Here is a 68743-nt window from a genome sequence, read left to right on the forward strand (position 1 = left end):
GAACTCACAGAGATCCGCCTGGCTCTGTCTCCCGAGTGCTGGGATTAAAGGCATGAGCCACCACTGCCCGGTGGCAACCAGTGCTCTTAACCTCTGATCCATCACTTTAGCTCTCAGGACCATTGATTAGAATTTAAAAAGAAAGCCCTGGGGTGGACTAGCTCTAAGTCTCACAGCTGCCTGGAAGGGAGGAGAATGGAGAAGAACAAATGTCATGGCACTTGAGACCAGGTGGCATGCAGTCAGCCACTTGGCAGCAGGGAGCCACAGGGTCAGGAGGGCAGCTTTAGAACAGGAGCCGGGGGCTGGGCAGTGGTGGCAGTGCATGCCTTTAATCCTAGCTCTTGGAGACAGAGCTCCAGGACAGCTCCAAAACTACACAGAGAAACCCTGTCTCGGGAAAACTAAGAAAGAGAAAAAAAAGGAACCAGGAAGAGCCTGGAGTACTAGCTAAGGAGTTGAAAAGCATACCCCCCAAAATTATTACTAATTTCCACTCTCTTTGCATAAATATTCTTTTTTAGTTTCTTCAAAAATATTTATTTTTATTTACGTGTTTGTGTGTGCGTGTGTGTCTATGTGTGTTTGCCCATATGCATGCGGGTACCTGCAAGAGGCCAGAGGATCTCGGATCCCCGAAGCTGAAATTTTGGGGAGTTGTGAGCCATCCAGTGTGAGTGCTGGGGACTGAATTCTGGTCCTCTCAACAGCAACAAACATTCTTAACGGCTGAGTCATTCTTTCAGCCCAGGAGAGATGTTTCTTTTGATGTAGAAAACGTTATGTTCCTGCTGACAATTTTGCTGGGACCTTAAGATAACAGGTAACACTGGTACCATTTGCCCAGATGGGAGGTAGGATGTGGGGAGAGGGGGGTCCTTTAATGACAAGGTGCAGTCCAAGGGCTTGTGCTTCAGCAGGTGAGTCCCGAGTGCTGGGCTTTCAAGGGATCTAACCTGCCAATCATTTTAAAGATGGAGAAACTGAGGCTGAAAGGAAGGAAGACACAAACCCAGTGTGGTGGTTTGAATATTGATACCCCTAAATTCATTTGCTGGGAATAAGAGTTGGGGCCTTTGGGGAAGGGATTAAATCTGGGGAGTCTACCTTTCATGAAAGGGATCTGTATGTCCCTTCCACTATGTGTGGGTGCAGCAAAGAGTTGCCCACCTTAAAGCAAAGAGCTGAGGGGCAGTGGTGGTGTACACCTTTAATCCCAGCACTTGGGAGGCAGAGCTAGGTGGATCTCTGTGAGTTCGAGGTCAGCCTGGTCTACAGAGTGAGCTCCAGGACAGGCGCCAAAACTACACGGAGAAACCCTGTCTCGAAAAACAAAAACAAACAAACAAACAAACAAAAAACAACAACAAAAAAAGCAGATAGCTAACCTTCACTAGACACGGAGTCTGCAGGAGCCTTGACTAAGGTTACTTTGCTATAGCAGTCCAAAGGGGGCTAAGATGCCGGAGGAATGGAGAACCTAGCGCTCTCAGAAGCAGGAAGGCTAACTTTGTCAAATGCCGGGGCTGCCATTGGAATGTCACCGGGGACTGCAGCATGCTGAGCATAGCCGGAACCTTTACTGCTTGCTGGCATCCATATCTTTGGTTTGCAGGCCTAGGAGAAACCTGCTGGGGGTAGACTTTTTGTGTCTATCAAGTAATACCTTAGGTTTCCCGTTTGGGAAACGGGGATGATTGGAAATTCGAACACACTAGACAGGGCGAGGAGGCCTTTGAAGACATTTTGCCATCAAATAAACCAGTCACAGAAGGACTAGGAGCCGGCCCCTTTGCACCCCACTGCCCACTCAGGGGAGGCCAGCAGTCCTTTCTGTCTCACCCTGTGCTAGACTCTGCCTGTCTCTTGGAACCCGAGCTCAGGTCGGCTCTCCTTTTAGACCGCAGGGCCAGGCTCCAGGCTCCGCCCATTGGAGGCGTGGCAACACTAGGTCTTGACCTGACCTCTGACGTCGAGCCTGAGTTTTTTGTTTTTGTTTTTTTTTCAGAATCTGGCCCCTTACGGAATTGGTTCCTGCCGCCGGTGCCATGGTCTTGGAGCTTTACCTGGACCTGCTGTCCCAGCCCTGTCGCGCCATTTATATCTTCGCCAAGAAAAACGGCATCCCGTTCCAGATGCATACGGTGGAGCTGCGCAAGGGTGGGCAGGGCCTCGGCTTTGGGGAGCTGAGAGATGGGGAGAGGCAAGCCCAGCTTAGGGGATTCCTTTCTGTACTGTCCTGGGCTTTTTTCTGGTTTAGTGACCAAGCGAGAAAAGAGCCACCAGGGAGATCCACGGTTCAGGACTCCCGCAAACTCTGCTGTCCCGTGGAATAGACGGCCAGGACCTGCTGAAACCGAACAGCAGGCAGGCACCTGCCAATAGAAATGGGTGTAGTTTGGGCCTATCGACAGGGACCTCCCGAGGAGCGGGGCTGGAGAGAGGGCTAGGAGAGTGAATGTGGAGATCTGGAGAGTTACCCTCTCGTTTTCTCCAGTGCTGAGCTAGGCAGTGTCACGAAGAACCTCTATTGCAGGGACCTGCCTTTCCACCAGCCTCTCTCCACCACCCTGGTCTGTCTGCTGGAGTCCCTTTTGCCCTTCCTCTTCCTGTCTTCTTTTGCCTCCCATCGCTCTCTGCTTCTCTTGCTTGCGCAGGGGGGAGAGGCTGCTGTGTGGGGAGGAGCCTCGCCTCCAGGGTCCCTGCTGGCTGCTGAGGGAGGCCCTCACCCTGGCAAGACAGGGTTGTAGCAGAAGGTGTTGCTTAAGGCGTCTTTGGTCACCTCCGTACTGTCCCACCGCTTGTCTCTCCGTCTGGAACTTCGCCTCTTCACCATCGCCTCTGCGGACAGTGCACTTAACCCCCACAGGCGCTGCTCCCGCAGAGTCTGATGTAGGGTGTTGTGGGGTGGGGGACCGACAAAGGGACGGTCGAGTTGGCTGTCAAAACTAAGGGTGCAGAGGGAGACAGATTTCCACCAGGAGAAGAAGGGGAGGTGACAACCCTCCGTCTGATCTAGGGCAGCGGGAACCGCTGAAATCTGTTGGGCAAAGCAGCAAGGAGACGATGGTAGGAACGTTTGTCTGGCTGCATCAACAGGAGGAAAACCAATCTAGGTTAATTCAAGCAGAGACCAGGGTTCCAAGGGACATTGGGGGCACTTTTCAGGGCTGCCAGTGGGGCAAGTCCCAGAGGACCTGCCAATAGAGTGTGAAGTCTGTTTATCAAGGTCAAGGGGCAGTCTTCTCTCCTCTCATGGCAGCCCGCCCTGCCTGCACTTCCCATGGAGGGTAGGCAGCCTAGTTCCAAGAAGAAGCATGAATTTAGTGTTTGGCATGCTAGGACCTGGGCCCAGCTTTCTACTCACCTCCCCCTCATGCTGGACTATCTGCAGGTGAGCACCTCAGTGATGCGTTTGCCCAGGTGAACCCCATGAAGAAGGTACCAGCCATGAAGGACAATGACTTCACCTTGAGCGAGAGGTAATGGGGCCCTGGGGGCTTTTGCCAAGCTTTGCTGGGATCAGCCTGTTGTAACCCTCCATGTTATAAACTATGAAGCTGGAGCTGGAGGGATGGTTCAGTGCTTAAGAGTATTTACTGCTCTTGCAGAGAACCTGGATTTGCCCCCCACACTCACAAGAGGCAGCTCACAACCACTTATAACTCTAGTTCTAGGGATCCATTGCCCTCTAGTATTTGTGGGCACGTAAACTCATGTAGACACACACTAGGAACCTTAACTCCCTAGAGCACTGGTTCTCAACCTTCCTAATGCTGTGACCCTTTAATACTGTTCCTCATGCTGTGGTGACCCTCAACCATAAAATTATTTTCATTGCTACTTCATAACTGCAATTTAGCTACTGTTATGAATTATAATGTAAATATCTGATATTTCTGATGGTTTTAGGCAACCCTTACGAAAGGGTTGTTCTACCCCAAATGGGGTTGTGACCTGCATGTTGAGAACCTCTGCCCTAGAGGCAAAGGACTGCTGTGCTCCATATCCTACAGAGTTGGGGCTGGAACCCGGGACCCTGCCTACCCACTGCCCAGTTCACTGAGCTGATTTTGGGGGAAGATAATGCATCTACTTGACTTCTCTACCAGGCTGTGGTTGTTGATTAAAATACCCCTGGGGCAGGGAAGGTGGGAAGCTTACCCCACCAGCCCAGCAGCTGTAGAGAGGATCCTGTGGCATCTGGGCTTCCCAGTGCCTCAAGTACGAGGGTCCCTGGGGTTCCCTTGCATGAGTCTTCCCTATGAAGTAAGGATGTTTTTATATCCTAGCAGGTCCCAAGATGGTAAAACTCCCCTCTTCAGAGAAGCTAAACCTTTTTCTTAGTTCTGCCCTTTTTCGTCACACAAGTCACCTACCCCGTAGCAGAGGGACTCTAAAGGGTATGCTTTGAGCTCATTTCTGATCTGTCGTGATCGATGTAGTCCAACCAAGACACCGCCATTCTCTCTTCCTGTTGCTCCTGCTGTCCTGGACCTTTAGTTTGCAGAGAATTGCACCCTATCAGGTGCCAACCAGGTGCAGTTTGCAACCTCTGCATGTCCCCCTGCATGCCATCGTCACCCTGGGGAGGTGTGTGACCTCCTGCAGCCCTCCTCAGAGGTAATTTGAACACTTAGCTACAGCACAACGAGCTTGTCCTACTTGGGAAACTGAGGCATTAAGCTCGGCTGTGGACACAGGTCTATGTCTTAGACAAGGCCTTACTAGATAGCTTAGTCAGGTCTCAACATTGTACTTCTCCCTACTTGTTTGCCTGCCTCTTCCTCTTGTGTGCTGTGAATTTATGTCGTGTGATGTAACGTTTCCTGTGGAGACACTGTACACACATCTATTCACTCCAGACAGGGAGCCCATGACAGACAAAGTATGGATACCACCTGAAGGAGAACCACCGCCTCCCTCCCTCTGCACGCACAGCAGGGGTTTCCTCCCAGACCCTGGATGAGGCACAAACCACACCCAAACACTTGTTTTTGCAGAGAGATCCTTTACTAAACGGGGAAGAAAGTTAAAGTGTCTGCTTTCTGATTCAGGCAGAAAAACAACAGCAAATGACCTTGCGGATGTGATTTTTTTAAGAGAAGAAAAAACGGGGAGCTCTGTGTTAGAATGGGCTAGGATGTGGCAGGATATTTTGGGCATGTTAATTAGGTGAATCAAAGGGGGCTTTTGACTGCTGGACTTGGGTACTCATCCTCAGGAATGAGTTGGGCATAAGACAGTATCCAAATAAGAGAACAGCCCTTGGTGGCTAGGTTTAGGGATGTAATCTATGGTTTACAAGGGAAAGGGAAGGGGAAAGGGGAGACGGGGAAGGGGGAAGAGCAAGGCCTGCCAGTGCCATTGTGTGAGGTCCAGACCAGCCAGAGTCCCTTCATCACCAAAGTCCGACTTGGGAAATTCGTGAGTTGTATTGGGGTTTCATATAGGAGTAAGGGTGAGGGGTGACTTACAGGAGCAGAAATGGCTCAAAGACAGCTGCACCACCTAAGGCCACCCTAGCATAGCTGGGAACCTGCAGCACACTGCACAGCCTGCCGGCAGCTTGACAGGTTAGAGAGTGTCCTTTCTAAGTGACTCAGTTGGTCTAAACTTCCTCCAGGCCGCTCAGCTGGTTTCTGCTTCTTCTAGGCAGCTGGTCTCAGAGTCTTCTTTGCTGCTTGGCTTGTCTGACAGAGACTCTCAGTAGTCTTTATTGTTTACTTCGGGGAGAAAGGCCTAGTGAATCTGCTCAGTTTCAGGGACTTCCTTCAAGGGGCATCCCTACAGGACAGAGTGTCTTGAACTTGGGGGAAACTGTTACACAATGTGTGTACATCCCACTCTTCCCAGTAACTATAACCCAATACCAGAGTTTCCTGACTGAAATCTTCAAGTGTCCTTTAGAGTCCATCTCTACAGTAGTTGGCATAACCCAAGGCAGGAAAAAGAGTTCCAGGGAGCCTTGTCTGTTCTGTGGTTCCAGGATCTTACAGTGCCCCGAGTGTTTGAGTAAGATTTTAAAGAACCAAGCTGACCCTTAGCACATGGAGTGGCATAAGGAACAGAGGCCAGGTATATGGCTCATGCCCCCCACCCTAGCACTCCAGAGGCTGAAGCAAGAGGATTATGGATTTGAGGCTAGCCTAGGCTGTCTCAAAGAACAAAGGGAGAGTTGAGAAAGCCTTTTTGAACCATCAGGCCATCTGAGGCTGTCTGAATGCTGAAGGATGAGAGTGGATGTAGCCTGAAAAAAAGCTTCCTCAAAGCTCTGCTTGGATGTCCCTCCTCCAGGAAGCTCTCTGGCCCTATGCTCAGAAACGGAACCCTTGGCAGGACCCTCAGGGGTGAGATTCTGCCTGGTGGTAGAATAGTCTTGGGTGTTGGAAGACAAGATTCAATTCTGGCACTAAGAGCTCTCTTCCCCTGGGGACAAGGCTCTTTCCTATTCGGAGCCTACTTTCCGTGTTCTGAAAAAAAGGCTGAGACTGGCAAATTGTCAGAAAGACCAGAAAAGGTAGGGGCTAGAGAGAGATGGCTCAGCAGTTAAGAGCACTGGGTCCTGAGTTCAATTCCCAGCAAACCATATGGCTACTCACAACCATCTGTAATGAGATCAGACGCCCTCTCTGGCATGCAGGCGTACATGCAGTCAGAGTACTCACTGACATAAAATCCATAAAAAAATAAATCTTAAAAACAAACGGAAAAGAAAAAGTTATAAAAGGTTCTGGACGTTGAGTCAACCCTGTGGTGTTTGACTAGCCGCCTTGCTCCTCTGCTTACACAGTGTGGCCATCCTGCTCTACTTAACACGCAAGTTCAAGGTCCCTGACCACTGGTACCCCCAAGACCTGCAGGCCCGTGCTCGTGTGGACGAATACCTGGCGTGGCAGCATACAGCCCTTCGGAGAAGCTGCCTCCGGGCTCTGTGGCATAAGGTGAGACTGGACATGTGGGGGAGAGGAGAGGAAATATGAGCAAAGGGAGAGGAGGGAAGATTTGCCATGGCGAATTATTTTTTGTTTGGTATTTTCTAATGTCTTGCCTTCAGCTTAGCTAATCCTATTGTGCCCAGGTTGTTTGTTATTCAATACCATCTTTATTTGAGACATCTATTTTTTATTTGTAGAAATGCCATTTAGTCATTTTCGTAGAGTTACACTTCTCAGCCAAAATTTACCATCTGTTCACCCACTTTGGTTATCTTTCTATTTGAAAATTTTTAATAGATTTGTTACTGCTTCGTAATTTATTTGTTGTGTATGTGTGCCAGGAGCCACCTTGTGCATATGGAAGTCAGAGGGCAGCTTTGGGAAGTCAGTTCTCACCTTCCACCTTGGTGAGGCAGACTGTCCTTTGTCTCTGCTGCTGTGCTGGGTACTCCGTACTACCTGACCTCTGACCTCTGAGCTTCTGTCTCAGGCGGTTTTCCTTGTCTCTGCCTTCCCTCTCACTGTACGAAGCTGGGGTTCCAGCACACCTGGATTTTTATGTGGGTTCTGGAGAATTGAACTGAGGTGGTCAGGGTTGTCAGGCTTGCCTGCCTAGGACATCTCCCAGACTCTATTACCATTAATTACTTAAACATCCTCTTCAGTTGGCTGGTAATGTAGCTTAGTGGTAGAGCAGTTGTGTAACAAGCACAGTGTCTTAGGTTCAAATCTCAACTCCTGGGGTGTGTGTGTGTGTGTGTGTGTGTGTGTGTGTGTGTGTGTATGTGTGAGTGTGGGGATATGTGAGCTTGTGTGTGTGTGTGTGTGTGTGTGTGTGCACCTGGTGTATGTGTGAGTGGGGTGTGTGTGAGTGTGCGTGCGTGCATGTGTGTGAATGTATGTGTCATTTGTTAGTTTGTTATTTCAACACCCAGGTCTTCTGTGGGTCTGTTTCTACTGGTTGTTTTTTCTGCTCTTGACTATGTGTCCCATTTTCCTCCTGCCTCACATGTTTCGGAAGTTACTGTGCCATGCCATAGCTTGCATGCTAGCACAGCTGAAAATAATACAAAGGAATCTTTTTTTTTTTTTTTTTTTTTTAAAGAAGGTCAAAGAGCACCTATATCTTGAAGGTAGGATTGGGTCACTGACTCTCTCCAGCAGGCCTTTGGAATCTAAGCATAGAAAGTAGACTGGGGGGCTGGAGAGATGGCTCAGAGGTTAAGAGCACTGCTTGCTCTTCCAAAGGTCCTGAGTTCAATTCCCAGCAACCACATGGTGGCTGACAACCATCTATAATGAGATCTGGTGCCCTCTTCTGGCCTGCAGGGATACGTGCAGACAGAATATTGTATACATAATAAATAAATAAATAAATAAATAAATAAATAAATAAATAAATAATAAAAGAAAGTAGACTGGGGCCGGAGAGATGGCTCAGTGGCTAAGAGCACTGGCTGCTCTTCCAGGGGACCTGGGTTCAATTTCCAGCACCCACATGGCAACTCACAACTGTCTGTAACTCTAGTTCCAGGGGATCCAACATGCTCACACAGACAGATACACAGACAAAACACCAATGCACATTTTAAAAAAAAAGCAGGCTGGTGATGCAGGGGATGAGAAGAAGGGTAAGGACATCAATCACCCCAAAGGGCTCAGACGACATCAAGTTCTTCTTTTCAGTTCTGGTGTTTTCCACGGTCTTACCTTTGGCTTCACTAATTCTTTGATGTGTCTAGGTTATTGTTATTGTTACTCATTTAATGATTTTTTTTAAGATATGTTTTTTTTTTTCATTTTTAGAAATTCCATGTATTTAACCACAAAATCTTTCAGAGGGCGTCCTCAACAGGTATCCTTGTGGGAGTGCTAAAGGGAGCCAGGGGAGGAAAGTGTTTAACGGGTACAGGATGGAGATGGACAGTAGTGATGGTTACACAGCACTGTGAGCACACTTAGTGTTGCACACTGAACTGTGTGCTTTGAAATACATCCTGTGAACTGTGGAGCGGCTGCTCTCAAAGTCAAACAAACTGAAGTTGGCAGAGGCTGTGAAAAAAGGAGCCTTCATGAGCTGGGTAGAGTGGCAGAAGCCTGTAATCCCAGTGTTCGGGACTGAGGCAGGAGAACAGACGTAAGCTTGAGGTCAGCCTGTGCCCCAGATAATTTTTTATCATCGTCATCATCATCATCATCGTCATCATCATCGTCATCATCTCCATCTTATCCTCTTCCCTCTCCCTCTCCTCCCCTTCCTCCCTTCCCTTATCTCTTTTTCCTTAGCCATGTGCTCACACTGAGCTATTTATCCTCAGTGCTTAGCTTTTGGAGACAGCTTTTTATTATGAACTCTATGTCGCCCAGGCTACCCAGGAAAATGTGACCCATAATTGATGGCGGAAAAGCAAGAGTTCTTGCTTCCCAGGTGCTGGGACCGCATCTCAACCCTGCCTGGTGCCCACATCATCCTCTCCTGTAACGGCCTTAATCCTGCCGCCCTCTTTCCTCTCCCCTTACAGGAGATAAGATGCCAAATGTTACGGCTTTAACATGTCACTTTTGATTCCCTGCGGGACTGACAGGGAACCTGTATTGATCAGTCTTGTGCCAGTTACAGGGTAGCCCAAGCGTTTCCAGGCTGCAAAGCAACCTCTTAGCTTTAGTGGTCCAAGCCTGAGAGACAGTGCCATCTCCCCCTCAGCCTGACAAGCTAAAGGAAAGCTTTCTAGCCTCTACATAGGAAGTAAATACACATTTGGAGTTGTTTGTGATTTGAGGATACTACAGAAAAAGTGGTTTCCTCACTTCAGTGGAAACAAAAAACGAAACCAAAACAAACAAAAAAACTGAATGGCCCTCCTGTAACAGGTTTTACGGTGGTTAATCTTAGTTGTCAGCTATTGGTGGAAGTCTTAAGGCAGCTCCACGTAGTTACAAGGGAGGTTTATTTTGTGGAGTGACTTACAAGTGAAGGGATAGGTTACAGGGTCCAGGAGAGGTGAAGTGCAGTCCAGTGATGTTCTCTGGAGAACTCTGCTCAGTCTACCTCCAGCGTCCAGGATCCGGGAACCAAGAGAGCCGGCACATCCAGATCTCAGGTTTTAAGGGTGCCTCTCTCGGCCCCGCCTCATAGGCATGACAGTTACGAGAAGCCTCAGTGGGGGTAGTACTTCCAGGTCAAAGCTGGAACAGCTACCCACTACGGTCAACTTGATAGAATCTAGAATCATTTGAGAGAGGAACATCTGTTAACATCTGAAGGGGGATTATCTTGACTAGGTTAATTGAGGAGAGAAGACTCCCCACTGTGGGCAGCACTGTTTCCTGGGCTGGAGTTGTATTAAAAAAGAGAAAAATGAAGCTCTAAGGGATAGCTCAGTGGTTAAGAGCACGAGCTGCTCTTCCAGTTGGGTTTCCAGCACCCAGGTGGCTGTTGCAGTTCGGAGGATTTGACCGACTTCCTCTTGTACCCTCTGTATTGCACAATCATCACTCTCTGTGTGGATGCAATGAGCTCCCTTGAGTTCCTGGTCCCACGACTTCTGAATCATGACAGCCGTATCCCAGAACTGTGAGCCTGGCTCCCTTAAGTTCCTTTTGTGAGCGTGTTCTATCACAGCACCAGGGAAAAATCAGACAGATGCCATTTAGCTGCCTGTGACTTTGTCTGTTGAGTGACCTGGACCAGCGGCAGGGTTGGAAGTGGGAGGTGGCCAGTGTTGTGCCCACGTCGCAAGAACCCTGAGCAAGACCACCACCGAGCCAATATCCGATGCAAGTACACAGAGGTTTTTAATAACAGAACAAGCAAGCTTGGTTCTCAGTCCAACATCCAACACAGTGGGTGGAGGAGAACGGCCCCGAGCACTCACTTTAAGGTTTAAGGAAAGGTTTACATGCAGCTTGGGATTGGACAAGGGGGTTAGGGGTGAGGCAATTCTTTGAAGTTACTGGCTGAACTATAAGCATGAGGTTACTGATGGCTAATAGGATTCAGGGTATCTTCAGAGACATAAATGTTTTACTCCCTATGTCCTGCTTTTGTTGAACCCAGGATATATATGTTCATATTTATTGTTCCAGTCCTACTCTCCTCTAAGGTCAACTTCTGGTCAGTTAAGTCCATTACTCCCCATATCTTGTTTTGCCAAGTCCAGGATACATAGATTTATTATCCCAGCCTTATAAGTTCAATTTTTGGTCCCTTCTAAAACTTCTGGTCAGCAAATACCTTTGGAGGAGGGGAGGGGGAAGCGTCCCTCAAGATGGTTCCTGATTTTTCCCTTTCAGCCAGGAGATGAGAAAGTAAAGAAGATAGAGAGGAAAGCTGGGGTCACGAGGTCTTGCACAAGCTACATCTTATGTCAAGCAAGCTTCTTAAGGAGTACAGCTGTTTCCAGGGGCGAAACGGAACAGAGTCAAGCAGAAACTGTCATACAATGGGACAAAGTCAAGCAATGTTGCACAAAGGAAATACAGGATATTGCAAGAGCATTGCAGACGGAGCCCATAGCGGCCTTGGGACCGATAACTCGAGTCTTTTCATGGGAAAAAGCCAAGTTTCCCAGGAACTGAAACCTTAACTCCTTCGAGGTCTTATCCCCAGCCCCAAACTGGCCAAGTCTGCTCCTGGGCAAGACACAAAAGTAGGTTCCTTTTGTCCTTTCATCGGGGCCTCTGAGAAAGGCTTGGATCAGTTGGTCCAGCTCTCAACAATTGAGATTTTGGACTGTTTGAAATCAGACCCATGGAGGCTAGAGAAAACCAGTTTGCCAGTAATAACTGCTGAGTGTAGTGTCCTTTCAGACCCAATGATCAAGACTTTGTCATGACCCAGTTGGAGATACATTCCAAAGATGATTTTAGCTGAGTTCAGTGATGCCTGCAATCCCAGCACTTGAGAGGTGGAGGTAGGAAGATTGTGGATAGCCTGGGCTACATAGTAAGACCCTATCTTAAATGGAGATGCAGGGGAGGGAAATCTTAGGACAGTTACTAAAGATGCACAAAATTGGGCATCAGAAGCTGAAGATAAGTTATTTTGTCATGGTAAGAAAGGACTTTGCTTTGGAGCCCCACACCTCACGAAACTCTTGGGAGATAGAGGCAGAGGCAAACACAGAAGGTTCTGAAGTTCAAGGACCAGGCTCAGCTATACACATAGCCTGGGCTACACAAGGCTCTGTCTCAAAATAAAAACAAAAGCCAAACCTCTGGCTTGGGTCAAATAAAATATGTCCCACCAGACCCCATGAAATTCCAGCTGTTAGTTATTGTGTATGATTTGATCCATTAAGCTATGAGGGGAAAAAATGAATTTTATGGAATAATACTAGTGGGGCAATATCAATGAGGCTACTAAAATTTCTTATCTAGCTGGTTCCATCTGTTCAAAGTTCAGTCCTTGAGCTTGTGTGACCAAACTGGCCATTTTTTTTTTTAACTTATACACAAAGTAATGGATTTCATTTTGGCTTTTCATACCCACTTGTTTTTACTTACCCCCTCCTCCCCTTCTCCTCTTATCTTCTTTCTCTACTCTTGCTGGTGTGTGTACATGCACATGCACGTGGGAGGGTGGTGTGTGCCATGGTGCATGTGTGGGGGTCAGAGGAGGGCTTTGGGGAGTTGGATTTTTCCTACTATGTAGGTCTTAGGGGCCAAACTCAGGCCATCAATCTTGGCAGCAAGTGCCTTTACCTACCAAGCCATTGCACCACCCCTTAGTTCCCCCCCCCCACACCCTGTTTTTTTTTTTTTGTTTTGTTTTGTTTTGGTTTGGTTTTTGGTTTTTGGTTTGTTTGTTTGTTTTCTTTCTTATCATGTACATCTCATTACTCTTGTTTTTCCTTACTCCGATTTCTTTAAGATTTCTTCTCCTATCATGGCCCTCTTTCTAAATTTTATGAACAACATGAATGGGCATGCATGCATACACACACACACACACACACACACACACACACAATATTTGTGTTTCTGAGTTTGGTTTATTTTGCTTAAAATAATGTCTTTCAGTTACATCCATTTTCTAACTAATGTTATGACTTTGTTCTTCCTTATAGCTGATAAAATCCCCAGGAGTGCTGTAGCTGGGTCCTGCAGGAGTGCTGTAGCTGGGTCCTGCGATAACTCTATTTTCAATTTTCTAAGGTACCTCCACACTGACTTCCGTAATGGCTGTAGGAGGCTACATTCCCACTAGCAGCATATGAGAAGTCTTTCCCTACATCCTCAGCAGCATTTATGGCCATTTGCCTTCTGTTTGTTTTAATTTATTTAATGCATTTGTGTGTGCATATCTTTCCCTACATCCTCAGTAGCATTTATGGCTGTTTGGATTTCATTTGTCTTCATTTATTTAATGCATTTACATGTGTATATCTTTCTCTACATCCTTAGCAGCATTTATGGCCATTTGGTTTCTGCTTTTTTTTAATTTATTCAATGCATTTGTGTGTGTATATTACATTTGTGGGTTCATGTGTATAGAAAAAGAGGTGAGCATTGGGTGTCTTCCACTAGAGATTCTACCTACTTTCTGAGACAGGGTCTCTCACTGAACCTGGAGCTCACCATCTTTTTTATGTGGGTGCTGAGGATCTGAAGTCACTTTACCAACTGAGCAGTTTCTCCTGACCCTGTCTTTTTTTTTTTTTTTTTTTTTTGGATGATAGCCGTTCTGACTGGGGTTGAGATGGAATCTCAAAGCATCTTTATATTTCCCTGATTGTTAAGGCTGTCAAGCTGTTTGTTTTTCCTGTTTTTTTTATTGAGAATTTTATAATGCATACAATGTGTTTTGATCAAATCCATCCCCATTTCCTCCTTTCCAATTCTTCCCGTTCACCCCCCAACACTTTTCCCTCCCAAATTCATGTGCTTTTTGTTTGTTTGTTTGTTTGTTTTTGTTAAGCCCACTGAGTCCATTTAATGCTGCCTGTGTGTGCATGGATATCCTACCATCTACTGGCTTCACTTTCCAAGTGGGAACTGGCCATTTGTGGTTCTTCTGTGGAGGACTGTGTATTCAGTTCCCTGGCCCACTGATTGGTTGGGTGTTGTATTATTTTAGACTCTAGACGTTACTCCTCTGTCTGGTGTGTAGCTGACAAAGATTTTCTTCCGTTCTGTGGACTGTCTGTCTACTCTAGTGATGGTTTTCCTTGCTTCATAGAAACTTATACTTTCTCGTCACCCCATTTGTCAAGTTTTAGGATTATTCTTAGGCTACTGGAGCCCTCGGAAAGTCTGTGTCTGTGCCCAGATCTTGAAGTGTTTTACTCATGATTTTTTTTTTCTTTTCCTCTGCCAGTTTCAATATCTGAGGTCTTTATATCAATGTCTTCGAGCCATGCTGGAATTTACTTTTGTACAGGGTAAAAGATATGGATCCAGTTTCGCCTTTTTACAAACGGGTATCTGCTTTCCTCACCACTGTTTGTGGGGGTGCCTTTTTCTCCTATCTATGTTTTTAACCCTCCCATGAAGGATCAGGAGGCTGTGGCTGTGTAGGTTTGTTTCTGGGTTCTCTCTTTTATTACACTGGCATATATGACTGCTTTTGTACCAGTGCCATGCTGTTTTTGTTACTGTAGCTCTGTAGGTTAGTTTGAGAACAGGTACTGCGATACCTTCCGTATTGCTCTTCTGCTTAGAATTGCTGTAGTTAAGGTCTTCTGTGCTTCCATATGGACTTCCGTTTACCTTGTCCCTTGGTTGTATGAAGAGGCTGTCTGAGTGACTGATCTACATTATTCATGTTGTGAAAGTATGCGATATTTTTTAACCACTTTATTCTCGACCATGAGTGACACATGACCGTGGTTCCTAACCTGCTTCTTTCCTCAAAAATATTAGTTCTATTTCTTTTTCTTTTTTTTTTTTTTTCAGCCAACCAGAGATAGTGGAAGCAGGACTATTTATTTGTAAACAAAAATGTCACTTGGGTGACATTTCTGTGCAGGTCTGGGCAGGCCATAAAGGAAGAAGCATAGAACTAAAAGGCAGCTCCAAAGTTCGGAGACATGACTTCCTACCCCCCAAAGCTCAGCTGGCTCCAATTCCTTATTTTGTCTACCTACCCACCAGGTGATGTTCCCTGTTTTCCTGGGTGAGCAAGTACCTTCTGAGACACTGGCAGCCACATTGGCAGAATTGGATGTGAACCTACGGGTACTCGAGGACAAGTTCCTCCAGGACAAGGCCTTCCTTGTTGGGTCTCACATCTCCCTGGCTGACTTGGTCGCTGTCACAGAGCTGATGCACGTGAGTGCTCTAAAAGGAGTGGGCCCATAAGACACAGGGAGTACTGGCTAGTTACAGAAGTCCCAGTTTTGTTAACCCTCACTAAGTTGATCTGTTCCTATGTGCAGACGCTCCTTCCAGATTTATAATGTTTGTCCTTGGCCATTCTAGTTAGCTTCTCTGGGGCTGAGTAAAACACTAACCCCAAAACAACTTGGGGAGGAAAGGGTTCATTTGACTTACAGGTTATATTGCATCATGGAGGGAAACCAAGGCAGATACTCAAGGCAGAAGCAGTACTCATGGAGGAATACTGCTTACTGGCTTGTACCCCGTGGCTTGCTCAGCTACCTTTCTTACACAGCTCAGGCCCATCACCCAGGGATGGCACCATGCACTGTTTATTGAGCCCTTCTACATCAATTAGCAATCAAGAAAACACCCCCACAGACATCCCCACAGGCCAATCTGATGGAGACAATTCCTCAGTGGAAATTCTTTCTTCCTAGGTATAGCTAGGTTTGTGTCAAGTGGGAAAAAACTAGCCAGCGCAATGTACTCCTTGTCTGCCTGACACACAAACACATCACTGCTAGACATCATCTTTCATTTCTTTGTCCACAAGATTTCATGTTAGTATCACAGAGCACAATACAATTTTAAATATCTCATAGTCTTTTTAAAAGCCCAATGGTTTAAAAAGCACAAGTTCTCTTTAAAAATCCAAAGTCTTGCCACCAGGTGGTGGTGGCACATGCCTTTAGTCCCAGCAATCAGGAGGCAGAGGCAGGAGGATCTCTGTGAATTCAAGGCCAGCCTGGTCTACAGAGCAAGTTCCAGGACAGCCAAGGCTAGACAGAGAAACTGTCTCAAAACAAACAAAAAACAAAACAAAACAAAACAGACAACAACAACAACAACAACAAAAAAACCCAAAGTCTCTTAACTGTGGGAATCTGTAAAATCCAAAAAAAAGTTACATAATTCCTTGTTCACCGAGGGAACTTGTTTCACAAGGGAAGAACAAGGGCAGAGTTACAATCAGACCAATGCAAAACTAAAGTCCTATAGCATGAACAGTTCAGTGTCTGACATCTGTGACTCATCCATGATCTACTGGGCTCCAAAGGGCTTGGGCAGTTGTAGTTCTCCTGCTTCGCCATCTGTAACACACAGGTTGTCTTGTTGGCTCAGGCTGGACTCATGTCACACCTGCCACTGTCCTCGGTGGTCACCTCATAGTCCTGGCATATCCAGCCTTCTGGAGTTTCCACTAAAACTGAGTCTGCAACGTTACCAATGGCCTCTCCTGGCTTCATACAGTGCCAAACCTTAGTTGCTCTCCATGACTCCTTCATGCCTTCAAATCCAGTACCATGTGGGAGACTCTTACACATCGTCTGCCAAACCCTGCTGCCAGTTTGATATGCATCCTTGGCCTACCCCACTATTGGACCAAAACTTCAGTGTACTGACCCTGAGGAAAATACTTCCCAGATGTTACCTCAGTGTTGCTGGTCTTATTAATGACACCTGAGTTTTCAGCCCTAGCTAACCAGCATCCATTGTCCCAATGCTTTACTTCCACAGACTATTAGTATATTGTGGTATATACAGTATATTTTGTTTGTGCTGTAACAAAAAGTTTGCCTGAAGATCAGAGTGTGGAGCTAGCCATTAGTTAACCATAGAGGTCTGGAGGTCTGTATAGACAGGAGACAGGAAGTGATATGGCTGGGCAGAGAGAGGAATATAAGGCTGGCAGAGACAGGAGCTCTGCCCTTTTTGGTCTGAGGAGTCATGGAGGTAAGAGGTGACTTTGGCTGCTCCTTTACCTCTCTGATCTTTCAGCATTTACCCCAATATCTGGCTCTGGGTTTTTATTATTAAGACCAATTAGAATTTGCCAATATATCATACCAGTGACCCTGATAGAGTCTTTGAGAGACTCTAAACTTCCATTTGAAACCTTACAAACCAGGTCTCCATCATCTGTATTTCTTTCAACATTTGTTTCTTTCAAACTACCATAGCACAGCTCATTCATCTCTAACTACTCAATGATTTTTTGGGCCCATAGTTCCAAATGCTTCCATAATCCTCCGCCCCAAAACCAACATGGTCAGGTCCATTACAGAAACACTCCACTTCTGGCACCAATTTTTATTCTGGTCTGCTTTTCTGTTGCTGTGATAAATATCATGACAAAGAATGAAAACTACTTGGAGGAGAAAGAATTTATTTCAGTTTATCGGTTACAGTCCATCATCAAGGGAAACCAGGGGAGGGAGCTCAAGGAAGGAATTTGAAGGCAGGAACAGAAACAAAGAGACCACAGAAGCCACCCTGGCTTGCTCCCCAGGCTCGCATTCGGCTATCTTATATAACCCAAGCCCACCTTCCCAGGGGTGACATCATCCACAGTGGACTAGGTCCTCTCACATCAGTCAACAATCAAGAAAACACCATGCAGACATTCCTACAAGCCAATCTGATGGAGACAACTCCTTAGTTGAGTTCTCTCTTTTCCACGTATGTCAAGTTATCAACCACAATTAGCCACGAACTCACCCACTCACATTCTGTTCCTTTCTTGATATAGCCTGTAGGTGGTGGCTGTCCAGTCTTTGAAGGGCACCCCAAGCTGGCTGCGTGGTACCATCGAGTGGAGGCAGCGGTGGGAAAGGAGCTCTTCCATGAGGCCCATGAGGTCATCCTGAAGGTTAAGGACTCTCCACCTGCCAACCCCATCATAAAGCAGAAGATGATGCCTGGAGTGCTGGCCATGATCCAATGAGTCCAGAAGCCTCATCCCTGCACCGACTCTAGCAGTTCACTAAGCGGTTTTATTGCTCTAGTGATGCATCCTAGCCTCACAGCATAATGGTTTTTAGGCCAGGCTCCATCTTCACGCTTTTTCCACGATAGCCACACATGACCATAACTATAATTGGATAATAAACCCAGGCTCGACCTGAGCCTTAGCTTCTCTGTGTTGTTTATTTGCTCCTCCTCTATTCTGGCCCAGTTATCTTTCCAAAAGACAACTCCATTTCCCAGGCTTTGAGAGTCATTTCCCCCGTCATGGTTGCCAAGAATGAAATCACAGATGGGCATGGTAACTCATGCCTGTAATCCAGCCCTCAGAAGGATGAGGCACGAGGATCACCGAGAGTTCAAGGCCAGTCTGGGCTACACATTGAGATCCATTCCAGCCTGGGATACAGTGTGAGACTGTATCTCAACAACAAAGAAAACAACAACAAAAACCGAGCAAGCTACATCACAAATGCCTTTCAGGCTTCTGGTTCTTGGAGAATGGGGTCAACAGGTGCCTGAGCTGAAGGCATGGAAATCCATCACTTGGCCAGGCCAGCCTTTGGACATGGCCTGTTCATAGGATCATTAACTCTTCCTGACCTACAGAATTGGTCAAGAGGAGAAAATACTCCCACAGCTGCTCTCCTGGTCAAAGGTCATGCTCAAACTCTTGGGTACAAACTGTAAGCAGGAATGAGGGGCTCAGAGTGCATTCTGGGATAATATTCTAGCTTTGGGGTGTGGGGGTGTGGACTAGAAGGCAGCCAGGAAGGGAGCGTGAGAGACTGGAGGTTGCTGTAGTTAGGGGTGGGGGGAGGTGGGGAGACAAAGGCAGCTTGTGGAGAACTGTGAAGCACCAAAGGGAAGAGGTGGGAAAACGGGGACTGCCCCCCCCAGTCTAGAGAGGTCACCTTCCGCTGTGACAAGAAGACACTTTCCTGGGGGTGGGGGTGGGGATAGGTCTTCCTTAAAGGGGAACATTTGGAACTACGATGACAAAGATATTCTCAACTATCCCAGTGTCCTATTGTGCCACGACGCATTTTCTGGACTTGTCCTTTGGGAAACTGGGAGTTTCTCTTGGGAAATGGTGATGTCATATAGGCCTTAGGTGCCCCGAGTGCCACTTTTTGCACTGGGTGGAGAAGTTTTTTATCCAATCCCAGGCACATCTGCAGTCCTCCCTCCCCCTAGCTTCTAGAAGAGGATTAGCTGGGGTCAAATAAGAACGGAGAGGGCCAGATCATTTCCTCACAGGGCGTTGGCCTAGCCTCTGCACGCTTGGCCAAAGACCATGCCCATCCTGAGTCCTGGGCCCCGGGGAACTGGGTGAGGAGGCGGTTCCACTTCCTTCTTCTTTTTCTGTGTCAAAAGGATCTTTGATGCCACACGTCTCTCAGCCCTCTCCCTGAGTGGAGGGAGAGAAAGTGAACTGCAGGCAGGCAGACAGCACAGCTCTTTTGCCCCTACCTTCACCGATGGAAACGCCCTTCATGTCCCGAGGTACGGGGAGGAGTTTGGCCCAAAAGCAAGACCCAAGTACACAGTTCAGGTTGATTTGTGCAGGACTTAATGGGCAGCCCGCCTCTGATTGGCCCGAAGTTCTCATGAGCATCCAATGGGAGGAACGGCTGTGATCGGGCTCTGTGGTATAGGATAAGAAGCCCTGAGGGTCCGGGCCCAGCCGTTCCTGCACGCCGTTGCTGCTGCTTCCAACTCTGTCCCCAGAGGCAGTTCCCGCGCGATCAGACTGCCAGGTTTGCCAGCGGCCACTCCTACAGCCTCCGTCATGGGCCTGGAGCTCTACCTGGACCTGATGTCCCAGCCCTGCCGTGCTGTCTACATCTTCGCCAAGAAGAACAACATTCCCTTCCAGCTGCGTACCATAGAGCTGCTCAAAGGTGGGCCGGGTTAGAGGGCTAGGTAGTCTGCAGCCTTGTGTACAGTGCACCTCAGCAGCCCGTGAACGGTCAGGCCAGGTGTGCAAACCAGAGGAAACGCCATTCGCTCCCCGAAGGAAGCGGTTGTATCAGTTATCAGCTGTGGATGTTTTATGTATGTGTGTATGTATGTATGTATGTATGTATGTATGCGTGTGTGTACGGGTACCCCAGAAGGCCAGAAGAGGTCCTTTGGAGCTGGAGTTCTAGGTGACTGTGAGCCACCTGACGTGTATGCTGGGATCCGAATGCAGGTCCTCTGAAAGAGCAGCAAGCACTCTTAACCAGTTAGCCTTCTCTCTAGTCCCCTCAACTGTGAATTTTTAAAGAACCTTTGCCTGCTGAATAACAACCTTACAAATGCCAGGTGCAAAGTCGCAGTAGAAGCTCTTGGGAGGAGGCGGGGGTGGGGGGTGGGGTGAGGAGTGGTGGTGGGTGGTGGTGGTGTGGGGGAAGAGCCAGGGCATGAAAATACCTCCTCCTGGCATTGGAGAAAAAAAGTTGAACTAACTCATTTTCTAAGTGGAGGATCTCCATCTTGCATTTCTGCATTCTGGGACAGAAAAGAGTTGTTTTACTTGAGTGTGTGATCTTCCACTTACGATTCTTGTGTGTCTCCTTTAGTGTGTGTGTGTGTGTGTGTGTAGTGTGTTTAGTGTGTGTGTGTAGTGTGTTTGTGTAGTGTGTTTGTGTAGTGTGTGTGTGGTGTTGTGTGTAGTGTTGTGTGTAGTGTGTGTAGAGTGTGTGTGTGTGTGTGTGTTTGTGTGTGTGTATAGTGTGTGTTTTACTGGGGACCAAACTAACATATCTATCATACATGCTCCCATTGAACTATTATACTCTCAGCCCTCTTTCTACTTATCATTTTGAGACAGAGTTGCTGACATGTCCAGGCATAGCACTCACTCTTAGCCAGGCCGATTCACATCCCACCTCCCCTTCTAGAAGTTTGCTTTATGGGGGTTTCCAGTCAGCTAGAGGGCTGTGTGAAGGGACAGTGGGAGAGGCCAGCACTCAGTCTCACTGAAGCTGGAATGTTGCTCTGGTTAGCCTGAAAAACAAAACAAACAAACCCAAAAGGGAAAACCAGCCTCTGAAGCAGAACTCAGTGGAGGCAGGGCTACTGCTGGACACAGTCACAAGGGGACAGGCAGAGAATCTCGAACTTCCTGTTCAGCTGAGTCCTCCCGCTTTCCACTTGGGCCACAGGACAGGGGCTGCTCATGGGCAGTTTGTGGAAGAAGTGGACAAAAGTGATACAATCCATTCAGTGGAAGGAGAGAGAGGCCCACAGATGGATCTAGAACCTGGCTTCACCAAATGCTCCCTGACTCTACTCACATTGACTGGGCAACCTCGCTTGTTATCATCAGATCTGGCTTAGGCACGGTGGTTGGGAGAGAGGCAGTGAGTTTGGTCTGGGAACCACAAGTGAGGAGGGAGCTCTGAGGGCTTGGCACAGAAGAGGAAGAAGTGAGCTTCTAGAGGCCAGATGGCTGAATGGGGCACTTGGTCCTGGCAAGTTTTGAGCTGAGAACTGAGATTAGAAAGGGCTGGAGCTCTAGGGATGTGCACGGGTCACCTAGTCTGGTCAGAAGAACCCGCCGAGTTGTTGCCTAGGATAGGAAGATGGATCGGAGCCCAGGAATAAGACTAGGTGTCTGCATAAGGATGACGGTAAGCCATAACTGCACAGAATCACCTCCTTCCCAGACTCAAGTGTACACCCAGGCTTCACAGAGGTGAAGGCAAATGGATTTGTAGGATCAATATTTGTGATAGAATCAATATCTGTGATCCACTGGCCATCATGGTAACTTGCTCTTTCCTGAGGCTTCTTGTGGGAAACTGGTGCCTGAATGTCGGGAAGGCTGTAGGCAGACCTCGAAGAGCCTCGGAGTCCTCTTCCCTGACCTCTCTGGTCTCTCTGCAGGCCAGCACTACACGGATGACTTTGCGCAGGTGAACCCCTTGAGGAAGGTTCCAGCTTTGAAGGATGGGGACTTCATCCTGGCAGAGAGGTAATGGGCTCCTGGCCTGCAGCCAAGCTGTGTGAGGCAGGCCACCTGTCTGGGCCCACGGCCAACAACATGGACTGTGGCTTCTGTGTCAGCCCCAAGGGGTAGATGGTCAGATCAAACTTAAACAGGTACCTGGGCTTGAGATGGGGCTTTTGAAGACATGGTATGCCTCCCTCCCTCCCTCTGCATTTTATGCATGAGGAAAGTGAGCCTGGGATATAGGTAGGCTGCTTCCTAGCCCCTCTCTGTTAGCCCAGCCCTCAGGAGGAAGGACAGTGCCAGAGAGAGTGGCTGTGCCAGGCCCTGCAAATACCACATCTACCACATATCCTGGGGGCGCGTGGGGCGGGGGCGGCGCTGCTTCCCTTGAAGCCAAAGGATCACCCATTGAACTTAGTTCTCTTCTGCTGAGCACCCAGGAGCACCAGGTCACTGTCCATCCTTGGAGCTTGAACAGAACATCATCTGGGCCTGCAGGGAACTCATATTTTGGAGGGAGGAGTGACAGGAACATGGCAGGTGGAGAGGGCACTGGAGAGGAGGCAGGTTGGGGGTGTGATTTCAGGTAAGAGGTTAGGAGGGAAGCCTGCTTCCGAGGTGGTAAGCAAGCAGGAACTTCCAGTACTGATGTGCCAGGGATGTGGGAAGTGAGTTCTTGCTGGAGGGACCAAGGTGAAGGCCGTGTCATTGGACCATGCAGTTGTACAGGCCGAAGGGCTGTGGCCAGCACTGCCGGGGTGGAGGAAGCAAGCACAGCCGTGGAGGGAGGTGGTGAATAGGGAAAGGCTTTGACCTTTCCTGTAGACAGGAAGGGCCTCAGGAGAATCTGAGCCGTGGCGAGCTCCCATCCCCCTTGTGTTTGAAAGGGTCCCCAGGCTGGATCAGAAGGCATGTGGAGATTCAGGTACAACACACTCTGGCCCTAGACATAGGTGACTTAAGCAATGACCAGGGCGTGTTCTCCTCCTCTCTGCATTCCTCCAGTGTGGCCATCTTGCTGTATCTGAGTAGGAAGTACAAGGCCCCTGACCACTGGTATCCTCAGGACCTTCAGGCTCGAGCTCGAGTGGATGAGTACCTGTCGTGGCAGCATACAACCCTTCGAGATGGTTGCACCAGGGCCATGTGGCAAAAGGTGAGCCACAGGGACAAAGGGCAGGGGTACCTCTCGGGATGCATCGGAGATGGTGCTCCCGGTTAAACATGAAAGCTCTTGGCCCGGTGGTATGCCTCAGTGGGTGTAAAGGCAGTTGTCAACAAGCCTGACATCCTGAGTTCAATCCCTGTGATCCACAGAGTAGAAGGAGAGGACCAGTTTCTGCAAGTTGACTTCTGACCTCCACAAGCATGCTGTGGTGAGGGAGGCACGCACATGCGTGTGTGAGAGCGTGTGTGCACTCACTCGAAACAAACAAACAGATAAATAAATAAATATACATTTTAAATGAAATGTTCTGTTTAAACTTTTAAACGTGGGGATCTTAGAATTCCAGCATGGGATGTCAAGAGTTTCATGCTAGTGGCCCTCCTGAGTACTGGCTTTAGCCCAGTAATTCCCTCAACAGTGTATCAACTACCCTGTCTCTGTTGAGAGGTCCCTCTTGAAGTGAAAGGGGATTTAGGGACAGGAAGATAGCTGCTACACCGGGGAGGGCTTTGTGTTGAGGTCTTGGTCCTGAGAGCCAGGAGTGACTTTATGCAGGAAAAGGGCAAGGAGAGGTCCTAGGAGCTGAGATGGATGGATAAGAGGGCAACAACAGATGAGCGTTGGGCAGAGCCAAATCTTTCTGCTGGTCCACCAGATGATGTTCCCTGTGTACCTGGGACAGCCGGTCCCCCCAGAGATGTTGGCATCCACTTTGGCTGAACTGGACAGATGCCTGCAGATGCTGGAGGACAAGTTCTTGCGGGACCAGGCCTTCCTTACAGGATCCCACATCTCTGTGGCTGACTTGATGGCCATCACAGAGCTGATGCATGTGAGTGCTGTGGAGTAGGGTGACCTGCTGAATGATGGTGGGTCCTGGGAGGGAGCCCTTGCTCATGCCGACTCTCTGGCTGTGGGGCCCTGGATAAGTCACTTCTCCCTCTGAGCCTTAGTCGTCTTCATCTAGAAAGTGAATTTTAAAATGTTTTATTAGCATATATTTACTGCGCATAACAATGGGTTTCATGACGACACTTTCATACATGTACATAATATATTTGGATCATATTTACCCCTCAGCCATCTCTGTCCTCCTCCTGCTGATCTGTCTCTCACTAGCTTCCATTTTACCATCATGTTGGTGTATGTGTGTGTGTGTGTGTGTGTGTGTGTGTGTGTGTGTGTGTGTGAGTTTCAAGGTGGCTTACAGGTGGATGGGTGAGGATTTGTTTACAAAGCATGGGCACCTTACCAGTGGCCACTGAAGAAAATGTCTCCCTCTCCCAACAACCATTATCCTCAGAGAGGGGTGAGACCCCAAGTGTCCATCATCGCTCCATAACAGGATGCTAATGGGCCCCATATGCAAATGCTATGCTATTCCATTCCTGGAAGTCAGTGTTCTATGTGACTCCTTCCCCTAGTATTGGGAGGGGTGACATGAAATGCCTGATTTATGACTGAGCTTTTGACCATCACTGATTCTTAGCATCCAGTAAATCCTTAGAAATTCTTTTTTTTTTTTTTTAAAGATTTATTTATTTATTATGTATACAGTATTCTGCCTGCATGTGTCCCTGCAGGCCAGAAGAGGGCACCAGATTTCATTACAAGTGGTTGTGAGCCACCATGTGGTTGCTGGGAATTGAACTCAGGACCTCTGGAAGAGCAGTTGGTGCTCTTAACCACTGAGCCATCTCTCCAGCCCCTAGAAATTCTTTCTTGGAGGCATTGAGAGGGGCCTCGCACGTGGTGGTGGTGGTGGTGGTGGTGGTGGTGGTGGTGGTGGTGGTGGAGGAGGGACGATGTAGTGGGGGAACACCGAAACCGGCCATGCTGCCTTGTAGATGGTGGAACTTAGCCCCTCTCCTTGGCTTCTGCTCCCTACAGCCTGTCAGTGCTGGCTGCAAAATCTTTGAGAGCCGACCCAAACTGGCGGCATGGCGTCAGCGTGTGGAAGCTGCGGTGGGGGAGAACCTCTTCCAGGAGGCCCATGCGGTTGTCTTGAAGGCCAAGGATATGCCTCCATTGAAGGACCCCACCTTGAAGGAGAAACTGAAGCTCTCGGTGCAGTGTCTGTTTCACTGAGGGAGTAGCCCGAACCGTGGCACCGTCAAGGGAAACACTGGGTTATGCAATTGAAGAGATGAGACAGAATGTCTCTTTGGCTGCCACCGGGACATGAAGTCTCTGGTCCACCGTTTCCTTTAGACAGTGATGTGTTCCTTCTGTGTCCCCAGCTCGCTTTGTGCTGTGACATTAGCTTTTACCTGACCTCTGGAGAGAGCTACAGGCAAACACTGGGGAACTGCTTACCAGCCCATGCTCCTCTTTTGAAACTTTACAAACCATTGAACGTGTAACCTTGCCCCACCCTCCAAGCCATACCTTTCTGACTGCATTCATTTTAGTCCCTCTCCTGCTCTCACATGGACACACGCACGCTGCCCCCCCATCCCCGCCCCCCCCCCTCGCCCTCCCTGTGCCCCTGTGTTCTTTGCCTAGTGTCCTTCCTGTATTTTTTGACATTTGGCACCGTGTGACCCCTCTGGGCTCCCCATTCCCTGTCCTTCCCTTCCTCAGTTTTAGCAGGCAGCATCTGTGACCCCTGGGTTGAGCACATGTCACAGATGGAGAGTGTCTAGGGAAAGGCCTTTGTCCTCTGGGTCTTTCTCTTCCCTCTGGGGTGATGCTGCCTGCCATAGACGGGGTGCAGGCCTGGCTCATGATGTTCCTTGCAGGGGTGGAAGTTTCTGGCAATGTTCTTTTCCAAATGCTTCCAAGCAGTGTTGTTTGCTCCAAGTCTTCTAACCCTGACTGCTGTCTTCTGCATGTCTCTAGCTCCAAATTGTCAAGCTACGTAATCTTGTGCCGTAGGGCCTCTGGCATGTGCATTACCTAATAAATAAATTGCTAACAGAACGACAAGAGTGATGGTTGAGTCTCTCCACCCATTTGTTTCTGTTTCCTTTATTTTTTATTTATTTATTTATTTTAAAGAACACCTATTTCTTTTTCTTTTTTTTTTTTTAAGATTTATTTATTTATTATGTATACAGTGTTCTGTTTGCACGTATCCCTGCAGGCCAGAAGAGGGAGCCAGATCTCATTACAGATAGTTGTGAGCCACCATATGTGTGCTGGGAATTGAACTCAGGACCTCTGGAAGAACAGCCAGTGTTCTTAACCTCTGAGCCATCTCTCCAGCCCCTCTGTTTCCTTTAGTATGCACACTTAGATCGCCTTTTTTGTTTTTTGGGTTTTGGTTTTTTTCAAGACAGGGTTTCTCTGCATAGCCCTGGCTGCCCTAGAACTCCCTCTATAGGCCAGGCTGGCCTCGAACTCACAGAGATCCGCCTGCCTCTGCCTCCTAGGTGCTGGGATTAAAGGCGTATGGCATCACCGCCCCCGCTCAGATTGCCTTGTTTTAAATGGCTTTGCTACCCTCTGGTGGACAATGGTTCATCACAGAAGAGGCTACAAATTCATAGGGACCAGGGAGAGATGCCCTTGCCCTAGGGTCCTGCCCAGGCACACCTCATCCTGTTGTGCCCAGGTCTCAAGACCCCCAAGCAAGACCACCACAGAGCCAATATCCAATGCAAACACACAGAGATTTTTGTTGTTTTGTCTTTTTTTTTTTTCCAGAGCTGAGGACCGACCCAGGGCCTTGCGCTTGCTAGGCAAGCACTCTACCACTGAGCTAAATCCCCAACCCCGAGATTTTTAATTACAAAACAAGCAAGCTTGGTCCACCATCCACCATCCGACACAGCGGAGACCGGTCCCGAGCACTCACTTTAAGGGGTTTATATAGGAAAAGTTTACATGCAGCTTGGGGTTTGACGAGGGGGTTAAGGGTGAGGCAGTTCTTTGAAGTTACTGGCTGAACTATAAGCATGAGGTTACTGATGGCTAACAGGATTCATGGTATCTACAGAGACATAAATTTGTTACTCCCTATGTCCTGCTTTTGTTGAACCCAGGATATATATACGTTCAGATTTATTGTTCCAGTCCTACTCTCCTCCGAGGTCAGTTGAGCCCATTACTCCCCATATTTTGTTTTGTCAAGTCCAGGATACATAGATTTATTGTCTCAGCTAGTCACTTCTAAAACTGCTGGTCAGCAAATACCTTTGGAAGAGAGGAGAGGGAAGCGTCTCTCAAGATGGCTACTGATTTTTCCCTTTCAATACCTGGTTTCAAGATTGTTCAAAAGAAGTGTGGTTCCCATATTGAATTTGAAATTATCATCATCACTCAAGTAACTTTAAGCCAGCCAGCCTGGCAGTGTGAAGTGCCCTATAGAAACGTATGCGTCGAGGGTGTTTAGCTGGGACGCGGAGGTTGAAACAGCGCCCCCTGCTGACTAGGAGGGCCAGAGGCCCTGAAGCTAGGACTTCGGTAATTTGGAGCCAGCGCGCATGATTGCAGAAGAGGAGTAGCCCTGGTAGCCAATCCAGGAGCGCCGTCGCTGCCTGGCCAATGAGAAGCTTAGCTGTGGCCCTCCCCCCCCCAAACCCCGCCCCGCGCCCCCTTGCTGGAACCCCCGCGGCTCTCCGTGCAGTTGCTGTTTTGCGATCCCTCTCGCCGCCCAACATGCCATTCATTGAGTTGGAAACGAACTTGCCCGCTAGCCGCGTACCTGCCGGGCTAGAGAAGCGGCTGTGTGCGGCCACCGCCACCATCCTGGACAAACCTGAAGACGTGAGCTAGGGTCGGGGAGCCCTGGGTGCGCGGAAGTTGTGGGCTGGGGGGGGTGGGGGGTGGGTCAGACCTCCCCATGACCCTTACTATTATCCCCAGAGGCCCCACCCGCCTGCTAACTTCTGACCTTCCGTGTCCCATCCGCCCTCCCCAGGTCCCTTCCTGGTCACCCTTTCCAGCGTGACCCTGGTGTGACTGACTTCCAAGGTTCCTAGCCAGTGCCCCAAACCCTAATCCCTCAGACCCCCACGTTAAGACTTTGGCGCGCCCGCTCCCGGAGGCCAGCCTGGCCTGCCCAAGATTCAGGATTTAACTTTTGTGTTTCCTGCAGCGCGTGAGTGTTACGTTAAAGCCTGGCATGACCTTATTGATGAACGGATCCACAGAGCCCTGCGTCCAGCTTCTGGTCTCTTCCATCGGTGTGGTGGGCACTGCAGAGCAGAACCGCAACCATAGTTCCGGCTTCTTCGAGTTCCTGACCAAGGAGCTGGCTCTGGACCAGGACAGGTATGTAAGGCTAGTCAGGGAACTTATTTGGGACTGCTGTGCCTCCAGAGCAGTGATCCTGACTCCGGGTCCGTTGTATGAGGTTGGGAGTAAAATACATTATTTGCTGATTTTAGAAAGCACCCCGGGACCTAGTGCAAGGAGATGCATCTGCTCAGTTAGGCACTGGAACCGTGGGTCTGTGATCAGAATGGTGGCAAGATTTTGATTCTTTTGAAGATCTCCAGCCATCCCTGTAAGCCCCGAGTAAGGATGGCTTGGAAAACCCCCAGTGTTTCTGTGTGTGTGTGTGTGTGTGTGTGTGTGTGTGTGTGTGTGTGTACTGAGAATGTGCTTAGCTCAGAACCACTTCGATGATGGCCTCTGCTCTGCCTCTGAACCAGAGTGTCTGGTTTTCAGGGAGAACTTTTCCGGAGGGAATCTGGTTATGTCCTGAGGCAAAGATCTTTGGACTAGATAAGTCTCTGGGAGAGTCATGGGGTAGCCGAAAGACCATTGGCCCAGATAGCTAACTAAACACCTTGATTTGAGGGTTACCACAGCTGAAAGATCCCAGGTAAACCTGGACACAAACTATTTCCAATATGTAACCTTCTCTTCCATAAAAGTAGTGGGTCAGGCTAAATGACCTCCCTCCCTCACAAGAAGGTGCCCCCCCCCCAAAAAAAAACCCTTACACTCTGAGGCAGGGTTAGAGTCTCATATTTCTGGGCCTACTCCATGCCTGTGAGGACCTAAGAGGATAATTTTGAAAGAACCTTCCAGAATGGAATCCTTTTTTGGCTCAGGAAAGTTGGTAATGGCTGTTTGTGGTGGCTGCTCAAATTCCGTCCTGAAGTCTAGGAGACACACTACTTTTTGACAGTACCATTCTCATGCTCAGCATGGGTCAGGATCTCTACACCCATCATCCCATTTGATCCTTGCAAGAGCTTTCCAGGGTCTTCATGTACAGATCTGGTATCTTCTTGAAGTAGATAAACTGTATTAGACCAACTTTACAGATGGGAACCTAGGCTTCAGCCCTGCGCACGGCACCCCTCCACCCCCCTGGTGCCAGACTGTCACTAGGCACTTCTTTTTATCTCTGTGATTGATGAATCATTTATTCCACAGATTTGAATCAGGGTTGACCTTTGCCTGGCTTTGAGCTGGGCTTTGATTAAAAACTAAATGGCCTGAGCACTGGGCATGCCCACAGGAGCCTGCAGTTAGAAATAGGAGGACTGTATCCAGCCTGACATATGCAAGTGTGCACAGAATACTTAATGTATGCGTACCACTGTGTTATGTCTGTCCTGGGCCTATGCATAGCCATCATCTTGCACCTGACTGTGTTGGTGCAAGGATCATTAATTGGGGTGGACAGACTGGTAAAATACCCTGCGGGCTGATATGGGCTGGCCTGACATCTTACCTGGGCATGTCTAAGGGACCTTGGCAGATGAGGAGTTTGCCAAGGAGCTGACATCTCTTTTTTTTTTGCTCCCTAAAGGATAATTATCCGCTTCTTCCCATTGGAGCCCTGGCAGATTGGAAAGAAAGGGACTGTCATGACGTTTCTGTGATTGAAACAAAGAATCCAGGGCATCTGCTGAGCCTGTCCAGAGCCCTTCTAGAGAGACCTCCGGACAGAGTTGTGGCCCGGTAGTTACCACTGCCAAATACTTCTTGTGCATATATGGCTTCGCTGTAGTTTCACTGCATACTTTTTCCCCCTTCCCGAACCTCATGAATAAATATGAAATTAAATAAATGAAGAGGACATAATCCCAACATAACTTCTTTGCTTCTGTATTCGGCTCTTTGGCATCCTGGACACTCAGGAGAATGTGATTTGTTCATGAGGGCAAAGGATGGGGTGTTTCCTGTTCATGGGGCTGCTGTTTGAATTTTGCTGAAATCGGGGGTGGAGGGTTTGGCCTGGAAGGCCTGCTTTCTACACCCATGTGCAGACCATTGGGGACATGAGAACATCTGGTTTGGCCTGATGTAAAGAGGATCTTCACCTTGGTCTGGGCTATCACTGTTGACTGCTGAGCTGGGCCTGGAGAATAAGGCTGGCTGCAATCCAGGGACCATCCCTGGGATTTCACTGTGTACCCCGACTCTTGTTGATATCTCACTGGAGCTGTGCACTTTGCAGAAGCCATGCCCAATGGGGGAAATGTCATATCTGCTAGCATGCCAAGTATGGAGATGTTATTCCTTCCACTAGAAACAGAACAGCTGCTGTTTCCACTCCCCTTCTATGTGGCTTTGTATTTCAGACTCTACAGGTGGGATGAGGAGGCCAAAGGATGTCTCCATCTCTTCCCTTCCCTGTGGTCTATGCAGAGCTTACAGCTTGTAACCCACAGACACCCCTGCATAGTTAGATGGTTGGTCATCCTCATCTTTAGACACGAATAAAACATCACATTAAGTTTTTTATTCTGTAAGCTAATAAAGTTAGTTTCCAGTGGTATTTGCCTAGGCCTCCTGTAGGTAAGCGGCCCTGTTAGGGCCTCTCATTCAGAGCTCTACCTTGGAGACTCTACCTTGGAGACCTTTTGATCTCCCTTGTATGTTAGCATATTTCCCAGGCTGGGGTGAGGAAGCTACTGACGTGTAGTGCAAGGTGAGAGCAGCTGGCTGAGTGATCTTGAATATGGTGCTCGCTATAGGTTTTGTAGAAGTATTGACTATAGATATGGGGGATGATGGGAGACAAAATCAGCCTCCAGGTGTGGCTGATGGTGACAGTATTCTTTACTGAGACCATACAATACCTCCAGAACAGAGTCCAAGTCACAGAGCATATTCTAACAACTATGTGAATGAGATGCTGTGCTCAGGCTGCATTGACCAGATGTGAGGTGTGAGCCTCCTTAAGAGGAATGAGATTCTAGGTACTCCCAGAGTGTAGGTAGCAGTGCCCTTAGACACCCCAGTAGGGTGAGGGGTTCAGTGGCCTTGCCATTAGCTCTCTATCCTAGGGGAGATGGTGGGAATGGACCCAAGTTACTCTTGTTCTTGGAAGCCGCCTCTGAGCTTCTGCCCCCTGAAATTCATGAGGTTTTGTTTCTTTTGTGACACCCTGAGATCCGATGATGGGATGGCCCAGTGCATTGATGTGTGACCGTTGGCAAGTCACCTGATCTTTCAACCTCATTCCTCCTCTTCATCATAAAGAGAGTGAAAATGCCTCCCTAAAAGGCTGGAGAATGACCAGGGTGCCTTCTCTTCCTACTGCATTTCCCCCAGTATTGACATCCTATCATCTCTAAGCCACAGGAGCAAGGAAGGCCCCTGACCACTAATATCCCCAGACCTATAGTCCTAAGCCTTTTGGATGTCTGCAGAGTTGCTGTACCAGGCCTGCATGGCACAGGGTGAGCCATGGTGATGGTGGGCACAGGCACACCTCCCAGGGAATACTGCTTTCTGTTTAAAAAAAAAAAAAAAAAAAAAAAAAATCTAGGGCTTTAGAACACTAGGTCCTGAAAAACCAGAGACTGTCAAATCTAACCACCTTGTGTCACAGAACCAAAACCCAAGATACAGAGCCTTGGCAGAGTCTCCCAGTGTGCCTTGACCCCTGACCTCCCAGGAGTTATTCCTGTCCCTTGTTGTTGTTGTTGTTGTTTTAACATACTCCAGGCTTCCTGGAAATACTTTCGAGGGAGTGAGAAAAAAAAATAGAAATCACATTTGGCTATAGACATTATTCCTCAAACAGTTATTAGGTGAAAAAAAAATTCACATTAGGAATAAGCAAAGAGACATTTCAATAATGTATGGAAGTGGAAGAATTTACAGAGAACAGACTGCCAATGCAGAGTGCGTTAGTTGTGTCTTGTAGGAGTATTGTCCCCTTGTTTGGCTACTGTAGCTCCTCATTGGCCAGTCATCAGCAAAATGGCTTAAGACTTTGGGTAAAATGGCCCAGAGAACCTAGTTCCACCCGTTCCTTGGCAAACAGCGGGCTCTGAAAGCTGGCAGGGCGAGCTTTCTCTGTGCCACTTCAGGGATCGGTACTCATTTTCCAGAATGTAAAGTTGTCTGACTTTGAGCTGGAGGTAACTTATTCAAAACCCCGTGGCATGGCTACTGTGGTAGAATTGGGGTCATGCCCCTTAAGGGGTATGTGATATGAACCTTTATCTAATCAGGACTTAGGAACTGTGACCTGTTCTCAGAGGCACATGAAAGATGGAGGAGAGCCAGCCCAGATGCAGCAGGTGGAAGAGTTCTTGACGCTGCCAACGTGTTGTAGCATCATGGATAGCAGGTCTTCCTGAAGCCAGCCAGTGCACCTGTGGGTGGGTGTCTGTCTGCTCAGGTGGAGACAGAGCTTCAGCAGTTGGCAGCTAAGCCAGGCACAGAGAGTGTGTGACTCTGAGAATGAGATGGTTAACTTTCTTCTTTCCCTTCTTTTGTGTATGGGTGTTTGTAGCTAGTTTTCCTACCTGGCCCACAGTCAGGACAAATCTCTACCACCCGCCAGTCCCACAGCCGCTCAGACCCAACCAAGTAAACACACAGACTTATATTGGTTACAAACTGTATGGCCATGGCAGGCTTCTTGCTAACTGTTCTTATATCTTAAATTAATCCATTTCTATAAATCTATACCTTGCCACGTGGCTTGTGGCTTACCGGCATCTTCATGTGCTGCTTGTCATGGCGGCTGGCAGTGTCTCCTCCCACCTTACTGTTCTCTCAATTCTTAGTTAGTCCCGCCTATACTTCCTGCCTGGCCACTGGCAATCAGTGTTTTATTTATTGACCAATCAGAGCATTTGACATACAGACCATCCCATAGCAGGTGTTTTATGCCACGTATGTCTACGTACCATTTGCTTGCCTGGTACCCTCAGAGGTCAGAAGGTGTTGGATTGTGGGGGAAGGGCCTATGGAGCCAGGTGCTAGTAAAGCTGGCCCCGAGGGAAAGTGTAGAGGGTGGAACTCAAGTTGTTTACAAAAAAATATGATTGGAGCTTCAGGTCAAGGAAGATGATGTCAGTACATGATTCCTTCATAGACAACACTGTAAATACTGTAGACTAGGTGTGTGATTGGGTAACCTTTAAGCTGATCGTCCCAATGGGGCATTTGTGCGCCCCCCCCCAGTCTTGTTTTCTTTATGCTTTGAAAGGAGCTTGTTTTTAAATAAATGAGTCCTTGCCTGACTTGGCTCCCTGCTGCATCTGATTGTCTCCTGTGGAAAAAGGGAGGCTGGGGAACTGGCAAGCAGCGCACTTACTTTTCCTTGGTTCCAGGTCTCCCTTCTCGGGGGACCTAAGTTCCCAGTGGGACAGGACCCCGCATTGGACTCCCTGGGACAGGACTTACAGGAGGCTCAGCTCTGCTGTGTGAGTGCTGGGAATTGGACCCCAGTCTTCTGGAAGAATCGCTGAGCTGTGGTGATATTTTATTTGTGCTGAAATGTGGTGATATTTTATTTGTATGTTAATAAATAAAGTTTTCCCAGAGATCAGAGGACATAGCCAGTCATTAACACAAGTCAGGCAGTGGTAGCACACGCCCTTAATCCGATCACTTGGCAGGCAGGGTCTCTGTGTGTTCAAGGACACACTAGGGAACAGCCAAGCATGGTGACACATGCCTTTAATCCCAGTACCAACCATAGAGACCAGGAGGTCTGTACAGACAGGCAGTGAAAAGGAAGTGAGGTAGCTGGGCTAAGATCCAATGAGAGGGCAGAACAGCAAGGCAATAAAGGCACGGGTAGACAGGAAGTACCTCACTTTTAGTAGCTGCAGAGCTGGAGAGGTAAGGTTGGTGGCTCTCACTATTTCCCTGATCTCTAAGGCTTTCACCCCTATATTTGGCTCCGTGTTTTTTATTTAATAAGACTGTTTAGAAATCCGTCTACACTGAGCCACCTCTCCGTTAACTTTATTATAACTGGAACAAAGGGTTAGGAGCATCTATGAGCTGGATGCTCCTCCCAGTGACACTTCCTAGCAGAGTCATTGGCAGGTAGATGTCAGTTTCAAGTACCCCTCCATGCAGAAATGCTGGTGACCTCACAGTAGTTGTCCCCCATTCCTATGTCAAACAAAGAGAACTCATTTAAACATGGGTTCTTTACCTCATCACTTCCTTCCTTGGCATATTAAACCATCATGGGCAGTGAATCTGGCTTATGAAAATTGGACTTATTTGATAATGGAAGTTATATGTAGTCTCTTTTCATGGCTTTGACTCAACTTGGAGATGAAAGACAGCCTGGAGAGTCATGCTCTCTATAGCCACGTCTAGGCTAGTGTAGTTAGTCTTGCTTAGAACTTTCTGAACACTCTGGCTCCTGTACTCTGGTTTGGATGACCTGGGGCAGTCAGTCTTCATTGAGTGTTGTGACGGGCGGGGAATAGGGCTGGCTGGGCTTTCCGGACCTCCTGAGATCCCTCTAAGAACTGAACTTCTTTTACTTCTGCTGAGAATTCTCAGCTATGTGCCTTGCAAGATCACATTCCAGCATGTCTATCATGGTAATGTAGTGCCTGCTACTGGAAACTGAAGGAATGCCATTTTAAAAAATGTATTTATTTGTTCTTCTCTCATATATTACATCCAGACCACATTTTCCCCTCCTGCCTCTCCCCCCAGCTCCCCTCTCCTTTGATCCACTTCCCTAAAGAAAAGGGCAGGCCTCCCAGGGATATCAACCAAGCATGGCATGTCAAGTTGCAATAAGATTAGGTGCCTCCCCTCATATTAAGGCTGGATGAGGCAACTCAGTAGGAGGAAAAGGGTCCCCAAAGCAGGCAAAAGTCAGACGGCCCCCTCTCCCACAAGAAGACCAAAGTACACAACCATAACATATATGCAGAGGGCCTAACATGCATGAAGGCTCCCTGATGACAGTTCAGTCTCTATAGAAATGCCTTTCTTGACCCATGTACCGGCCCTATCTTGCCTTTGTATTTCAGTGTTTAGAGGTCCAGTGGGAAGGGCTTGTAGGGATGTCTCCATCTCAGTTGCCTTCCCAGATGCTGCATGGCAGTTGTAAGCCATGACCTTTGGACTCTGCTCAGTACTGTTTTCCTGAACAGACATTTAATGAGCTGTATTATTAGTGTATGCCAATGAAACATCAAATTGAGACTCTTGTTCCGTGAAGTATATATACATAGTTGCTAAAGTCAGTCACCAGTAGCATCTTCCAGTTTCTGCTGCGTTTTTATCTGAACACCGCCGAAGCGTTTCACAAAATGTAGACTTGGAGTTCCTCCTGTCCTACTGTCCAGTTGTTCCTGCACTCAGTCCTTCTGCCAAACTATCCTGATTGCTAAAGTAGTTCAAGAGATGTTTGCAGGTTGAATGTTCATATTTACAGACCTGATGGCACGTGACTTTTCCTGGGAAGACATTAACAGATGTCTCTTCACCCTGCACGAATGACAGCCCAAAGGATGTCACTTACATGAGTGTGAGTGGCGGTTTACTTACAGAACATGAGCCACTCAAATGCGGATGCACCACTGAGAAGCCTATCCAGTGTGGGTGACCACTCAAAAAGCCGCATACCCAGAGCTCCCTGAACAACGTGCAGGCAGCTTGGCTGACATGAAAGTCTCCCCTTCCTAGCCATTGTTACTCCTCATATAACTTTGAGAGGGTGTCTGTGTTTGCTTTTCTATTGCTGTCGTAAAAAATCATGACAGAAAGCAACTAGGAGAGGAAAGGGTTTATTTCACCTTATACCTTACAGTTGTAGTCCATCATGAAATAAAGTCGGGGCAGAAACTAAAGGCAGAAACCTGGAGGTAAGAATTGAGGGGTTAGGGATTTAGCTCAGTGGTAGAGCGCTTGCCTAGCAAGCGCAAGGCCCTGGGTTCAGCCCTCAGCTCTGAGAAAAAAAAAAAAGAATTGAAGCATGGATGAATGATGCTTACTGGCTTGCTCCTCATGACTTCCTCAGCCTGCTTTCTTTCTTTTTTTTTTTTTTTTTTTTTTGGTTTTTTGAGACAGGGTTTCTCTGTGTCGCTTTGCGCCTTTCCTGGAACTCCCTTGGTAGCCCAGGCTGGCCTTGAACTCACAGAGATCCGCCTGCCTCTGCCTCCCAAGTGGTGGGATTAAAGGTGTGTGCCACCACCGCCCGGCCTCAGCCTGCTTTCTTATACAACCCAGGACCATCTGCCTAGTTGTGGAACTGCCCACAGTGGGCTGGGCTCTCCCACACCAATCATTAACCAAGAAAATAACCTACAGACTTGCCTATATGCCATTCGGATGGAGGCATCGTCTCAACTGAGGTTCCTCTTCCCAGATAAACTCTGGCTGTGTCAAGCTAACAAGCAAAACAATATGCAGGCCAAGCTAATAAAACAATATGCAGCTAACCAGGACAGAAGGAGGGCTGTGAGTCTTCTAAGTTTCAGTAGCTGGCCAAGCCTCATGTAGTTTCTGAGACTTGTGAGCCAACCCCTTCCCCCTAGGAGGGGATGTTTCAATTCTGAGAATAGTTAGACAACACTCGAGGATGGCACTGACATTGAACTTTCAGCCAAACCAAAAGGCAACGGTCTTACCATATTAAACCTATCAACTCGACCATACTGAATGACATTACATGTTGGCTTGTGTGGATTGGCCCTCACTACTTCTCCAATATTCTCCCCACCCCCGAGGTGGCTCCGAGCTTTGCTTTCTGCTAATTTTGTTCTGTTTGAGGCTCTGGCATGATCAGCATTGTTTTCCACCTTTGAAACTTTGCCCTGAAGATCCCTGCATGGGGTCTTTATCCAAGTTTTCACTCAAATCTAGTTTTCAAGAACCGAGTGATGGAATTGGATCCAATAAGCATTTAATTCATGCTCTATTTATTTATATTTTTGAAAAGGGGTCTTTCTGTGTGGCCCTGACTGGCCAGAATTTGCTATGTAAACCAGGCTGGTCAGGAACTTGCAGTGATCCCTCCTGCCCTAGCCGCCCTAGAGTGCACAGGCTGAGGTCTGCACCACCATGACCCACTATTTACACAATTTTAATACTATAATTTTAATATCTTTTTGTTCTGTCCATTCCTCTTTCCCCTCTTGCAGTCCATATTTTTCTGAAGTAAAAGTTGATAATAAGTAAATAAATCTTAAAAAAAAAATATTACGTATTCAGTGTTCTGTCTGCATGTGTCCCTTCAGGCCAGAAGAGGGCACCAGATCTCATTACAGATGGTTGTGAGCCACCATGTGGTTGCTGGGAATTGAACTCAGGACCTCTGGAAGAACAGCCAGTGCTCTTAACCTCTGAGCCATCTCTCCAGCCCTGATAATATATTTTTAACTTCCTGTCATATTAGTAAAGCTTTTTTTTCTTTGTACTGGACTGATTGAATTATTCAGCATGATTCTCACTGCCATTAGGATTTATTGTTTGTTTTGTTTTGTTTTTCAAGACAAGGTTTCTCTGTGTAACAGCCCTAGCTCAATTGGATCTTGTTCTGTAGACCAGGCTGGCCTCGAACTCAAGAGATCCGCCTGCCTCTGCCTCCTGAGTGCTGGGATTAAAGGTGTGTGCCCTCAAGTGTTCTATTAACTCTCAAGAGACTAACCTCTCCTATAGTGGGCCCTTATCAGGAGCTTTTGGATTCGAGCTTTTTCAACTCAAAACCCGAAATACTTCTCTATACCTGTTTCTTAACTGGGTCGGCTCCCCGCCCTTCTGCATTAAACCATTGGGTTTCGAAGTCTTCTGCCTTGGGAGACAGAGGCAGGAGGATCTCTTTGAGTTTGAAGTTAACCTGGTATAAGTATCAAGCTCAAGACCAGGCAGGGGTACTTAGTGAGACCCTGTTTCGAACAAGAACACACACACACACACACACACACACACACACACACACACCAGAACAAAAACCAAAAAACCACCCAACCATGAAACAATGAAACATACAACAATTTCCTTCAGAAAGTTCGTGAAGTCAGGGCGATATAACGACCGAGAAAGTTCCAGCTCTCTATCTAGTCCTGCCTGCGCCTTGCTCAGGTTCCCATTACCTTCAGGACACTTGCCCCGGGGCCTTTGGCAGGAATGTCCTTCTTTTAGTGACTGCGGGCCCCGGTCTACAAACTAGCACTTCATAAACGCTCCAAGTGGTGGGGTCGGACAGTAACCTCAGTAGCCTGGAGACCGAAGCAGGAGGGTTGCCACATGTTCGAGGATAGCTAGGACTGAGGTGTGAGACACTGTCTTAAAAAGAACAAAACTAAGTCCTGCAGGAGCTCAGGGCTCTCGAACCCGATCAGCAGCGGGCCAGCGCAAACACGGGCGGGAATCACAGAGACACAGCCTACAGGGCGCCTGCGCATCCGCTCAGACAGCAAGCGGCGCGAGCGCCCACGCCGATTGGCTGACAGAGCCGGCACTCCAGCCAATGAGAGCGTTCCTTGTTGAACGTGTGACGCGCAGGAGTCTGGGTGCTCCGGCCGTTGCCGTGGAGACGCCGGGCGAGTTCGGGGGAGTCGGGTTTGCGGGTGGTCCCGGGGTGTTCGCGCGGCTGCGGTGAGCCGGAGGAGGTGGAACCACGCGAGAAGGCCGCGGCTCTCGGCATCCTCGCGGCCGCGGGGCCGAAGCCAGGCCGGAGACCGGCCCGCACCGGACCAGGCCTTCTGCCCATGCCGGCGACTCCCGCCGCCGCCCCGAGGTGCCCTGGGTGGGTCACTGAGACTGCAGCGCGAAGCCGTCCCTTTCTGTGCGTCCTTTCACTCACCTTCACAGCAGCCCAGCGAGGTGAGTGTGGTATTATTTACAGGGGGTGGAAACGGAGGCCGAGGGGAGGTTTTAAGTGATTGTAAAGTTCCCGGAGCGGCTTACACCGGCTGCAAACCATGCCTCCGAACAGCCTCCCTGGAGGAGGCAAGAAGATCGACTTCACCCGGCACCCCCGGTTTCTGCACCTGTGGATTTGGGGGCTGCTTAACGCTTCAAGACTTGACTTCTCCTAGGTCATGAGTGTGGCCAGGTGAACTCTATGAGGCGAAAGTTCCTTCTCTGTGATTCATTACTTTGTTTAGAAATAGAATTTAGAATGGTCTCCTTCAGGGGCTGGCAAACTCTTGTCGATATGTTTATAATATGTCGTAAATTTAACAAGAACAACAATACTTTTAATGGTGTTTTACATTTGGGGTGGCTATATTCTGGGTCTCTGAGTTCAAAGCCACCTTGGTCTACATAGTGAGTTCCAGGACAGTCAGAGCTGCATAGTGAGACTCTTTCAGGAGCCCCCGGGCAAAAGATTAGGCCCCACCATTGCTTATCACTGGATTACAGTGCTGAGGGGCTTAAAGTACTTTTCTTTATCATGTGACATTGGGCCATGGAAACTATGTTTGGAAACTTTTGCTATGACAGTGCATGCTTGTTATCTCGCAGCTTGGTCTACATAGCAAGTCCAGGCCCATTTTGCTGGAGCTATATAGTGAGATCTTGTCCAAAAAAAAAAAAAAAGGTGGGGTGTGGTTTGGAAATTTGAGAATCTAAAGCAATTAATGTGCTATTCTTAGAATAATGGGACTGCTAGTCTGGGAATTTGATAAATGATTATAAATAAATTGAAATTCCCCCCAAATCCAGAATTCTTGAGTGCAGAGATGACTGCACAAGTGGAAATGTTGCACTATGAAACTTTGTTCCATGTAAAAATTAATCTTCAGGCCATATGTTTAAGGCTACATGAAACAAGTAAATTTTGTGTTTTGACGAGTCTCATCAATAAGATATCTTATTATATACATGCAAAAATTGCAGAATCCAAAGGAAATCTGAATTCCAAAACATTTTTGGGACTTGTTTCTCCTCTTTATTTTGTAACTGTGTTTTTTTTTTTTTGAAGGTTGATTTATTTTTATTTTATATGTGTGAGTGCTTGCTGCATGTATGTTATGTTCGTCATGTGCATGTCTGGTACCAAGGAAACCAGGGCGTTGGGTTTCCTAGAACTGAAGTTAGACTCACCCACTGTATGGGTGCTGAGAGCTGGACCCAGGTCCTCTGCAAGAGCAGCAAGTGCTGTTAAGTGCTCAGCCATCTGTCCAGCACTCTTCACTGTTTTAAAGCTCCTTCTGGGGCTCATGGTAAACAATAAATATGTGACCCAACATTCTTGAATTGCTTACACACACAACGATACATGATAATCTCAGGTGCATAACTGAAAAGCTGGGGTCAGGTGGGTCATGCACTCTGATGGGGACGCACCAGCAGCAGCAACTCAGACACTTAGTACGTTTATTTTATACATCTGAATGTGTTTTGTGCTTTTTGGATCCAAGAGGTAGATATTATTGAATACAGCTGAAGAAGGAGGCAGGTGTAGCTAGTCTGGGCAGGGGGTCCTGGTAGGGTAGCAGTCTCAACTCTGAACATCTGGGAAGAGGAAGCTGCAAGGACATTTTCTGCACACAGTCAGCAATGGCACATGGACTGGGCGAAGGCTTTGCTGTTTCCCTGGGCCTGCCCCCAAAAAGGCTTGGCCATTCCCATGGGTCCGAGGCATTGGGGTCCTTGACAGCCATGCCCATGTCAATAATACACATGTACCCAGGACTTTATTTACTCCTTACATATTTACTCAGGCCTTCCTCTGCTCCCCACGTTGTTTTGTGAATGTACCATGTTTTGTGTATCCATTCATAAAATGATGGACTTTTGAATTGTTTCTGCCTTTTGTGTATTATGAATAATTCTCGTTACTAATCTTTGCTTTGGCATATTACTTGTGTGGATGTTCCATAGTTAATCTATCCATTCTCTTTATAGCCATTTAGGTTGTTTCCATTATCTTGGAATTACCAATTGCTGCACAACAAATAATCCTAAGTACATGTGTGTTTGTATTGTTGGAGATGTGTCTTCAGGGTAGAGGTCTAAAAGTACAGTTCTGATTGAAATGTAATTGCACCTGTAATTTTCTGAGGTATTGTCAAATTGCTTTCCAGAAGGATTGTATCACTTTTCATTTATGTGAGAATAGTACTGTTTTTCCACAATTTCAGTCCACGTTTTGCTTACCCCCCTCAGCCTTGAGACAGGAGTTCATTATGTAGTCCTGTCTGACCTGGAATTTGCTATTTAAAATAGACCAGGATGGTGTTGAACTTGCAACAGTCCTCCAGGTGCCTCTCTTTCCTGAGTGTTGGGATAACAGGCCACCATGCCCAGCTTAGAAAACAACAACAAAAAATTATTTAACTAATTGACAGATTATTTTTTTTTGGGGGGGGGGCGTGCTTGCTGCAGCACCAATGTGGAGGTCAGAGGGCAACTTTGTGGAGTTGGTCGTTTCTTTCCACCTTTATGTGGGTTCTGGGGATTGAACTCAGGTTTCTTTATCATCTGAGCCATCTTGCTGTTGGTAAAGGCACTTGCTGCCAAGTACTGTAGTCACTGCCTCCTAAAGGTCATACTGTCTGCCAGCATAGCCTGACTGAAGCTCGTGAACCTTTTGAGCAACATGCTGAAATTGAATCTAACCATAGAACATACACACTTGAGTGTCATTCTGGACCTGACCTCTTTTTGCTACATGCACTGCTACCTCTTGTTTCAACAATTAAGGCTTTATGTTGTATGTGTTAGTATTGGATAAAGCCTACCCCCTTAGAAGATTTTTTTTGTTTTGTTTTGGTTTGTTTTTTCAAGACAAGATTTCTCGGTGTAGTCCTGGCTACCCTGGAACTTGTTCTGTAGACCAGGGTGGCCTCGAACTCAGAGATCTGCCTGTCTCTGCCTCCTGAGTGCTGGGATTAAAGGTGTGCACTACCACTGCCTGGCTAGGTTTTTTTGTTTTGTTCTGTTTTGTCACTTAGTTCTGGATAGTCTTGTGGTTTTATTTTCCCGAAGCACCTTTCATGTCATCCTGTCTATTGTCTTCTTGGTGTTTTTATTGGGGCCACAGAGAGTTTGTGGTAAACTTGGGAGAACTGACATTTTATGTAGTTGAGTCCACCCAAGGAGAAGAGATGCGTTTATTCTATTCATTTAAGTTGACTTTCGTGTTTTCAAATTTCCCTCACATAAATTGCAGATAAGGACTTAATCTTGTTGCTACTATAGATGGATTTTTTTTGTGTGTCATCATAGTTTCTGTTTATGGTTTGTATGCATCAATTTTATATTAATCTTTAGATGATGATGATTATTATTTTTTATTTTATTTTTTGTTTTTTTTTTCAAGACAAGTTTTCTCTGTGTAGCCCTGGGTGTCCTAGAACTTGTCGACCAGGCTGGCCTTGACTGCAGGGATCCACCTGCCTCTGCCTCCTGAGTGTTAGGATTAAAGGCATGGGTCACCACTGCCCAGTGAAGATTTTAATTTTTAAATTAGGTATGTGTATATGTTTGTGTGTGGGTATGTGCCCATGAATGCAGTTGTCCAGGGAGGCCAGAAGAGGGCATCAGATTCCCTGAGCTGGAGTTACAGATGGCTGTGAGCCACTTGATGTTGGTGCTGGGATCCAGACTTGTGTCCTGGGCAAGAGCAGTGGGTGCTGTTTTCTGCTGAGCCATGCTCCAGCTCTGTACCAATGGGCTTCATGCTAATGGTATACTTGCTACTTCACTGAGTTCTTGTATTATTGTATAAGTTTGCCATTGACTGTGGGTTTGAAGAGTTTTTTTTCTTAAGGTAGTCTGTTGTATTATCAGCACAGCAGTTATTAACACTTTACTTTTTATTCAGTTCTTTCTTTCTTTCTTTCTTTTTTTTTTTTTTTTTTTTTTTTTTTTTGAGATGGGATCTTGCCATGCATCCCATGCTGGCCCTACTGCCTCAGCCTCCCACTGCTGAGGTTAAACCCAGCTTTCATACCCATTCTCAAACCTCAGTTTGCTTTTCCTGTTCTCATTGCATTGGCTGGTCATCCTAGTGCAGTGGAGAGTAATAGCAGAGAAGGTGGCCGTCCTGGTTTCACTCCTGGGATCAGTAGAAATGTTTGTAGTGGTTCTCCATGAAATGCTATTTTGGCTTTAGGACCAAGGTATTTATATTTTATCATGACAAGAAGCTGTCCTTTGGTTCCCATTTTCTTCAAGTGTTTTTCTTTTCATAGGTATTGAATTTTGTCAGACGTTTTTAATCTGAAAAAATTTAATGTGTTTTAGAACGTCTGTGTAGCTGCTTGTCCATATATCATCCTGAGCACACAGTACCTGCATAGGCTAGAAGAGGGCACTGGACCCCCTGAACTGGCTTACAGGTGCTTGTGAGACGCCTGATATGTGAACTGAATCGGGGTTCTCAGCAAGGGCAGCCAGGGCTTTTAAGTGCTAAGCTGTCTGCTTATGGAAATAATTTTTATGACTTTTAACATGATTTAATTTTCATTTTTATATTTTGTTACATTTATTTTAGTTTAATTTGCTTTTTTTATTAAATTTTTTTCTTTGATTTTTACATCCCGACCATAGTTTCCCCTTCCTCCTCTCCTCCAGTTCCCCCTGCACCTCCCCTCCTCTCCCCCCAACCAATCCACTCCTCCTCTGTTTCTGTTCAGGAGGGGCAGGCCTCCATGGGTGTCAACAAAGCTTACCCAGAAGTTTTCTTGTTACTTTTCTCACTGAACCTGGAACTTGTCAGTGGTTTAGTGATGAGGTCTTCCTGTCTCTGTTCCCTAGTTCTAGGCTTGCTGATGCACACTGGGGCTCTGAGCTCCGGTTCTCATGTGTGCACAGCAACCGTTTTATCAGTGGAGTCATCTCTCCTCTTAGTTACAGGCTTTGATCAGATCTATCTTGGTTTTAATGTTTGTGGAAAGGTGTATGTGTGTTTGTACTTGCCATAGTAAAGATGTGGAGGGTAGAGGACAACTTGGGTGTTGGTCCTTGCCTCCCCCCTCCTCCCCGCCCTGATTTTTTTTAAATTAAAACCATTATTGGGGCTAGAGAGATGCCTCAATGGTTAAGAGCATTGGCTGTCTTCCAAAAGACCCAGGTTAGATTCCCAGCACACACATAGCAGCAAACAACTGTCTATAACTCCAGTCTTGGGGGATCTGATGTCCTTTTCTGGCCTCTGCAGGCACCAGGCACACATGTGGCACACAGACATACATACAGGCAAAACATCTATACACCTAAAATAAACACGAATTTAAAATATTACTGTGTGTGTATGACGTTTGTGTGTGGAGGTTAGAGTATACTTTTTGGGAGTTGATTCTCTCCTTCCACCTCTGTGGGCTCCAGGGATTGAACATGGGTTCTAAGGCTTACATGGCAAACACGTTTACCTGCTGAGCCATCTCTCCATCTCCGTTTACTTGATTTGATTTTTCTAAACTTTAATTGCGTGTGTGTGTGTGTGTCTGTGTGTGTGTCTGTGTCTGTCTGTCTGTCTGTCGGGTTGGATGTACACATGACACAGCACACATGCAGAGGTTAGAGGACAGCTCTGTGGAGGTTTTTCCTCTTCCATGTTTATGTGGGTTCTGGGGATTGAACTCGAGTTGTTTCCATTCTGAGTCATCTCACTGGCCCTTCCACTGTTTTGAAATCAAGGTCTCTTGTTCACTGCTGTGCACACCAGCCTTCCTGGTCTGTGAGCTTCCAGAGCATCTCCTTCTCCACCTCTCATCTTGCTATAGGAGCACTGGGATCACAGACATAAGATTTCTTATCTTTAGTTGTGTGTGTGTGTGTGTGTGTGTGTGTGTGTGTGTGTGTGTGTGTGTGTATGTGCGCATGGGTGCAGGTGCCCCTGGAGGCCAGTAGAGGGTGGTGCATTGTCTGGAGTTGGCCTTCCAGATGGTTGTGAGTTGCCTGACATGGGTGCTGGGAACTGAGCTTGTGTTCTCTGTGGTGCTGAACATCTCTGCAGTCCTGCCCTGTCACCTCTTAACACTGTTACATTGGGAACCAGATTTCAGGGTGAGTTTTGGAGCGGACAAATACTACTCAAACCACAGAATTCTCCAGTACCCTCCTCTGTTTTGAGCACACTATGTCAGAAACATAGATGCAAATGTTTGTGTCTTTTCACAGCACCAAAACAACAACAATAATAAAGTAATGATAAGTAATAACAGAATAACAATAAATCCACAAGGTATGGCAGTTTCAGCGGCACTGGTTTGCCAGTTACTCCCACTTTCCTTGATAACGCTGACTGAGGCAAACACAGATTCTTTATCCTAGTGTTAGTTACTAATATTGACTTTAGGTTACACATTGCAGATTACACAGTAACCTTTTTGCGATGGTGACTATCTCCATACAAGAGCATGCTTCTGGTAAAGGATCCCCTCTACCCCTCTTCAGAAGAGAAAAGGAAGCAAACACTGGGTACAGCAGCCCAGTTCTTACTTGATGCATGTGAAATGTCCAGGTGGTTAGGAAATCACTGTGGTTTAGCCATGCACCGACAGTCGGCTTGTGTGGTGGCTGCCTTACTGCCCTCTCTCAGCCTACAGACAGAAAGCAAGCAAGGTTTACAGGAGAATGCTCCTTCAGGAGGAAGCTCACTCACTTTCTCTCTGTCCCCGTCTGTCTGTCTGTCTGTCTCCCTGTCTCTCGTCCCTCCCCCTTCCCTCTCTCCCCAGAATTGCTGTCAGGGGGCAAGAGGCCACAGCAGAGTTGAGGAGGTTTCGGAAGTCCTGAGACATAGGAAGCTGATGGAAATGCAAATAGTGTCCACCTCTGGGGAAGCTGTTGCTGTTGTTAGCCAGACTGCTGCTGGTCATGGGTTTGAGAGCAAAGCTGCAGACCTGTGTCCCTGTGCAGAGGGGAAAGGGCAGTATTGGTCCAGATGATCCCGTGGGCAGACGGACGGACAAACAGGAGAGCAGCTAGCACAGGCAGCAGCACTTGGGGTAGGTTCTGTCAACAGCTGGGACTGAGCTGAGCGGAAGCTCCGGGGAAAGTTGGGAGTTGCCTGCCTGTCAGCCCTTGATGCCCACCCCAGATAGTCAGATGATAGCTGGAGGGGACTGTGGCCAATGCAGTGCTGGGTGTCCACCTCTTTCCTTAGTCTGATGTGTCCAGTAAGTTGTTGGGCCTAGTTTTCCTGATAAAGTTTTAGTATGCCCATGTGCTCCTGCAGTCAATTTCACCTGATACGTTGATAGTATGGTAACCTTTTTACTCCCGGGAACAAGTGATTTATCAGTTTGTGCCGTGTGGGTGGTGCTGAACGGATGAACGGTCACAGGTTCACCATGTACATAATCATCCTCCATTCTCAAAATGGAGTCCCCGGGGGCAAGGCACAGCCTGAAGAACCAGAATTTTACGCAATATAGATTTAGAGCAAGCAGGGCACAGCCTGATCTCAACATTCTCCCTGCCTGCTGGTCCATCCTGTCTATTCCGGGTACATCACATAACTGGAACCAGACAGTGTTGACTCTTTTGTGTATGGCATCTTTTATTTAGCTTAGTTTTACAGGTTCCTTCATGTTGTAGCATGTATCAGAATATTATTATTTTTATGAATGGACAGTGGTCTTTCATGGACTTTCCCCATTTTATTTGTTCATCAGTTTATGGATATTGTGGTTGCTCCACCTTTTAGCTCTTAGGAGTAATGCTGCTATGTTCATTCATGAGCATGTTTTGATGTGTCTATGTTTTCTTCTGAGATCTGAAGATATGAACTTCCAGATCATATGCTAATTCTGTTTGGCATTTTGAGGAACTGCCAGTGTATTTTCCATAGGGTCTGTTTTATTTATTTATTTATTTTTTAAAGATTTATTTATTTATTATGTATACAGCATGTATGACCAGAAGAGGGAGCCAGATCTCATTAGGTGGCTGTGAGCCACCATGTGGTTGCTGGGAATTGAACTCAGGACCTCTGGAAGAGCAGTCAGTGCTCTTAACCTCTGAGCCATCTCTCCAGCCCATGGGTCTGTTTTATATTCCCAGGAACAACATAGGAAGTTCTAACACCACACTCTCTTGCCACCCCGTCATACTTTACAGCCTTCAAACTGGTTTGCTTCCCTTTAATTCTGTTTTTTCCCCATATTTCTAAGACACTAAGCTGGGCCCCAGCACAGTGCTGTTGTTGGCTCTTCCTGAACCCTTTGGTCCTGTTTCCTTTTTAGGGGACTGTGGACTGGTACATCCTCTACCAGTGATGGGAAGTGACCCTCCGTGGTGGTGCTGAACCTCTGAACATGGTAAGAACTGTTGCCTGCTTGAGTTGTTGGTGACAGTGTTGTCACTGTGCTCCTGGGGGTAAGGGGAATTTTCCTTGTCAGCCTTCCTGAACGGAAGGCTATTGGTACACCTGTGGGGGAGGATACTGAGTGGCTGTGGCTCGTAGGGCTTCAATCACATTTGTAGGAAAGACACTGGCTTGACATGTTTCATTGGGATTGGTATTCTGTTGTTTGTTTTGCTTTTCAAAACAGGGTTTTGCTGTCTACCAGCCCTGGCTGTCCTGGAACTCATCTTGTACACTAGACTGGACTTGAACTCAGAGATCGCCTGCCTCTGCCTCCCAAGTGCTGGGATTAAAGGCATGGGCCACCATGCCCAGCTGGGATTGTTACTCTAACACACAGGTCTTATATTGTGTTAAGCACAAGCTGGATGCTCCCAGCCTCTGTTCCTTTTGTGGTGGACAGTATCCAGGGCTTACCCTCCACCCTGATTGGCAGCATCCCACAGATAAATTCTTATTCTGGTTTTTTCCTCAAGGTGATTGTTGGCGGTTCATTCCTCCATAGCTTTTCATAGTAGCCTAGAATATGTTCTGAAGCAGGATTGTACTCATCTGAGCACTGTGCTGCTCTTCCTCTGAACTCATTTCTAGATTCGAATTGCAGCCTTAAATGCCAGCTCTACAATTGAGGATGACCATGAAGGAAGCTTTAAAAGTCACAAAATCCAGACAAAGGAGGCTCAGGTATGTACTCTAAGATCTTCCTCTGAGGGAGACCTTGCTGCTCATTTTCAGTGAATTCAGGCATCTCCTCAATGGCGTTCTAAGGGGAACTTGCATTGTGCTGATGGCTGGCTCCACCTCATGTTGAACTTGTTTCGCTCAGGAGATAGTCCTGCTGAAGAGCTCTATATTCTTGCCTCTTGCTTACACTCAGTGGTGCCTACATGTCTCTCTCTGTGTGCCCAAAAGGGACTCTCTTTCCCATTAATGAGGTCTGGACGCTGAGTAGTAGAATTTCTTTTGCTGTAGAGGGTGTGGCTGACAGTTAACTTGGCAGTAACTCATTGCCTTCCCTTTACACACATTTTTGGTTTAAAAGGATCAACTTCTGTGTGGTGTAAAACATTTCCTATCTTGGTTTGCAGGAAGCAGAGGCTTTTGCCCTATACCACAAGGCCCTGGATCTACAGAAACATGACAGGTTTGAGGAGTCTGCCAAGGCCTACCATGAGCTCCTGGAGGCGCGACTGTTGCGGGAGGTGAGGCACTGGTAGGCTGGCCTGTGGGTTTTGAGACAGAGTCTCACTTTGAAGTCTAGGCTAGCCTGAATCTCAGGGTTCTCCTAGATGCTGGGATTGCAGGCAGGGAACACCCTGCCTAGTGCTTCTCAGTGTCTGTCTGTCTCTCTCTTGTTTTGCATATATATACATGTGTGTGCGTGTGTTTGGTTTTAGTTTTTTCTTTTTGAGACAGAATGTCATGTAGTCCAGGATAGTCTTGAACTTGTTGTGTAGCCAAAGCTAGCCTTGAACTGATTGTCCTACCCCCACCTCCTGAGTGCTATGCTGGCTGGCTTGGAATTCTCTATCCAGACAGGTTGACCTTTAACTAACAGAGTTCTGCCTGCCTCTGCCTCGTGAATGCTGTGATTGAAAGTACATAACACTATGCCCAGACACTTTTCTTTTTAGGGGGTGGGGTTCAAGACAGGGTTTCACTGTGTATCCCTGACTGTCCTGGAACTTACTCTGTAGACCAGGCTGGCCTCGAACTCACAGAGATCCACCAGCCTCTGCCTCCCAAGTGCCAGGACTAAAGGTGTGCACCACCACACCTGGCTCTGGCAGTAGTTTTATGCAGTGATTTCTTAGAAGACGTCATGTTTTTAAGGCATTGCTAAAAAACAGCGGTGAAATAACTTTTTATGTTAAAGATGCTTACAATCCTTATGCTCTTTGATCTCATGTTCACATATGATATCCAGGCTAGGAATTAGTGTCCTTTTATTCTAGAGTTCACTGACACCAGCTCTTTAGTTGGAATAGCTTGTAGGTAGCTACGTGATGATTCAGAGCCAGGAGCTTGGCCTCCTGACTTCTAACCCAGAGATTTCTGGGGCAAAGCTTTAGGTCCTGCCTGCTTACCCCAGGAAGCCTCTTCACACTCGTTCCTGAATAGGGGGACTGGCTGGGCTGGTTTTTCAGAACTGATGAATGTTACCAGCTACACTGAGCACTCGAGATGCAGCAGCAGGGGTGGAGAGGGGGTCCCTTGTCCTTGATTCCCCAATCTTTGCGGAGTGCTTCATGGTAGTTTGGCCTTTCTTGTATGATTGGAGCTGTTGGGTCTGCCAAGACTATGTGCAACACCTGCATTTCCCAGCTGAGGTGGACCGGGCTGTCTGAAGCAGTGTCTGGCCTGGGCTCCTGTTGACTGCTTGCTGGAGCTGCAGGCCTGTGGTGTCATTTCTGCTTCTGTTTTCTCTCAGGCAGTTTCATCCGGAGATGAGAAAGAAGGGCTGAAACACCCTGGACTGATCCTGAAATACTCCACATATAAGAACCTGGCCCAGCTGGCAGCCCAACGAGAAGATCTAGACACGGCCATGGAATTCTATTTGGAGGTATAAAGTTGGCAGTGCTCAGATAGCTGTTTAGAAAACCGAGGAAGAAGGGGGTGTGATGTGGTCTTGTTGACCGAGAAGAAGAGTTTGTAGGGGTGTCCCACCAGGCTATTGTGCCCAAGGCATTGTTGAATGCAGAAAGGCCTGGAAAGCCAGAGTTAGGGACTGGGATGGACTTCAGTGCAGAGGATTATATGTGAAATTTTCTACCATCAGTACACATGTGACTGTAGGTGACTTATTTAATCCATTAGAACCTCCAGGTCTATACCAATGTAATGGGAGGAAAAAAAAAGAGTAGAGCTGGGCATAGTGGCACATACCAATAAACCACATGGTGGGGGTTGGGGGACCACATCGCAAGTTTGGAGCAAAGTAAACAAGTCGGTGAACTTTAGGTATGAAGACCAGAGCCTGGCACCTGTATTCAGTGTACTGTAGTCACAATAACATTGGTATTGTTTCTGTTGATCTCTCTGTGGGTATCTCTAGTGCACCAGACTGTAATACGAATTTCTAAATTGTGTTAATAAAAAATCCAGAGCCAGATATTGGGGTAAATGCTGAAAGATCAGAGAGGCAAAGGAACAAGCCACAGCCATGTCTCACCCCACTAACTCCACGAATCCTCTGACTGAAGTCTTCTGAGTCCTCACCTGAAAGGCTCCAGCAGAAAAAGCCTCTAGCTGGAAAGGGATGCCTCTTCGGAAAAGCCTTTAGTTCCTGTCTCCTCATACCTTATATACCATTCTCTGCCTAGCCATCACTTTCTGGGATTAAAGGCGTGTGACTCCCAAGTACTGGGATTAAAGGTGTGTGCCACCACTGCCTCGCTCTGTTTTCTCTCCTAGACTGAGTCAATCTCATGTAGTCCAGGGTAGCTTTGAACTCACAGAGATCCAGACCAATCTCTGCCTCCACATGCTAGGATTAAAGGTGTGTGCCACCACTGCCTGGCCTCCATGTTTAATCTAGTGGCTTGTTCTGTCCTCTGATCTTCAGGCAAATTTTATTAGGGTACACAATATATCACCCACCACACCCGATAGTGTGCCAAGTACTCACCATGAAATTTTATGCCGTTTTGCAAGGAGGGTGAACTTATCCTCATTTCAGGGATGAGGACACAGGCTTAGGTCATTCAGCTAATTAATGTTGGAACAGTGGTGTGAACTAAGGTCTTCTTAAAGCCTATTTTTCTAGAATCATATGAGACTCCCATATTTTCTTTGTATCCATTTCCTCTTACTTCTTTTGATTTATTTTAAAGATTTGTTGCATTTTTAGTTATGTGTTTGTGTGAATAGGTGTGTGTGACTGCAGGTGCTTGTCAGTGCCTTTGGCTTCAGCCCCCTGGAGCTGGAGTTACAAGTGTGAGCTGGCTGATGCAGGTGCTGGGAACCAGACTCGCAGCCTCTGCAGGCACAGCAAGTGCTCTTAACTCTGAGCCATCTTTTCAGCAGCTCGGTTTCCCCTCTCAGGTGTGCACGTATGCACATGCCATCCTCAGGAACATGTCCAGCTGTTTTAGTACAGGGTCTCTTATTGGCCTTGAGCTCAACCAGTTAGAACTAGTCTAGTTGGCCAGTGAATCTCAGGGATCCACCCTTTTCTGCTGGCCCTAGAACAAGCATGCGCAGCATTGTGAATGGGTTCTGAGGGTCAGACTTGGGTCCTCACATTTGTTAGGCAAGGGCTTCACCCACACAACTTTCCCCCGAGAGTCCTCTTTCTCTTCTTTCCCTGTTAAATATGTGAAGAACACATGTTTCCATTAGCGCAGTGTGTTGAGATGATGATCTAAGTTAAATAAATTAGCTCAGGTAACATTTAAAAAAATAAATGTTGTGTGTAACAGTTCTCATGTATTTCAGGGCTATGAAGGGAGGATAACCTTGAACTCTTAACTCTCCTCTTCCCAAGTGCTGGCATTATAGACATGGGCTTATTATATAACTTGTATTTCTTGAGGAAGATTTCATTATGTGGCCTAAGCTGTCCAGAAACTCACTTTGTAGCTCAAGTTGGTCTTGACCTTGCTTTCCTCCTGCCTCCGCCTCCAGAGTGTTGGGATTACAGGTGTGAGTCACATGCCCTGTTCCATGTGACTTTTGTTGTGCCATTTCTCTAGGTCTTGGAAACGTGGCTCCCAAAAGTGAGCCCGCTCTGTTAGTTATAAGTGGGCACACTGCCTTGCCATTTCCCTGGGTAATTGGAGGGCTGGAGCAGTGCCTTGTCGTCTATCCCTGCCTTGCTTGCTCACTGAGGAATCTGATCAAGAGCATCCATGTACCCTCTGCTTATGCTGCTTCTAGGCAGTGATGCTGGATTCCACAGATGTCAACCTTTGGTATAAAATTGGACACGTGGCCCTGAGGCTCATCCGGCTCCCCCTGGCTCGCCATGCTTTTGAGGAAGGACTTCGGTGTAATCCTGACCACTGGCCCTGCTTGGACAATCTCATCACTGTTTTGTACACCCTCAGTGATTACACAAGTGAGTCTAGACAGATGAGGGAGGTTAATTGGGTAAGCTGGTAGCAAACTTGATCTTGTTAGACTTTGTGCCAACCTGAGGAAGAATGGAGATGTTTTTACATACCAGCTTTATTCTGTTTTCCTTTCTTGGTTAATCAGATACTTGTAAGTATTGCAGGAAGATAATAGTACTGTATTCTAAATGATCCCCCCTTTCCTTTGTGCATTGTCCTGTCTTTTGGATTGTGTTCTTTTGGTTCTTTGAGAAAGGTCTCTTATGTCACCTAGGCTAGTCTTGAACTCAAAATGCTTGCCACATCAAGTGGCTTACTGTCAGACATTTATTTCTCAGCTTTGGAGGCTAGGAAGTCTGTGATCAGGGTGCCAGCAGATTGGTGCCTGGTCTTGGCTTCTGGGTTTGCTGCCTCTTGTATCTTTACTTGATGGGGTGGGGTTGAAAAATGAGAGAGAAAGGGAGCCCACTTCATGTGTATGTGATACTAGAGGTATAATTTATCCTGAAGCAAGATTCTTCTCTACCCCTGGGCCTAGCCAGATAGTTGATGTGCTCCAAAATATAATGGTGGGACATTTGTAGGATAAACATTCCCTTGTCTATCCCCAAAGTGAGAAACAGAAAAGAAAGGAGTGAAAAGTTCCAGATAAACCCAGAACTTAGTAAGGCAGATTTCATGAAGTCTTTAGGTTCAGGAATAATTGTCTTTGGTTTGATGCTCTTGTCCTCTAGGCCACTGGGTGGCAGTGCCACTCTCATAGCTGAGATGGCCAGATATTTTGAAGATTGTTAGCCAGTAGCTAATCACTGTGAACTCCTTAGATTTTTTTTTTTATATTGCTGCAGTTGTTAAATACGGAATCACGGGTCAAGGCTGTACAGGACAGTCCTATAATCTGTTTGCTTCTGGCACTGGCTGTCCTCCTCACCTGCAGGTGTGTGTTCTGGTGTATTCTGGATGTTATAGTCTTAGCAGTCGTTAGTCACGGAGTTGGCTAAGATGCTATCTCACCTTTGTTGTTGTGCAGTCTTTGACTCCAGAGTGGGACATTCTCCCGGTATTGACTGGAAGGCTAGAGTTCTGAAAGCACTCGTAGCTCCTAAACTGTTTCTCTCCTGCTAGCATGTCTGTACTTCATCTGCAAAGCACTGGAGAAAGACTGCCGGTACAGCAAAGGTCTGGTTCTCAAGGAGAAGATTTTTGAAGAGCAGCCTTGTCTCCGGAAGGACTCACTCCGAATGTTCCTCAAATGGTAAGGCCTGCATCATGTCACCATGTGTGGCTGGTAAGCATCAGGAGCATCCTTTGTCCCCATCTCTGTCCTGATCTGTGTGTAATTGGAGTCTGTGGACGCCAGGGCTCCATCACCTGTACTGTCCTCATCAGCTGGCTTCCTTCGACCTGTCCGTGTGTTGTTTGGTAAGGTTAGGGAATAGGGATTGAACTCAAGATTTGTCACCAGTGCTGCCCTAATTCAGTATCCCAAACATGCCTGATCTTGTCCCACCTCTGCCATGCCTCCAGAGCAAAGCTCATTCCTACCTATATTACCCAGAGGCCCTCTGCAGCTCAGGCTCTTCCTTCTCTCTCTCTTTACCTGTAGTTGGAGTTTTCTCCAGTCCTGCCTGGCCCATGGTCAGGACAAATCTCTGTCACCTGCCAGTCCTGCAACTGCTCAGACCCAACCAAGTAAACACACAGAGACTTATATTGCTTACAAACTGTATGGCCGTGGCAGGCTTCTTGCTAACTGTTCTTTTATCTTAAATTAACCCATTTCTATTCATCTATAAGTTGCCCTGTGGCTCGTGGCTTACCGGTATCTTCACATCTGCTTCTCATCATGGCGGCTGGCAGCATCTCTCTGCCTCAGCCTTCCACTTCCCAGAATTCTCTTCTCTGCTTGTCCCGCCTGTACTTCTGCCTGGCTACTAGCCAGTCAGCATTTTATTTATACAGAGTGATATCCACAGCATTTACCTCCTGCTTTCCCCTCTCTGATTTCTTTGTTAGAGCTGCCTCAGTGCCTGGCACATTGCTGCCTGGCCCTGTGTGACTGTGAGTGTCTGGAGTGAACTAATGTTTCTGGGGAGATTAAGTCTCTCGGGTGGCTGTGTGGAGTAGTCCTCCTGGATGCACCAGGACAGTCTGGGCACACTGGGAGGGCAGGTATTGTGTCATCTCAGGCTGTGAGTGGTCACCCGAGATCTTTCTGTATTTTGGAGACACCATTGATTTTGGTGAATAAAAATTTGTCCAATGACTTTGTTGGAAACAGATAATTGAGGCTTCCCTTTCCTGTGGCTTTTCAGACAGAAAGGTGATACTATTAATACATACGAAAACTCCTTTTGCCCTGTTGTGAATTGTGGAGGGAACAAATGGCTTTTGTGATTTCCAGTGTATGTGGGTATTCGAATGCTGATCACTACCCATTTGAGGTCAGAGTCACACTGTAATTTGTGTTCAGGAAAAATCAGTTATTGACGAAAGGGTATTAACTTAAATGTATCCCTGTCTGTAAAATTTTAGCACTGACTCTAGTTTAACACTATAATTTCCTCCTGTTTTCTATACCTTTAGTGACATGTCAATTCACGATGTGTCAGTGAGTGCAGCGGAGACACAGGCCATTGTAGACGAGGCTCTGGGGCTGCGGAAGAAGAGGCAAGCTCTGATCGTGCGGGAGAAGGAACCGGACCTGAAACTAGTGCAGCCCATTCCTTTCTTCACGTAGGTCATCCAGTTTCTCTAGGAATGTTGGGTTGGCTGGTAAGACACTCCCTAAAAGACGAGAGAAACCAGACCAGATCCGGGGCTGGAGGCAGGGGTAAGGCTGGTGCACAGTGGCTAGAGAGCTGGAGGCATGTACCTACTGACAGGCTACTAAAAGACAGCTTAGCTCCCTTAAGCATGCCTGGTGTAAGCTGCTTGCCCCAGCCACTAGGAATATTCCTGTCCTTCTCAGTCTTCTCTACTGAGAAGGGGAAAGAACACTAACGCTTGGCAGCCATCAACCAGGAGAGAACCTGGCACCCTGGAGTTTGTCACAGGTGTGGGCTTCCCTGGCTGTTGTGTGTTCATAGCAGGGCTGGATGAGGTGTAAGATGTGTAAGATGGGCATCAGCATAGCCTTTGTGAGCCCTGTGATGTGTAAGAGACCCTCTCTGTCCTGGAAGGCAGACCTGATAGTGGTGGCCCACTGGAGTTGGGGCAGTTTAGCAAGTAGTAAGCTTTGGCATTTAATTTTTGCTTTAAAAATTCTGGTATTATGGACAAACTCATGCCTGAAATCCCAGAACTCAGGAGGCTGAATCAGGTGAGTCTCTGATTTCCAGACCAGATTGCACTGCAGGGTGAGTTTGCGGCAAGCTGGGCTACATAGTGAGACTGTCGTGAACATAAATACGCACGCACACACAAATTCTGCCGTGAAATCTTGAGTCTTTAAATTTAGCATGTCCTGGCATCGGGTGTAATCCTCACCCCTTCCTCTCAGTGACCTTACTCAGTCATTGCCGCTGTGGTGTAGAGCCTCTCTCCTGTGGCCCTTCATGGCAGTCCTGGGGCTGGTAGTTGGGTGACCTTGGGGATATATTGTGTGCTATTCCTTAAAAAACTGGGAACAGCATCCCTCTTTGGTAGGGGATGATGTAATGGAATAGAACTCTAGGGGTCTCTGCTGGGGTGAATGTAAGAATGATAAGTGGCGCTGGTTGCTGTGAAGAAAGGTCACGACAAAACCCAGTGTCGGAGCTTTATTAGGAGGAAGAGGGGTGTGTGAGAACCAGGCCTGGGGAAGGAGCACATGCAGAGAGCAGAGGGAGGGAGAGAGATGGGGGACAGAGAGAACAGAACAGAGAGAGAGGGTGGTGTCTGTGTCCAGCTTTTTAAAGGTTCCCATGAACATGCACAGGCAGGCTTAGGGAGCTACACCATGCATGCGCTGATTGCATGACCACACCATGAGCATGTGGTCACCATCGCACACTGATGATGTAAGACGCAAGACCCTTTGCTTAACTCCTGAACTGAGCATGTACGGTCATGCAGCTGGAGTGAGGGCAGAGTTCTAACAGTGAGGAATGGGAAATGCCAGTCACTGCGCCTGCTCTGCACATGTTGGAGTCAACATTTTGTTGGTTATGATGGTGACAAAATGCTTACTGCCTTCTCCCTGCTCTGTTGAGGTCGCAGTTTCTGGGAACAGTTCGTCTGAATCTGTATAGGCAAGTTGGCCTCTGTGACAGGTGCTAACCAGGTATGGTGGCCCTTTCTTTGTAGGTGGAAGTGCCTTGGAGAGAGCTTGCTGGCTATGTATAATCACCTTACCACTTGTGAACCCCCAAGGCCCAGCCTTGGCAAGAGGATTGACTTGTCTGACTACCAGGATCCCAGCCAGCTACTAGCACCCTCTGTAGAGGTTACACCTGTCAGTGTGGTCCAGCCAAGTCCTGTCAGCACCAACCCAACTGTTGCTGTGGCTGAGCCTGTGCTGTCCTATACCTCTGTGACCACAGCCAGCTTCCCATTGCACAGCCCTGGCCTGCTGGACACAAGTGCTCCCATGGGTGAGTAGACCTTGTGAAGTCACGTTCTGGAGAGCCTGTGTAAGTTGAGCCTAGCAGGAATAAGAAGAGCAGGGGACTTTGGCATCTCCAGGGAAAGGCATCGTGCTGGTCCTTGCGGCCCGAGTGAAAATGAGAGCTGCAGCCTTGTAAAAAACTGATCAGCCTGGCCCCAGGGCTAGTACAGAAGCGTTGATACTCAGAAGATGGGGTTCTGGATGCAGCTCCTTGGCAGATTACCTTCCCAGCTGCTAAGTCTTGGCATAAAAGTTCCTCTTCCCCCTTGTGATGTGACTTGGCATGTCCTTGCTGCTGGTCCTGCTTTCCTGCTAGATTGACCTTAGAAAACATTAAAGTACATTTTTATTACCACTGAACTTGTCAAAAGTTTTTACCAAAAGCTCCCATGCAGTTTGCTGATTTTTTTTCCTGCCACTGTACAGAAGACCATCTGGCATTTAGAGAAGTTTCTGAATGACTGTGGGCATGGTTGTTTCTTTTTCCTCTGTTCTCTCCCTACTTCATGGTTCTCTTGCTCTAGTCCTGTCATTGGGATTTGGTGGGTCTTGGCTAACGTCAGTGCCACTGGCACTGCCCATCCCAGGCACATCGACTCCGGCCCCAGAGGCTCTTGCAGTTGGTTAGTACTGAAGGTGAAAGTGTTCTGAGCCCTGGCTTGGGGGTCTCCGCAGCTCACGAAGGACATGAGAGTTAAGGGCTCAGGAGTCTTTGCTGTTGGGAAGGAGTTGACGGCTGTCACAGAAGAGCTCAGTGCTGGAGGACTTGTAAGCAGTGGGTATGTGTGTGTCACTGTTTTCCCTGCTGCCGTTGTCATACCTTAATTGTCCCTCTTGGTGAAGGTGATGTTTCCGGGGGAGATAAATCTAAGAAAGGGGTGAAGCGTAAGAAGACTGTAGAAGAAAGTGGAGAGACAGCAAAGCGGAGGTCTGCCCGTGTCCGAAACACCAAGTGCAAAAAGGAGGAGAAAGTGGATTTCCAGGGCCTTCTGGTAAAGTTCCTGCCGTCCAGGTACTGCACTCTGTTTTTCTGAAGGAACCTGCAGACTGCTGTCCTTCGGTCTCAGCAGCATTTTCAGCCTATTATTGCCCCTCCCTTTGGGTACCGAATACGGAGTGTTGATTTCACTAGTTGGCTTCTTGGGTTTTTCTCATCTCTCCTGAATACAGGAGCTGTGACTGGTTTATCCGTTGGGGACTAGGTACTTCCTTATCACAAGATGAGTGGCTCAGGGAGGTGGAGGCACCACTTTTTCTTGGGGTGCTGCAGGGTTGCTGCACATGCTTATGGAAACCCCATGGAAGGACGCCACCTGTCTTTCGGTGGGTGTGTGCCTGCCTGACCTTGTTTTCCATGATTCCATTGCATTCTGAGAAGACGAAAGAACATCTGGTTTCTTTACTGATTCTTCACGATCCTCAAAGAATCTAGGGGAGAAGGTGCTGACTCTGAGAAACAGGAGGGACCTGGGCCTCTCCTTCTGACTAAGTCCTTCCTGGTCCTCCTGCTCTGGTCTTGTCTGTTCTTCAGAAGCCCCAGGCTCTCTATCCATAGCCTTTCTAGGGTTATCATTCCAGTGGCCGTGCTTCTTGGTACCCTGTTCCTCCACTCCTCGTAGAGTGTAATTTGCTCTGGTCCATCATATCTCTCTGTATAACATCTGGGTGGCATATTTTTCGTCTGCCAGGACTTCCTCTCTCATCTCCTGTGTCTTTGTGAGTTTATGCCTTTTCTCCTTTCACAGTTCCCTGAGTAGGGTTTGATCAGTACACCATCAAGAGATCTAGAGTCTTTGGCTTTTGACCAGTGACAGTTTATTTCAGTGATGACTCATGTCAAGAGTGCAAGAGGCATCCAGAAGCTTAGCAGACTATATATCCATTTTATATCAAGATACTTAATCTCTTCCCCTCCCCCTTCTTTCCCATGAGGGTAAAATTCTTAGATAAAGGTTGTTTTCAGTACACAGCTAAGGAGAACCAAGGTGGAGATGCAGTGCCTTCTGTGGTATTTTTCCTGAAGTGTACAGGAAAAGGCTTCTGTTTGGAAGAGGGAAGGGTTGTGCTGTAGTTGAGTGGTCCTGTCTTCCTCTTAGCCTATCCTGCTTGGCCTACCCTGCCTTCTTTGTGTGGAGTTACATCTACTTTATTTGAGTCTGTCTCTGTGAAGTTTGAATATTTGTTACTGTGAGTGTCCAGATAGAGACATTTACAGATGCCCTAAGTGTTGTGCTGTAGAGGTGCTGGTTGAGAAAGCTACAGGGGTGGCCAAAACATGGTCCTAGGGAAGAGTCTGGAGGGTGGTGTCTGCACTGCGAGGAGCCATGGAGGGATAAAGCTTAGATGGGCTTGACATGGCCCCACAGCACAGCTGTTCTTCTGGGTTGAGCCTCTGTTCATGCTTAGCCCCTCACTGTTGTCAGCCCGAGAGTGTGCCCTGTGGTCCTGCTCCCCAAGGCAGGTCCCCGAGACTCTGTTGAAAGCAAGTGCTTGTGGTTGGTCCTTATTTGGGTTGTTTGTATGTGAGTACCTGCTTATGGTCCTCCTCTCCCATCAAGAGATGAGCTTCCTGTTGGCCAACTCCTTGTATTTATGGTTGTGTTCTGGTACCTACCTTTGTGCCTGGCGCATGGCTGCTGCTTTGCAGCCATCTGTTGGTGGTATAAATGAACAAATGTGGGTACAGACCAGTCACAGACTTAATGAAGTCTGGAGAGAGGCAGCACCTCTTGGAGGCCTGGGCTGTTGGTGTTCTCATCTATCTGTTTCAGTAGACTTCATCTTGGCTCAATGTAGTTGTTCTACTGGAGGAGCTGGGGTGCTTTGTCACAGTGAGTGGTATGGCTTTTGTAATTTGAGCATGTTCCATATAGGTTAAGAAAACTGGACCCTGAGGAGGAAGATGATCCATTTAATAACTATGAAGTTCAGTCAGAAGCCAAGCTGGAGAGCTTCTCAAATGTGGGACCTCATCGACTATCTTTTGATTCAGCCACATTCATGGAATCTGGTAGGAATCAACAATGTGATCATTGAAGGGACTGTCCCTTCCATGGACCTGTAGCCTGCCGAGGTTCTGTTCTGCATGACGGTTCAGGGGTGTTTCATGAGCAGTGGTGAAGGAGCTGCCTGTGGATAGCTGAGGGTCCAGGTGCATACTTGCTGTGCTCCTGAGCCTGTGTATCTGACACTGGATTCAGAGGCTTGCCTTTGCAAGTTGAATGTGTGTTAGCACATCTATTCTGTGTGCACTGTGTCCCAGACACTGTGTTTTATGCATATGATCTCGTTCACTGCACATGGCAGCACTTGGAGCTCAGCCCTTTTGATACCCATCTTAGACATGGGAACCTTGAGAGGCTTGTTCACCACTGACAAGTGCTGGAGCCAGCTCTGAACCCTGGTAAACCTGGCTTTAGCACTGCAGTATGGCCTTAGTTTACCTAGATTGAGTGGGGGAAGGAAGGACCCAAGCAGCCCTCTTCTCAAGAGAAGAGAAACTGGGCACAGGAGGGCCTGTTCATCTTGGTGAGGTTATTTTCCTTCTCTGGACAGAGAAGCAGGATGTGCATGAGTTCCTGATGGAGAACTTGACCAATGGCGGCATCCTGGAGCTGATGATGCGCTATCTGAAGAGCATGGGCCACAAGTTCTTGCTGAGGTGGCCCCCGGGCCTAGCGGATGTCGTTCTTAGTGTCTACCACAGCTGGAGGAGGCATAGCACCAGCCTACCCAACCCATTACTGAGGGACTGCAGCAACAAGCACATCAAGGTTGGGGCCTCTTCAGGGCTAGTGTCAGTGGTACTAGGAGACAGTGGCACGGGTCTTTGACGGGGGCGGGGCTGATGTGTCCAGCCCACTTGCTCTGATTACTTCTGGGTCTGGAACCTGGGTCATCGTGGAGTTTGAAGCAGGGAGCCACATGGCTTGTTTTGTGTCCCAAAGACCCCTAATGGAGTACTCTGGGGGTGAGAATGAGTATAGCAGATTGGAAAGAGGCTGCTGCCAGTTGAGCCATGGTGGCGACAGGTTCCATTAATGGCAGTGCAGAGGAGTTGAGGTTCTGGAACACAACTGGGTTGAGTAAGAAGTAAGCCACTGGGGACGGTGTCTAGTGTTGTTTACTGACATGGGAGGGGTTGCAGGGAAAGGAAAAGGAAGCCTTTGGCTGTATTGACAGACTAGGAACTATTACTAATTTGTATGAAAATGTTTTTATGTACGTGCATGGTATTGGGGGCCTTGTGCATGCTGGATAAGACTTCTACCACTGAGCTATATTCCCAGCCCTATTCATATATTTATTAGTTGAGAAAAAAGAATAGAAGCTAGGTAGGGTGCTTAGGGGAGTAGTGGAGTCATCCAGCAGTTGGGAGCCTAGCCTGGCTCGACTCTGTCTACTGTATTCTGTATCACAGGTTCCTGCTGTAGTGTTTTCTAGAGCTCAAGGAAATAGGCTAGCAGGCCCACTTCTCTTGTTGAAAGTAGTTGAAGGTAGAATGCCGGGTGCTGAGGTAGGAACGTGGAGAGCCATGTATTTTAATTACTTTTATACTGCTGATAAAACACCATGATCAAGGTAACTTACAGAAGGAAGGCTTATTTGGGGCTTAGAGCTCCAGAAGGGTAGGAGTCCATCACCATCACGGCAGGCAGCATGGTGCTGCTGGAGCTCAACTGAGAGCTCACATCTCCATCCACGAACCATAAGCCGACCTCAAACCTGTCCCAGGGACACACCTTCTCCAACAAGGCCGTACTCTGTAATTCTTCCCCAACAGTTCCACTAACTGGGGACCAAGCAGTCAAGTGTGTGAGCCTGTGGCGGCCATTCTCATTCAAATACCACAGGCCCCAACCCAGGTAGTCTTTCTGCTTGAGAGTCAGGCTGGAGTTGATGTATCTGCAGAGCCGTTGTTCCCTCACTGAGCAGATCTCACTGGGATACCTCTCTAAGAATAATGTGAGTCAGCAGGAGCCAGCATCTGAAATCCAGAAATGGGACTGCCTGTTTCCCAGCTGTGCCTGCTGGCAGCACCCCATCACCGCGTCTTAGCTTCCTTAGTACCCTGGGACGACACATCACATTGCTGGCACTTTTGAATGTTGAAAGTGACTAGCCTGTGTCTGGCCTGGCAGAGGGTGAGGTGACAGACAATTGCTTCTTCCCTAGCTAGAGCCATCTCTTGTTTTTTCTAAATACCCTAGCAAGTAGCCATGATTATCATTTAGTAAATAAAACACAGGTGGAAATAAGAATTGTTTTCATCAAAAGTAGATTTAAGAGCAGCAAGATACACCTCAGTGGGTAAACGAGCTTGTTGCATAGGCCCTGGCTGCCTGAGTTTGACTCCTGGAACCCACGTAAAGGTGGAAGGAGAGAACCACCTCGCAGAGTTCTCTGACCCTCCACACTCATGCCGTAGTGTGCACGTGCACACACACACACCCCACACACATATGCACATACACATACTCTAATACAACATTTAAAAAAAAATTGTATAAATAAATAAATTTTAAGCAGTTTTATAAAAAAGCAAATTTAATGCTGAGGATGTAGCTCAGTTAGTGGAAAGTTTGCCAAGCATGCCCAAAGCTCTGGGTTAATTCCTTAGCCCTGGAACAAACAGTTGAATATGGTGGCACATGTCTGTAAGCCCAGTACTTGGGAGGTGTGAACAAGAGCTGCCGAAGTTCAAGGTCAGCCATTGGCTGCGTAGTCATTTGAGGCCAAGCTTGGAATCCATGAGGATTTTAGATTGGTCACCTCGTGATTTAGTAAATCTTTGTGAGTTTATTCCCGCACTTCCTGCCCTTGTCTTACAGGACATGATGCTGATGTCTCTCTCCTGCATGGAGCTCCAGCTGGACCAGTGGCTACTGACCAAAGGCAGAAGTTCGACAGGTAGGAGGCATCTGTGTTCTTGGTGTGGGGATTTTCTGAACCCCAGTAGGCTGGAGGAAGCCAGAGTGATGATGCTGGGTCATGCAGTTCCCTGGGCGCCTCTCTGAGCTGGGATTTCCGATAAATCCCCCGACACTGAAGAGGTGGCGGCAGAGGTGGCTGTGGCACTTACCTGCTGTTAGTGTTACTTGGGATTTAAGGAAGCAGAATCTGAGCTTCGGAATGACTACTCAGTGCTGTATGTGTCTCCAGTAATGTTCTCAGATCATTCTTTTAAAATTCCTCCTGGTGGGATGTAGATAAGTTTAGAGTTCAGTCAGTGAAATTAGCAGCCCGCTTCCTCCTAGCTCTCATCTTCTCTGCAACTCTGTATCCTGCTGCTCGGGCTATAAGTCTTTGAGGACTCAGGGTACCTAATCATGGACACTTGTGGGCTGCTATAGGGAGGGCTGAAGGTGGCCTGGGGGGGAGTGGGAGGGTGTTTGGATGATGTACCTGAAAGTGTCACATTGGCCTGATGTTTTTAGTGTCTCCCCGGAACTGCCCAGCTGGTGTGGTGACGGGCAGGTTTGGGCCTGACTTCCCGGGAACCCACTGCTTGGGTGACCTCCTGCAGCTGTCCTTTGCCTCATCTCAGCGGGACCTATTTGAAGATGGCTGGCTGGAGTTTGTTGTCCGTGTTTACTGGCTGAAAGCACGTTTCTTGGCACTACAGGTTGGTTCCATGGTCAGAATGTGCCCTGGCACCTGACAGGGAGGGCAGAAAACTGGGTATATTGAGGAAATGTACATTCATAACTCTGCTGGACTTGGTGTGAGGAAGTGGGGCATGGTGGTAGATTGCCAGCATGTCAGCCAGTCAAGCATGGCTGCCATTCTGGAACGTACCTCAGTGCCCACCACAGGGCTTTGAGAGGGATCCTGTGTTCCCAGCAACTCCTACTCAAGACTGTCTTGGTGGATCCTTTATATTTTCCTAAGAATGCTCAGCAAGTAACAGGAGAACGAACAGAGCGCTCCAAAAGGAACTACTTACCTGCTTTTTGAGGGTCTAGGCAGGCTTCTCCTTCGAGCCTCGGTAGGAAGGCCAGAGTGGCTTGGCTCTTCACAGTACCCATCACTGCTGGTTTCTGGTGCACTGGGAGAGTGTGTCAGAGACAGCCTGGATCTCAGCAGCTGCAGCAGCTCGGTCTGGGGGAAACAGCATGGTTAATGTGAAGAAGGTCAGGTCTAGAGTTAGGACAGGCCTTGGTTTTAACTCTGGGTCTGCCAGACACCTGGCTGTGCTGAGGTGGCATTGGTGTCTTCACCTATGACATGGTGAATGATGCTTTGTCTCACAGAGTTGTGGCATGGGTCACTCATTATTAATTAGTTAGTCATTCAACAGATGTTTGTTTAGCTCCACTTTTCTGGAGAGCCCCTTTTGGTGGTGGGGTGAGGGCCACAGCAATAATTGAATTAAAAACTTAGTGGCACATGTCTGTAATCCCAACACTTAGAGGAAGAGAGTTTAAGGCCAACCTGTAGTACATAGTGTCAGATTAGCCTGGACTACAAAACCCTGTCTTTTAGCAAATAAACAGAAACCAGCTAGCTTAAGGGTGTCTGCGTCTAGTGAATCAGGAATGTATGGGACCAGACAACACAATTAGCTCTCTACTTTTTGCTCCCATTCCTTGGTTTTTCCTCTGACTAGGGAGACATGGAACAAGCCCTGGAGAACTATGACATCTGCACAGAAATGCTCCAGAGCTCCAGTGCCATCCAGGCAGAGGCAGGGGCTGAGCAAGGCGACATTGTCATCCGGCTGCCCAACCTTCACAATGACTCCGTTGTTTCTCTCGAGGAAGTGAGTAGATGTTTTTAACGGTATTTTCTTAGTGGGAGACTTACTCTGCGTCGATCTAGTCAGACCAAACCTGATCTGCTCCTGTGGAATAAGAGATGCCTGCATGCTGAGCAGAAGGTCCTGGACGAGGGCAGAGCAGGTCTAGGGAGACAGTCCTGGCACAGACCCCATTGGCAGAGAGCTTGTCCCAGCGGCAAGTGTGGGAGCTTTGACCGAGTGTGATTTGGAAGTGTTGTTGCTCAGCCCCAGCAGGACTGGAGGGAAGTGCTGGCTGTGCAGACCAGAGCTGATCTGGCTGTGGGACTGGAAGAGCAGTACCGTGTGTGTGCCAGGCCTCTTTGGATGGCTCTCTTGTCACAGCGCTCCCTCTGCCCTGCTGCAGTTCTACATCTGATGTGTTCACGTGGCTGCAAGCTTCTACCTCCCTCTACCTTTGTTTCAGGCTAAGACCAGGCACTCTGCTACCTGTGCCAGAAAGGGCCCTGTGGGTCAATAATGTGTGTCGACCCCTGGCTTATTCTCTGAGTCTGTGGCAGCCAGGCAGCCTATGGTTGTTGAAGTCGGGCTTTTTGAACTGTGACCAGGAAGCTTTCACACTGTTTTGGCAGATACTATTCAAGAACTCCGCTGCTTCTGCAGTGGCTGTGTGTTTGGTTTTAAAGACTTGAATAGACCTTGGTGTTAGCATAAATATTTTTGAAGGAGTATGTGCATTGTGTGAACACAGATATTGTTGAGTGGGGAGTCTAGTATGTTTTCACTGAAACGGAGTGCTAGAGTATAGTCTTGGCTTTCTCGTTTGGATGAGAGGACTCAAACATTGGCTAAGTTCAGGGAAGAGGTGAGGGATTTGCCGTTAGGCAACATTTTTGGACCTTTTTCAGATTGATAAGAACCTGAAGTCTCTGGAAAGGTGCCAGTCGCTGGAGGAGATTCAGCGGCTGTTTGAGGCAGGTGACTACAAGGCTGTGGTGCATCTGCTCCGGCCCACCTTGTGTACCAGTGGGTTTGATCGAGCCAAACACCTGGAGTTTATGACTTCCATTCCTGAGAGGCCAGCCCAACTGCTTCTGCTGCAGGTATGTGCTCACCATTGGGTCCCCATCCATGTTTATATTGCCTTTGCCTCTGTGTGTATGTGTGTGTGTATACCTCTGGAAGTTCTGAGCTAGCCTTTGAAAACATGTAACTGGAAGAGAACAGTGGGAGGTTAGCCTACCCTCTAAGATGATGCTACATCAAAGATACAGTCAAGACTGGGATAATAATGTTAGAACCTAGGAGTTTAGATTTTAGTATTAGCCTACACTTGACTGAACTTTTGCCAGACAGAGGAGGAAAGAATAGTCAAGGTATCATCCACCTATCATCTACTCATTTGTTAATCTGTTTTTATTGCATTGTAACTTAATTTTGAGTAGATGTAAAACTGATAAGATCTGTGCAGTGTAAAGAATCAAGATAAAATACAGACTTGTATTTGACTGCATGTTGAAGAAAAATGCTAGCATTGTGTTTGAAGTCATGTGTGCCCTCCTGACTCCTTTGATGCCTCTTGTTCATGATGTTGATGCTGTACCTCCCACATAGCAAACACTGTGGAGATGCCCCAGTCAGTATTACCACTGCCCTCTGTCCTGAATTGGATAGACACAAACATGGGTGCTAGTAATGTTTTTGATGACAAGCCTGGAATTCTGTCTCCTTATGGTTTATGCACTAACCACAGTCTATATATTAGCTTATTGGGTACTTTCCCTTCCAGTTTGGAAAGAATAGTAATATTCCAGCCTTTTCATTTGGCATTTTAATCATTAGCTTTGTTGAACTGGGAAATACCCTAGGAGATAAGGCTGTGAGAACAAATGGGGAGCCTTCTCAGCCATGGTAGGAGGGGAGGGAAGAGCGGTAGAAGGCAGGCTTTAGCTCCTGGCCTAGGAGGGGAGGCAGGACACGGTGAGCCTAATGAAATGTGCCTGACCTTAGTTACCGTGAAGGGTTGCTTAGAATGATAGTGTGTGGAGAGCTAGCCTTTGGTGAATGACCCAGTGGAGTATGAATGGAGGAGGGAAGGGGCCAGCCCTCTCTACTCTGAAGGATGGCTGGAATGCTCGGATGTTGTCTTGTTCCTGCCAGTGATGTCATCAGTAGATGTGGCTGGGTGCTCGTTCCTTGGGAGGAGTGTTGCCCTGTATTATGGGCTGTTCTGAAGTCTGGGCCATGCACTGTGGAGCTTCTGCTTCTAGGAAGAAATGATTTCCATTGAGAGTGTTTTCTGTTGATTGGAGTGATTCTTTTTTTAAATAATTAAAGGTAATATGTTTTCTCATTGGATCTTGATAGTTTTGGTTTTTTTTTTGTTGTTGTTGTTTTGTTTTTCCAGTATGTTGTTTACTTTTAAATCATGAAGTTTATTCTTATTTTGTTTGTTTTTATATACAAAGTTCTCAGTTTTTATGTTGTCAGAATCTTTTCATATTTTCAAATGGTTGTGATTTTGTTCTTTGTAAGTTTGTTTCATGTACTTAGATAACATTTCCTCAGCTGGAACAATGCCCATCTACTCAAGTTATTCCACACAGAGGACTGGCATTCCTCTGTACCTGTCAGTCGTCAGGAAAGCTGCAGTGTTCTAGAGGGAGGAGGCAGGAGGCTGGACACCACCAACTGGACAAAAGTACATCTGCCCATACTGGCCTCCAGCAACGGCCATGTTTTGTTTTACATGTTTTAACCTGCCTGCTTTGGCATTTCTGGAGTGGGGATCAAATTCAGAATCCTTCTCATGGATAGGGGGATATAAGAAAGAGGTCCCAGTTTAGCAAGCTGCTCTTTATGTTCCTCAGTATAGCAATGGTTCCTTCTTGTTGAGTTAATTTTAGATGTTACTATCCTTTTTAACTGAACATTGTTGGTCTATAAGAACCCTACTGATTTTCACCTGTTTATTTGAACCTTGTCCCTCAATGAGATTCCTGTTCCTTTTTTTTTGTTTTCTGTTTATTTGTTTGGGTATGCAGTGGTGTTGCCCACAGAGAGTGCTAATTTGGTTTCTACACTAGTTGGCAGCTGATCTGCTTTTTTGCTCACTCTGGCCCTGAGCCGTATGTTCTGTTAGAGCACTATTGGCAGATTCTCATCTTTGCCAACTTTGACAGAAATCTGAATTTGTGTTGTCTTACATTTGCCTCTTGCGTGGTCAGTTTTGATCAGAAAGAGTCAGCTGGGATTTGGACCCCACAGGTATACTCCGTAGCCCATCCCCCAGTGGCTCCCTCGTCAAGGAAGCTGCTTTCTCTTAAGAAGCAGAGGCTTCCCTTTTCCTGGCTTGGTGAGTTGGGAGAAAGTTTTGTGTTCAAATTTTGCAATATATTCCAGAGGCATTTGGAACATTTCTGCTCCCATACCTATGTCATCCAGAGAAAAGTGGATAGGAGCTCCCACCAGGCCTAGGTAGGCTTGGGGTTGGGGGTGGTGGTGGATCCGAGCCAGATGGGCACAGGGCAGGCAGCAAGTGCTTCCCGCTGGTCCAACAAGCTGCCTGTCAGATCTGTGAATTCACAAACTGTTTGCTGAAGCACCAGCCACTGGTGAAAGCCCATTTCCCTGGTGTTTCAATGGGTTATATTCTAGGCGCCCCCCCCCCCCCCCCAAGGAGCATTGTAGAAAGTTGATGACTTCCCCAGAGATTTTAACATAGAAGTCATGGCTCTGTTTGGTGTTCTAAGAGTGATTTATGTCCTGGGCACTGTCCTCGGTGTGGTATGCATTTCAGTTTATGGAATACTCACGGAACCTTCAAGGAGTGATGCCATGGCTGAGG

General features: G+C 47.5%; 4 protein-coding genes across 8 annotated transcripts in view; all 4 read left to right on the forward strand.

Annotated features, from left to right (window-relative positions):
* The first annotated feature begins 2014 nt into the window (after positions 1–2014).
* LOC131926650 (glutathione S-transferase theta-1) lies at positions 2015–18172 on the forward strand. 3 transcript variants are annotated; one of them, XM_059282198.1, is made up of 5 exons: positions 2015–2160; positions 3395–3482; positions 6794–6944; positions 15033–15209; positions 17791–18172. In XM_059282198.1, the coding sequence occupies exons 1-5, from the start codon at positions 2049–2051 to the stop codon at positions 17983–17985; spliced, it is 723 nt and encodes a 240-aa protein (XP_059138181.1). In that variant the 5' UTR covers positions 2015–2048; the 3' UTR covers positions 17986–18172. The 3 variants fall into 3 exon arrangements, with proteins under 3 accessions (XP_059138181.1, XP_059138183.1, XP_059138182.1); XM_059282200.1 differs by lacking the exon at positions 2015–2160 and adding an exon at positions 2481–2573; XM_059282199.1 differs by lacking the exon at positions 2015–2160 and adding an exon at positions 2663–2892.
* Positions 18173–19376: 1204 nt separating this feature from the next.
* Positions 19377–25581, forward strand: LOC131926629 (glutathione S-transferase theta-3). 2 transcript variants are annotated; one of them, XM_059282173.1, is made up of 5 exons: positions 19392–19909; positions 21882–21969; positions 22954–23104; positions 23772–23948; positions 25007–25581. In XM_059282173.1, exons 1-5 carry the CDS (start codon positions 19798–19800, stop codon positions 25202–25204), a joined length of 726 nt encoding a protein of 241 aa, XP_059138156.1. In that variant the 5' UTR covers positions 19392–19797; the 3' UTR covers positions 25205–25581. The 2 variants fall into 2 exon arrangements, with proteins under 2 accessions (XP_059138157.1, XP_059138156.1); XM_059282174.1 differs by lacking the exons at positions 22954–23104; positions 23772–23948 and having other exon boundaries at positions 19377–19909.
* A 2063-nt stretch (positions 25582–27644) lies between these two features.
* LOC131926538 (D-dopachrome decarboxylase) lies at positions 27645–30114 on the forward strand. Its single transcript, XM_059282045.1, has 3 exons — positions 27645–27826; positions 28158–28333; positions 29829–30114. The coding sequence occupies exons 1-3, from the start codon at positions 27719–27721 to the stop codon at positions 29899–29901; spliced, it is 357 nt and encodes a 118-aa protein (XP_059138028.1). The 5' UTR covers positions 27645–27718; the 3' UTR covers positions 29902–30114.
* An 8661-nt stretch (positions 30115–38775) lies between these two features.
* Positions 38776–68743, forward strand: part of Cabin1 (calcineurin binding protein 1) — a 126692-nt gene continuing 96724 nt past the window's right edge. Inside the window, exons 1-16 of one of the 2 annotated variants that reach the window (XM_059281739.1) lie at positions 38776–39073; positions 47392–47466; positions 48105–48197; positions 48602–48715; positions 49945–50079; positions 52395–52575; positions 53696–53825; positions 55157–55306; positions 56858–57144; positions 58002–58170; positions 60032–60168; positions 60714–60931; positions 62990–63068; positions 63596–63783; positions 64768–64920; positions 65805–65999. In XM_059281739.1, coding sequence (XP_059137722.1) covers positions 47464–47466; positions 48105–48197; positions 48602–48715; positions 49945–50079; positions 52395–52575; positions 53696–53825; positions 55157–55306; positions 56858–57144; positions 58002–58170; positions 60032–60168; positions 60714–60931; positions 62990–63068; positions 63596–63783; positions 64768–64920; positions 65805–65999 — 2232 coding nt within the window. In that variant the 5' untranslated portion in view covers positions 38776–39073; positions 47392–47463. The remainder of the gene's footprint in view (positions 39074–47391; positions 47467–48104; positions 48198–48601; positions 48716–49944; positions 50080–52394; positions 52576–53695; positions 53826–55156; positions 55307–56857; positions 57145–58001; positions 58171–60031; positions 60169–60713; positions 60932–62989; positions 63069–63595; positions 63784–64767; positions 64921–65804; positions 66000–68743) is intronic. The other variant, XM_059281738.1, reaches the window with a different exon arrangement.

The sequence above is a fragment of the Peromyscus eremicus genome, chromosome 16_21, assembly GCF_949786415.1.
Source record: "Peromyscus eremicus chromosome 16_21, PerEre_H2_v1, whole genome shotgun sequence".
In the NCBI taxonomy this organism is placed as follows: domain Eukaryota; kingdom Metazoa; phylum Chordata; class Mammalia; order Rodentia; family Cricetidae; genus Peromyscus; species Peromyscus eremicus.

Excerpts from the sequence above, each read along its gene's own strand:
- LOC131926538 (XM_059282045.1), top strand. The coding sequence starts at position 27,719 with ATGCCATTCATTGAGTTGGAAACGAACTTGCCCGCTAGCCGCGTACCT. Across the intron at positions 27,827-28,157 it reads TCCTGGACAAACCTGAAGAC|CGCGTGAGTGTTACGTTAAA; the intron begins GTGAGCTAGGGT and ends TGTTTCCTGCAG. Across the intron at positions 28,334-29,828 it reads CTGGCTCTGGACCAGGACAG|GATAATTATCCGCTTCTTCC; the intron begins GTATGTAAGGCT and ends TGCTCCCTAAAG.
- LOC131926650 (XM_059282198.1), top strand. The coding sequence starts at position 2,049 with ATGGTCTTGGAGCTTTACCTGGACCTGCTGTCCCAGCCCTGTCGCGCC. Across the intron at positions 2,161-3,394 it reads TACGGTGGAGCTGCGCAAGG|GTGAGCACCTCAGTGATGCG; the intron begins GTGGGCAGGGCC and ends GACTATCTGCAG. Across the intron at positions 15,210-17,790 it reads CTGTCACAGAGCTGATGCAC|CCTGTAGGTGGTGGCTGTCC; the intron begins GTGAGTGCTCTA and ends TTCTTGATATAG.
- LOC131926629 (XM_059282173.1), top strand. The coding sequence starts at position 19,798 with ATGGGCCTGGAGCTCTACCTGGACCTGATGTCCCAGCCCTGCCGTGCT. Across the intron at positions 23,105-23,771 it reads CCAGGGCCATGTGGCAAAAG|ATGATGTTCCCTGTGTACCT; the intron begins GTGAGCCACAGG and ends CTGGTCCACCAG. Across the intron at positions 23,949-25,006 it reads CCATCACAGAGCTGATGCAT|CCTGTCAGTGCTGGCTGCAA; the intron begins GTGAGTGCTGTG and ends TGCTCCCTACAG.